This window comes from Pan paniscus, chromosome 2, assembly GCF_029289425.2.
Source record: "Pan paniscus chromosome 2, NHGRI_mPanPan1-v2.0_pri, whole genome shotgun sequence".
In the NCBI taxonomy this organism is placed as follows: domain Eukaryota; kingdom Metazoa; phylum Chordata; class Mammalia; order Primates; family Hominidae; genus Pan; species Pan paniscus.
Window position 1 is genome coordinate 183,825,226 of NC_085926.1, and position 72,089 is coordinate 183,897,314.

At 41.2% G+C, this 72,089-nt stretch overlaps 1 protein-coding gene across 1 annotated transcript; it reads left to right on the plus strand.

The window, feature by feature from the left end:
* Positions 1-563: 563 nt before the first annotated feature.
* On the plus strand, positions 564-22,270 carry LOC100989510 (nmrA-like family domain-containing protein 1). The gene is made up of 5 exons (XM_003806616.5): positions 564-1,470; positions 9,887-10,125; positions 13,022-13,271; positions 16,564-16,754; positions 21,058-22,270. Exons 1-5 carry the CDS (start codon positions 1,431-1,433, stop codon positions 21,235-21,237), a joined length of 900 nt encoding a protein of 299 aa, XP_003806664.4. The 5' UTR covers positions 564-1,430; the 3' UTR covers positions 21,238-22,270.
* Positions 22,271-72,089: the final 49,819 nt, after the last annotated feature.

The following is a 72,089-nucleotide window of genomic DNA, read 5'->3' on the forward strand; positions in this document are numbered from 1 at the left end:
CTTCCAGCATTGTCTTATTTCAACCCAGCCACTACTCTGCTGCCAGAAGATCTCATAATATTGCTGTGGCTGTTGGGATAAGCCAAGCTCCTCACCATGCCTAGCATGCCCTTTGTGTTCTGGGCCTTTGCTCTCCTTCCGTCTTATTTCCTGCTGCTCACGTAGCATTGCTGCAGCCATCATGACCCTGTGGGATCATTGCCCTGCCTTTGGGCTTGGCTGTGTGAAGTTTTTCCTGCCTGCGATGGTTTCTCTCCCTACACGCCCTGAATAAATGACTCATGTTGGGTCTTCAGGCCAACTGCAGCATTATCTCCTCTGAGAAAACCTTCCCTAATTCTGGGTTTTGTGCTTCTCCTCCATGACTTAGGTCCCTTGAGTTTCCTTTGCCATTGCCCTGTACTACAGTTTTATTTATTTATGAGCTTAGCCCCCTTACAAGAGCCACATCACCAGGACATCTAGTTCAATGCCTTGTATACCAAAGGCACTCAATACATATTTGCTGAACAAATAAATATGTGAGTGAATCAGTCTTCATTTAGAAAATTGCAGTGTCAGGCCAGGTGCAGTGGTTCATGCCTGTAATCCCAGCACTTTGGGAGGCCGAGGTGGGTGGATCACCTGAGGTTGGGAGTTCGAGACCAGCCTGAACAACATGGCGAAACCCCACTTCTACTAAAAATACAAAATTAGCTGGGTGTGATAGTGCATGCCTGTAATCCCAGCTACTTGGGAGGCTGAGGCAGGAGAATTGCTTGAACCCGGGAGGCAGAGGTTGCGGTGAGCTGAGATTGCGCCACTGCACTCCAGTTTGGGCAACAAGAGTGAAACTCCATTAAAAAGAAAGAAAGAAAGAAGGAAAGAAAACAGCAGTGTTGGCTGAGTGCAGTGGCTCATGCCTGTAATCCCAGCATTTTGGGAGGCCAAAGTGGGCGGACCACCTGAGGTCAGGAGTTCGAGACCAGCCTGGCCAACATGGTGAAATCCCCTCGTCTCTACTAAAAATACAAAAAAAAAAAAAAAAAAAAATTAGCCAGGCATAGTGGCACATGCCTGTAATCCCAGCTACTTGGAAGGCTGAGGCAGGAGAATCCTTTGAACCCAGGGGGTGGAGATTGCAGTGAGCTGTGACTGTGACATTGCACTCAAGCCTGGGCAACAAGAACAAAACTCCATCTCAAAAAAAAAAAAAAAAAAAAAAGAAGAAGAAGAAAAGAAAAGAAAAAGAAAAAAAGAAAATTGAAAATTGCAGTGTCACAGTGAGTAAGCGGACTAGTGGTAACAGGAACAAGGAGGGGCACAATAAAAGGCGTGGTAATTGGAATGGGTTTATAATTCTCACCAGAGAAGAAACACAGCATTTCGGCTGGTGTCGCTGCTCCAGGGAAAGTTCTGCTACTCCACTGACTCTCTCTTTTCCTGATAACATGGCCAGTAAGAAAGTAATTACAGTGTTTGGAGCAACAGGTAAAAAGTCTTTAATTTTTAGGGCATGCTGACTTTGCTCACTCTCCTGTCTTCCTGTTTGTAACTTCAGAGCCTGCAAGTGTGGGCTGAACAAAGAGCTCTTTGGAAGAAATTTTTTAAAGTATCCTATTGCTTTAGTTCTTGATGTGGTAAAGGGGTGGCATGATTTGATTTGTAACTTGATCTCAGCAGGACAAGGACACTGACGTAATCTCCCTTTCCCAGTCATGGGGCTAACTGGTTGGTATAAGTCTCATTTCAACATAAGCTATACTCTGAAGTCTTCTCTCCACTCACTTCCTAATAAGCAAAAGGTACAAGTGTGAGGGGCCTGGGGGTTTGTAGTGAATATCCAATGCCTGACCAATCTTCCAGGGAGTCTGCAAGGATGGAGTGTGTGGGAAGTTTGCATTCCTGGCTCCCTTACCGTTTGTTCCTCAACTGTCAGAGCCATCTTTGCACAATATAAATCAAATCAGGTTTTTTTCCTTCAATCTATTCTCATTTCAGCCTCCCAAGGATCCATTTGAAACTGTCAGATCATGTCAGGCCTCTGCTCAAAACCCTCTAAAAGATCCCAGCCCCATGGCACTCCCAGTAAAGTGCAAAGTCCTGCTAATGCCCTGCAACAGGGCCTTGGAAATGTCGTGTCAGAACTCTCTTCCTGCCACCCTCCTCTCACTCCGCTTCATTACCCTGGCTTTCTTGCTGTTCCTCCAAAACAATCCCACAAATACAAAGGCTCTGGCCTTTGTATTGGCTGCTTCTTCAACCTAGAATGATCTCCCTCTGTTACTGATATAGTTTGGCTGTGTCCCCACTCAAATCTCATCTTGAATTGTAGTTCCCACAATCCCCACATGTCATACGAGTGACCAGGTGGAGATAAATGAATGCTGGGGGTGGTTCCCCCAGCCTGTTCTCATGATAGTGAAAAGGGAGAGTTCCCTGGTCCTGGTCCCCCACCACAGGGTGTGCCACAGGGGTGTGGCTCTCTGTTCTGCCACTGCAAGCTCAAACTCTTTAAGAGAGGGGGAGCATGCATACGGGTAGGTGCAGGAACTGAGGCAAGTGCTTTTGGGCTCCGGCCCTATGGCAGCATCTAGGGGTGGGTGTCTGTAACTTTCAAAGCCCAAGTGTGCATGTGTTACAGTGCACTCTTTTAGCCTTGCCATCCACAGATGGCTTAAGGGTTAACCAGCTCAGTGAACCCTCTGCCTTTTTGCAAAAGGAGGGGGCTAGTGTGACAACTTTCTGTATCCCAAGCCCTCATCCAGCATCCCAGAAGAATCAGGTCACACATGGACTTGAAGGATGAATGCAGGGGTTTTATTGAGTGGTGGAAGTGGCTCTCAGTGGGATGGATGGGGAGCTAGACAGGGGATGGAGTAGAAATATGATCTTGCCCTGGAGTTTGGCTGTCCAGTGGCTGATTCTCCGAACATCCTCAGCCAAACTCCTCCTGACGTTCCTTCTCTTCTCTCCTCTGCTGCACCATTCTGCCATCTGTTTGTCTCCTTGTCTCCTAGTCTGCTTCTGGAGCCTGGGGTTTGGGGCTTATATGGGTACAGGATAGGGGTGGTGGCAGGCCAGAAGGCAACTTTTGGGGTGCAAAAACAGGAATGCCTATTATTTAGGGCAGCAGGTATCCAGGCTTAAGGGTGGGGCCTTTGCCAGGAACCACCCTCTTCTACCCAGTATTTCCCTGTCTCCTGTTCGTATCAATAGTGAGTTCGTTCACATGAGATCTGGTGGTTTTACAAGCGGCTTCCCCTTCACTGGGCACTCATTTTCTCTGCTGCCACCCTGTGAAGTGGTGTCTCCCGCCATGATTGTAAGTTTCCTGAGACCTCCCTAGCCATGTGAAACTGTGAGTCAATTAAACCTCTTTTCTTTATAAATTACCCAGTGTTGGGTATTTCTTCACAGCAGTGTGAGAAAGGACTAACACAGTTACCCACTGCTTTCCCCCTCATGCCATTCAGGTCTCTGCTTAGATGTTACCTTTTCCATGGGGACTTTCCAGACCTGTATATTTGAAATTGCAACTCTGCTTCCACCCTGCCCATGTCTGGCTCCCTTCCTTACTTCAATTCTTCTATTTCTGCCAGTCTTTCCACACTAGAATATAAGCTCTATGAGAACAGCAATTTGTCTGGAGGAAGTCAAGGGCTAAAGCAGGAAGCAGAGTGAAATAAATTCTCAAAAATCAACAGTCAAGTATGATATTAAAAGGAGAAGAAGAGGCAATGGAGTAGGGGATGACTCTACTAAACGTTAGGGTGATGGTAAAGATGTTGGCTTTTCCTGAAAGAGAAAAGTGATCGAAGGGTTTGGTTTTTTCAGTGTGTTTGTGTTTAGCTACAGGGTCTCACTGTGTTGCCTGGGCTGGAGGGTAGTGACTCTCCATCCCAGGAGCCATCATAGTACACAGCCTCAAACTCCTGGGCTCAAGTGATCTTCCCGCCTCAGCCTCCCAAGTAGCTGGGACTGCAGGATTGCAACAGCGTACCAGACACTGAAGGATTTTGAGCAGAGGAATGACATGACTTTGGTGTTAAAAGGATCATTTTAGCTTATGCTTTGTGAAGGGACTATAGGGGATAAGGGCTGAAGCAGGGAGACCTGTTAGGGGGCGGATGTCATAAAATAGGCGAGATGATAGTAGCTTAGACCAGGGTGGTAGCAATGAGATTGCGGAGAGTGGTCAGATTCTGCAGAGGTTTTAAAAGTAGAGTTGGCAGGATTTGTTGGTGGACCAGATATCAGGGGTAAGAGGGGAAGAGTTGAAAATGACTCTGAAGTTTTATGGCTTGAGTAACTGGAAGAATAAAGTTGAGATTCACTGAAATATGGGAGACAGTGGGGAGGAGGAGGTCAGGAACTCCTTAAACTTGAATTGGTCTCATTAAACTTGAATTGCCAACTAGGCATCCAGAGACTGGGTAGGCAGTTGGATAAGATTTTTGGGAGTGGCCAGTCACTCTATTAATTCTGTCTTCTAAATCTCTCTCAGATTTTTTCCATTCTCCCTCTTAGAAGCTTTTTCCACACTCCATTTGCCTTCTCTCCATGTTCTACCTTTAAACAGAACCATCTTTCAAATCTGATTAATTTTTCAAACCTTGTAGACAGCTAATACCACCTTGTATCACATTCCCATTCTCCTTCATTACTGCCCAAGATGTAAGCCCCTCTGGTTATTAGTCTCAACCCTATATTTCGCCACGCATCCTTTCCTTGACCCCACATCTCAGACTCACTTGCCTACAAAACCTTCTCACGGTACCCTTCTTTTCCAACATCAACATCTTGCTAAATGCCCCCTCAACCTCTTTGAATAAATGGTCACACTTGACTTTTCTCTCTCAATCTTCCCTGTTCATCATCACCACATCCAGTTAATCACCAAAATCCTGTTGATATCATCTTGTCAAGGAAAACTGTGAAGGCCGGGCGCAGTGGCTCACGCCTGTAATCCCAGCACTTTGGGAGGCCAAGGCGGGCGGATCATGAGGTCAGGAGATCGAGACCACGGTGAAACCCGGTCTCTACTAAAAATACAAAAAAAAAAAAATTAGCCGGGCGTAGCGGCTGGCGCCTGTAGTGCCAGCTACTTGGGAGGCTGAGGCAGGAGAATGGCGTGAACCCGGGAGGTGGAGCTTGCAGTGAGCCGAGATCGCGCCACTGTACTCCAGCCTGGGTGACAGAGCGAGACTCCGTCTCAAAAAAAAAAAAAAAAAAAAAAGGAAAACTGTGAAAGACTTTGAAATGGGAAAAAAAGGTTGCTGGGTGTCCTTGCCCAGGGCACCGTTCTCACTTTTGTGAGCCTTTCCTTGTTTTTAAGATATCTATAACTCTATAAGTTGTAGCAAATAGATAATAACGCAACCGATTCTTGTCCATAGAAATGCAAATGAAGGCCGGGTGTGGTGGCTCATGCCTGTAATCCCAGCACTTTGGGAGGCCGAGGTGGGCTGATCATGAGGTCAGGAGTTTGAGACCAGCCTGACCAATATGGTAAAACCCCGTCTCTACTGAAAATACAAAAACTAGCCAGTCATGGTGGTGGGCACCTGTAGTCCCAGTTACTCAGGAGGCTGAGGCAGGAGAATCACTTGAACCCAGGAGGCGGCAGTTGCAGTGAGCTGAGATCACGCCACTGCACTCTAGTCTGGGCAACAGAGCAAGACTCTGTCTCAAAAAAAAAAAAAAAAAAAGAAATACAAATGAATTGTGTCTGGTGGACCACAATTGATTATCGCCTGGTGGATATTGACTGGTTTTGTCCCTAATTGTACATTCATTTTAGCATTTTGGCATTCTTGATTGCCTACATATATGTGTGTTCTTTGAATTTTTCTTATAACATTGTACTGGTTCCCTCATTAATTAATGAGTTAAATAAAATTTTGACACATTCATTTTATGTGTGTACAAATTATCATTTTACTCTTTAAAAATGTATCCTTTAATATTCTGAGTATCTCTTAAATTTGCATTATTCCCTTCACCTGAATAACCCCTTCTAGCACAGGTCATTATCAACCTTTACCTAGATTATTTTAAAGTCCACTAATTTTACCCTTGTCTGTGGTCTCTCTATCCTATTCCACACTCTCCATTAACCAGAGCACTTTCCCAGCATGTAAGTCTGAACATACTGCTCAATTTCATAAAATCTCCTGCTCCCAGAACAAAGTGCAGCCCTCTAGGCCTATTTTGCTTCTCCAGCCTCATGTGTGACATTGACCTGCAGTTCTCAGTCAGATTCATTTCAGTTCTCTGAATTCACTCCCTTCTCTGTCACCTCTAGAATAAAGCACTTGCAATTGCTTTGCATGCAACACACTCCACATGCCTCTCTTCTCCCAATTCTTGCCTGTTCTTTAGGGCTCATCTCTGTTACCACTTCCTTCAGGAAGCCTCTCTCTAGTCTGGGTTAGATGCTCCACTTATGTCCTCCTGTGTGCCCTCAGCCCTTTACCTCCTCCCCTAATAGCACATATCACACTGTATTATAATTGCTTTTTAATGATCTCCTCTGCTAGTCTTTAAGCTCTGTGCCGGCAGGTGCCATGTTCAGGTTTGAATCCTGAAATCCTTACTTAAGCAGCTGTATAATCTGGGGTAAATCCTTGAACTCATTAGGCCATAATCCAATATATAATGTCTTTCATAAATTTTATCTTATATCCAACTTGTTCAAACCTGCTATTGTTTACCACTACATCCCCAGGGCATAGCACGGCATGTAAAAGTCATTCAAAAACATGGTCCCAGGACAATAACAGAAACTTCCCTATAAAAATCCTTTTCAAGGACCATGACCCACCCTACCTACTCCAGCACCCCCCAACCCCCTGCAAAAAGCACGAATTATACTCAAATAGAAAGTACTTCAATTTGTTTAGATTTTTATTTTATAAAGTCAGAGTAAAATATTCAACCCACCTGCTTTTTAATTGTGAATGGTTCCATATAATGGCCATCCTAGGAGGGATGAAAAAGGGTTTTGTTTTACTTTCTCTAATTTATAAAGAAAAAAAGGTTTATTTGATTAATGATTCTCGTGGCTGGGAAGTTCAAGATTGTGCATCTGCATCTGATGAGGGCCTCAGGCTGCTTCCACTCATGGTGGAAGGTAAAGGGGAGCTGGCATGTGCAGAGATCACATGGAGAGAGAGGAAGCAAGAGGGAGGGTGGAGGTGCCAGGCTCATTTTAACAACCAGCTCTCACAGGAACTAATAGATGAGAACTCACCTCTGAGGGAGGGCATTAATCTATTCATGAGGGATCTGCTCCCATGACCCAAACACCTCCAATTAGGCTTTAATATTGGGAATCACATTTCAGCATGAGGTTTGGAGGGGACAAATATCCACACCAGCAGCCAGTGTTCTGCAATTTCACAGTGATGCGCATAAAGTGGGAGTTCATTTATCATTGTATGGGGCACTCAGTGACCTCTCAATCTGGAAGCTCAGTTAATATCCTTGGACTCCAAGAAATTACTATTTTCTTAGATAATTTCAATACCTCCATCTATTTCTCATTCTATAATTCCCCTGGCTTGATCTTCTAACTATTTTTCTCTCTCTTATTTTACTTGCTTTTTTTTTCCCCTTCTAATTCTGGGAGAGTTCTCCAACTTTTTCTACTGACATTTTATTTCTGCTATAATAAATTTTTGAGAGCAGCTGCTTATCTTTTGAATGCTTGCTCTCTTTCTCCTGTCTTTTCTTCTCCTCTTTTTGGGCTGATATAGTGTTTGGAATGCAAAACCTTTTCTAATCTCAGAGGATATTAATTTGGAGTCTTACTCTGTCACCCAGGCTGGAGCGCAGTGGCGAGATCTTGGCTCACTGCAACCTCTGCTTCCTGGGTTCAAATGCTTCTCCTGCCTCAGCCTCCCAAGTAGCTGGGATTATAGGCACCTGCCACCACACCTGGCTAATTTTTGTATTTTTAGTCGAGAAGGGGTTTTACCATGTTGGTAAGACTGATCTTGAACTCTGACCTCAAGTGATCTGCCCGCCTCCACCTCCCAAAGTGCTGGGATTACAGGATTGAGCCACCGTGCCTGGCCCTAGAGGATATTAATTCTTTTTAATTTTTTTCTTCAGTTCTCTGGACTGTTTCTGTTTCCATCAGTTTGTTTATTTTGGTTTTGCCTTTCATGTTGGAGGCTTACCTCAAACATCTGGTGAACTTTAGCTGTGTGTTCATATTTACTAGTAGACAATTTACTATGAAACTCTGTGTGCAAAGACAGAGCTCACTGAATAACCCCTGACCTTCCTATAGGGTTATCAGTGGTGTATTAGCTGGAGTCCCACAAGAAACAGGTGCCACACTCCTTCAGAGAAGCTGAGAAAAATTTAATAACGGTGGACAAGGAAGAGACCAATAAGGAACAAGTAAGCAACAAGAGGAAGGAGAAGAGGGCAAGAGAGATGACCAGAGCTTGGGGACAGTAGCGATGTTAAGGGGGTCATCTCTCTTGCCCTTGGGTCTCTGGCTGATGTCTCTCATTGCCCAGAACCAACCTGAGGGCACGAGAGCCCATTGATGGAATCCATAAGTATCAGCTGTTGAGTGCACTAAGTAGAGAAGAGAAAGTGAATATGGAGCTGGAAGCACAAAAAAGTATCCAGGACAGGTATCCAGCCAATTTGACGGAGCAACACAAATGTTAGCAACCCAGCATAGCACCTGGCCTATATCACAGGATATTCCATAAATATTTGCAGGGTGAATACATTAGGCCAGTAATGATCATATCGTAATTGGCCTTGAATGTGGTAAAAAATTTTTACAATTTTTTTTTTTTTGCCGGGCGCGGTGGCTCACGCCTATAATCCCAGCACTCTGGGAGGCCGAGGCGGGTGGATCCTGAGATCAGGAGATCGAGACCATCCTGGCTAACACGGTGAAGCCCCGTCTCTACTAAAAATACAAAAAATTAGCCGGGCATGGTGGCGGGCGCCTGTAGTCCTAGCTACTCAGGAGGCTGAGGCAGGAGAATGGTGTAACTCGGGAGGTGGAGCTTGCAGTGAGCCGAGATCGCGCCACTGCACTCCAGCCTGGGCGACAGAGCGAGACTCCGTCTCAAAAAAAAAACAAAAAACTTTTTACAAGTTTTTAAATTTCTAAAAAAATATAGACAAGGGCCAGGTGCAGTGGCTCATGCCTGTAATCCCAGCACTTTGGGATGCCGAGGCAGGTGGATCACTTGAGGTCAGGAGTTCGAGACCAGCCTGACCAACATGGCGAAACTCTGTATCTACTAAAAATACAAAATCAGCTGGGTGCATGCCTGTAATCCCAGCTACTCACAGACTGAGGTGGAGAATTGCTTGAACCCAGGAGGCAGAGGTTGTAGTGAGCTGAGGTTGCACCATTGCACTCCAGCCTAGGCCGCAAGAGCAAAACTCCATCTCAAACACACATACACACACACACACACACACACACACACATATAAATATATAAAAATAAATATAAATATGTATGTATATATGTACATAGAGAGACAGAGAGCGCAGGAACCTCTTTTGAAGAATTGTCTTAATAACCCCAATATAAGATCTATAACCAGGTAAAAGAAGAATAATCGCCCTTATGGAATCTGGAGAACCTGTGGGCATCCCTCATTTTGACACCCTGCTCACTTGCCCTTCTTGTTGCCTCGAGCCTCTCCCACTCTTCTCTTCCCATGTCCTCTGCAAAAATGCCTCTGAAGAGACCACAAAGAACTTAGTTTGAAAGCCATGGGGATATGTGAAGGGCCATGTAGCACCCCCTGCAGTAGGTACTGCAGCAGCTCTACTCTGAATTATGAGATTTCTGACCTTCTTTCAGTGAACATTCTTCCTGATCCTTCCTGTGTTTCTTCTTCTCTTGACCCTGCAGGAGCTCAAGGTGGCTCTGTGGCCAGGGCAATTTTGGAGAGCAAAAAATTTGCAGTGAGAGCAGTGACCAGGGATGTGACTCGACCAAATGCCCTGGAGCTCCAGCGCCTTGGAGCCGAGGTGGTCAAAGGTGACTTGAATGATAAAGCATTGGTGGACAGTGCCTTAAAAGGTGTCTATGGGGCCTTCTTGGTGACCAACTTCTGGGACCCTCTCAACCAAGATAAGGAAGTGTGTCAGGTAGAAACCAAATTGTTTCTTTTTTCCTCTTGAGCCCTTTCCTCTTACCCTCCCTAGCAGCTTCTTTCCTTCCTATAAGGGGACAGGCCTTCAGTCTGGGCAAATGTATATCTTACATCCCTTTTGGCATTTATAAAAAATATGTACTTTAAGTACTTGTTAAAGGTATCTTTGTGAAATTAATGTTATGTAGCATCTGTCTAGGTCTCGAGACCTTGAGTATTCACAGTGAGCGTTTAATGAAGCTAGTCATTGGAGTCTCCACTTCTCACCATTTGTTTGTACATGGCATGGGGGGGTGGTGGCAAGGGTACCCCCAAATTTGAGGCTAGTTTGAGAGTGAAATGGAGAGAATAAAGATGTAATTTACACTTCATTTATACTTCAGATAGGTAATTTGGGGATGGGTACATAGAAAAAGAAATAAAAGAGCAAATAAACCCACAATGAATTAAATTCAGGGAAAATGAAAGTTTGTAGAAAAAGTAAATGTAGGCTGGGTGCAGTGGGTCATGCCTGTAATCCCAGCACTTTTGGAGGCCGAGGCAGGTGGATCACCTGAGGTCGGGAGTTCGAGACCAGCCTGACCAACATGGTGAAACCCTGGCTCTACTAAAAATACAAAATTGGCTGGGTGTGGTGGTACATGTCTGTAATCCCAGCTACTTGGGAGGCTGAGGCAGGAGAATCGGTTGAACCTGGGAGGTGGAGGTTGCAGTGAGCCACGATCGTACCATTGCACTGCAGCCTGGGCAACAAGAGTGAAACTCCATCTCAAAAAAATAAAATAAAATAAAAAAGAAAAAGAAAAAGTAAATGTAACCATTGAATATCACATGACTCAGCTTCAGCTGTGTGTAAGCACTGAATATTGATCTAGCCAAAAACAATGATTGGGAGAATGAAACAAGGGAATTGTGTATATGTGTGGTGGTGGTGGTGGTGGACAACGTGAGTGAGTAAGAGAGGAGAGAGAGCGAGTGAGTGAGAGACAATCATTAAATCCTCATCTTTCATAGTAGGAATTTAGTAGATGATATTTCAAATTGAAAAAATCAAGAATTAGTGGTATAAACGTTTACAAAAATAAACAGCTAAATGAAATTAAAGTGTTACTTCTGGAGAACAGTAATCAGCATGGGGCACAGGGAACTTATTTTATTTTATTTGTTTTCTTTTATGTTTTAGAGACAGGGTCTCACTGTGTTGCCCATGCTGGTCCTGATCCCCTAGGCTCAAGTAATCCTCCCACCTCAGCCTTTTGGGAATCTCTTTTTCTTTTTTTGAGACGGAGTCTCGCTCTGTCGCCCAGGCTGGAGTGCAGTGGCGCAATCTCCGCTCGCTGCAAGCTCCGCCTCCTGGGTTCACGCCATTCTCCTGCCTCAGCCTCTGGAGTAGCTGGGACTACAGGCGCCCGCCACCACGCCCGGAGAAATTTTTGTATTTTTAGTGGAGACGGGGTTTCACTGTGTTAGCCAGGATGGTCTCCATCTCCTGACCTCGTGATCCGCCCGCCTCGGCCTCCCGAAGTGCTGGGATTACAGGCGTGAGCCACCGCGCCCGGCCGGGAATTTCTTTTTCATTATAAGATCCATTCCCTCCCAACCCATGACAGTACTATTTGAAAATTTAAACTATGTATATGTATACATTTGAGAAAAAATGAAGATTAGATTTAAAAAAATATAATGGATGGTATTAGCCACTTGAAGAAATGGCACAATTCAAAAAATCGAGAGCAGGATCAAACTGTTCCAGGAATGTCTCTTGAATTAATTATACCATTCACAGCCTCTGTTTTAGTGATAAACTCTGGAAGGGCTTATTTTAGGAGACTTGAATTCTACTTCTGATATTTACTTACTAGGAAATGTAGGGATACAAGTCACCTCTCTGCTTCACTTCCTGCCTCTGCTAACCCAGGTTAATTATGTCTTCTCTGCTTGCCGCATGAGGTTTTTAAAGGAAAAGTAAGAAGGTAACAGCAAAAAGAAAGGAAAAAAGAAGAGAGAGATGAAAGTGCTTTGGAAAATTTGGATCTAAAAACACACAAAAAAGAGAATATATATACCTGTGTGTTTGTGTGTGTGCGTATATATGCCTCCATTATGCCCTCAATATCCAAATGGTGTGTAGATATATTCCATTACTAGACACAATTATAGAAAATAAATAAATGCGATTGCAGTTGATCACAAAGACACTGAGAGCCCAGAGAAAAGGCCATCTCTTCCTGGTCAGTTCCCACCAGGTTGCTTCTTGGCTTCAAACAGGTACCTGGGGTTCCTTTCTCCTCTGCCACCTCTCTAATTTCTTATTCTACTACTCCCCCACCTCCGGTGTTCTGCTGACAGCCCCTTTGGGAGCAGGCTGAGGAGTTGGGGGTTTTGGAGTGGAGCCTCTGCTCACCAATGCTGCTGTGGTGGCCTCTCATAAGGTAAATTGAATATATTTTGAGGCTGGTAGAGCTTCCTCTCCATAGGGATGAGGGTAATAAGAAAAGGAGAGAGTGGGCCCGGCGCCGTGGCTCAAGCCTGTAATCCCAACAATTTTGGAGTCCGAAGTAGGCAGATGACTTGAGATCAGGAGTTTCAGAACAGCCTGGCCGTATGGTGAAACCCCATCTCTACTAAAAAATACAAAAAACTAGCTGGGCGTGGTGGTGCGCACTTGTAACCCCGGCTACTCGGGAGGCTGAGCCAGGAGAATCACTTGAATCTGGGAGGCGGAAGCTGCAGTGAGCGGAAATCACCAGACTCTGTCTAAAAAAAAAAAAAGCAGTGGGGAGAGGGGGTAGAGGGGAGGTGGGGAGATGGAAGAGATCCTGCTGTTAACATCTGTCCAAATGCAAATACAAATACAGCGGCCTATATGAGGATTTACTTTTGATCCTCAGGGGAAGCTGGTAGCAGACTCCGCCAAGCACCTGGGTCTGAAGCACGTGGTGTACAGCGGCCTGGAGAACGTCAAGCGACTGACGGATGGCAAGCTGGAGGTGCCGCACTTTGACAGCAAGGGCGAGGTGGAGGAGTACTTCTGGTCCATTGGCGTCCCCATGACCAGTGTCCGCGTGGCGGCCTACTTTGAAAACTTTCTCGCGGCGTGGCGGCCCGTGAAAGCCTCTGATGGAGATTACTACACCTTGGGTAAAACGAAGTGAAAACTCACTAGGCACCTGGTTGCCCTCCTCTCCACTCACCTGCCTCCCTCTCTCCCTTCTTGCCCCTCTGCAGTGGACACCTGTCATCTGAGTGCCTTCTATGTGTTTAGCCCTATGTGAAGTGCTGAGAGGGATGCCAAATTGTCCTCGGCTTCTCTAGGGCACTACACTAAGTTGCTCTTCCAGGACAGAGAACTAGATCTGGGATCAGAAGCACAAAGGGTTACATTTCCAATCTTAACATACTGACCCTCCTTAATGTAAGTACTGGAGTTAGCTATGTGACCTCCAGCCTCAGTTTCCTCAGGTTATTTTTATTTTATTTTTTGAGATGGAGTCTTGCTCTGTCGCCCAGGCTGTAGCGCAGCAGCGTAATCTTGGCCCACTGCAACCTCCACAGCCTGGGTTCAAGCGATTCTTGTGCCTCACCCTCCCGCGTGGCTGGGATTACACGCACCCGCCACCACGCCCGGCTAATTTTTGCATTTTTAAATAGATACGGGGTTTCACCATGTTGGCCAGGCTAGTCTCAAACTCCTGAACTCAAGGGATCCAGCCAACTAAACCTCCCAAAATGCTGGGATTACAGGTGTGAGCCACCACGCCTGGCAGATTCAAGGTTTAACGGGAAAATTGGACAAGATGACTTTTTTTTTTTTTTTTGAGTCTGAGTCTCTGTTGCCCAGGCTGGAATGCAGTGGGTCTTTTGCCCATACTGGGTTTCATTGCTCACTGTGCAGCCTCGAACTTTTGGGCTCAAGCATCCTCCTACCTCAGCCTCTTGAGTAGCTAGGACTATAGGTGTATACCATCACATCTGGCCAATTATTATTTTATTTTATTTTTGAAGAAATGGGGTCTCTCTTTGTTGCCCAGGCTGGTCTTGAACTCCTGGGCTCAAGTGATCCTCCCACCTCTGCCTCCCAAAGTGCTGTGATTACAGGTGTGAGCCATCATGCCCAGCCTCAGGATGACTTCTAAGACCCTTCTAGCTCATCCATCTGAACTTCCGTGGCAACAATGGAGGAAAAGTGTTCTTCTGATCTGGGTCCCATGGTCAGAATTAGAGCTGAGAGGGACCGTGTCCTGCCTGGGAGACAGGTTCCCAGGCCCTACCTGCAGAGAGTCCAATTCCGGGTTGAGTCCAGGTCTGGGTTGAGGCCTAGTTTTAACAAGGACTCCCGGTAATTCCAACGCTGCTGGTCCACTAGCCGGCATTCCCCTTCCCTTTGGGGACACTTTCTGTGGCCATGGTCAGAGTTGGCCTTTGTGCAGTGGGGGGAATGTGAGAATACCAATGACAATTCAGGCTTTCTTCCTAGATTCAGAATTAACACTCACCAGAAGCTGGGAGGGGTGGCCTATGGTCCCAGCTACTCAGGAGGCTTAGGTGACAGGATTGTTTGAAATAGAATGAGGGAGGGGAGGGTAGTAGGAGGTGAGGTCAGAACTAACAGAGGGTCTGGTTGTGTAAGCTTTGTAAACAACCGGCTTTTCCTCTGAGGGACACAGAGAACTATCAGAAGGTTCTGAGCAGACAGGGCCGGGTGCAATGGCTCATGCTTGTAATCCCAGCACTTTGGGAGGCCGTGGCAGGCGGATCTCTTGAGGCCAGGAGTTTGAGACCGGCCTGGCCAAGATGATGAAACCCCGTCTCTACTAAAAGTACAAAAATTAGCTGGGCGTGGTGGTGGGTGCCTGTAATCCCAGCTGCTCGGGAGGCTGAGGCAGGAGAATTGCTTGAACCCAGGAGGCGGAGGTTGCAGTGAGCTGAGATCACGCCACAGCACACTCTAGCCTGGGTGACAAAGCAAGACTCCGTCTCAAAAAAAAATTTTTTTTTTGTATTTTTAGTAGAGACGGGGTTTCACCGTGTTAGCCAGGATGGTCTCAATCGCCTGATCTCATGATCCGCCTGCCTCAGCCTCCCAAAGTGCTGGAATTACAGGCGTGAGCCACCGTGCCTCCGCTGCTATAGCATTTCTGACGGGCTGCCTGGCCAACGTGGTGAAACACTGTCTCTACTAAAAATACAAAAATCAGCCTAGTGTGGTAGTGGGTGCCTGTAATTCCAGCACTTTAGGAGGCCAAGGCAGGCAGATCACGAGGTCAGGAGATTGAGACCATCTTGGCTAACACGGTGAATCCCCGTCTCTACTAAAAATACAAAAAATTAGCTGGGCATGGTGGCGGGCGCCTGTAGTCCCAGCTACTCGGGGGGCTGAGGCAGGAGAATGGTGTGAACCTAGGAGGCGGAGTTTGCAGTGAGCAGAAATGGCACCACTGCACTCCAGCCTGGGTGAAAGTGCAAGATTCCATCTGAAAAAAAAAAAAAAAAAAAGGGCAAGAGTGGAAACAAGGAGACAAATTTTGCAATAACTCAAGTCACAGATGATGGTGGCTTGGACCAGGGTGGTAGCACTGAAGATGATGAGAAGTGGCCAGATTTTGTACATATCATGCATATGATTTCCAAAAACAAAAGAAAAGGATATGGGATGTGAGAGAAGTGTCAAGGCTTACTGCAAGATTTGTGACCTGAGAAATCAGAATGATAGGGTTGCCATTAGCTGAGGTGGGAGGCTGTAGGGAAGCAGGTTGGGGGGTGTAGGAGTTCAGTTTGGGGCCTGTTGAGTTTAAGATGTCTGTTGAACAGTCAGGTAAGGATTTGAGTACGTAGTGGGACACATGAGTCTGGAATTCAGCAGAAGTTTTGGCTGGAGATACATTTAATCATACTTTACATAGAGTAGATATTTAGTAAATGGTTGCTCTTTTAAATCAATATCCAGGCACTGTAGTATTCTCTCTCTCTTTTTTTTTTTTTGAGATGAAGTCTTGTTCTGTTACCCAGGCTGGAGTGCAGTGGCACCATCTCGGCTCACTGCAACCTCTGCCTTCTGGGTTCAAGTGATTCTCCTGCGTCAGCCTCCGGAGTAGCTGGGATTACAGGCACGTACCATCACATCTGGCTAATTTTTGTATTTTTAGTAGAGACAGAGTTTCACCATGTTGGCCAGGCTGGTCTCGAACTCCTGATCTCAGGTGATCCACCTGCCTCGGCCTCCCAAAGTGTTGGGATTACAGGCGTGAGCCACCGTGCTCAACCTGTAATTTCTCAAACAAAACCTTGTAACTGTGTATAGATTGTGGTCACTGGGTTTTACATTGCCTTCCCACACCTTTTCTTTAAATGATTGATTAGTTTGGGTTGGTGGGACCTACCAAGGATGTGATATAATTAACTATTTATCTTTTTCTATTTTTTTTTAAACTAGCTGTACCGATGGGAGATGTACCAATGGATGGTATCTCTGTTGCTGATATTGGAGCAGCCGTCTCTAGCATTTTTAATTCTCCAGAGGAATTTTTAGGCAAGGCCGTGGGGCTCAGTGCAGAAGCACTAACAATACAGCAATATGCTGATGTTTTGTCCAAGGTTTTGGGGAAAGAAGTCCGAGATACAAAGGTGAGTTCTTAGGGGACATCCATGTGATCACAAGAGGCCACCTTGGTTAACATTCCACTGACTTACAAATTTTGGTAGACTCTCTGTGGATTTAGGCAGGATTGAACTTAAACTTTCAGAAGAAATTGAGAAGGACTGTGGTTCCATAAATCTATCTTCATCGATTGGTGCAGTGGAATCTCTCCCATATGGCTTTATTTCTTTGGCTTAGGGTTAATTGACTTGTAAAAGTAAAATTACTTTTGAGTGGAAAGAACGTAGAATGTGAAGATTGAGATACAGCCTTTTCACACACATGATCCCAACTCCTCTCATAAGCCCTTGCTGCTGACCACTTCGGTCGTCCAGAGCTAGCTGATGTGGAAAAAGACACTTAGCTTCATTGAGCCTCAGCTTCCTCAGTTGCAAAGTGGGGAATGATAGTATCTACTTTGGGTGTTCTTGTGAAAGTTACAGAGAATATATTTAAAGGGCTTATCATAGTGTTTGGCACATGGCAGAGATGTATTGAGTCTTTATTATGAACCCAGTGCTACTTTAAGGAATTTGCAGCAAGGTTGGAGTAAAAATATTGATGCCCATCAAGTCGCCATGATCATTATAAGACATAACTCTATAGGTGCTTAATTGTGTTGTTCAGACTATCTGTGCTATAGATGGCCAGAAAACAGTGGAAGAAGATTTCATGGAAGACGTGGGCTTGAGTTGGTCCTTGAGGGAACATGACCGTGTATAGACAGAGGAGGCATCAAGAAGGCTGGCCTGGCTAATTCTGGAATAAACATGACAAACCAGAGGCAGTACGGGAAGGAGGCAAGTTCTGGCTCTGCCTCTATCCTTGGTAATTTACTTAACCCCTCTCCATCTCAGTGTCTTCATATGTTCCAAAAAAAGTTGTTATACCTCCTTCATGGGATCATTGTGAGGATGAAATGAGATCTGTACAGCAGGTGCTTGGCACTGGGTCTGGCACTTAGTAAGCCCTCAGCAACTAATCATGCTATAAATCATGCAGGAATGGCCTCCTTGTGTGCGTGGCTGCCTTCTTGGGCTTGGGGGTAAGTTATTTTCTCCAAGAAATTGTGCCTGGCCAGGACAGACTTTTTACAGAAGAGAGAGAATTGGTGATATTGAGCATCACCAGCCATTTCCCCAAGCAGGTATTGACAAGAGGAAGGGAAAAGAAAACAGGCTGTTTTCAGGGTACAATGATAGAGTTGAGTAGTTCCAACAGAGACCTTATGGCCCACAAAGCCTACAATATTTATATCTCGGCCTTTAAAAAAAAGTTTGTTTCCCAGCACTTTGGGAGGCCAAGGAGGGTGGATCACGAGGTCAGGAGTTTGAGACCAGCCTGGCCAACATGGTGAAACCCCGTCTCTACTAAAAATACAAAAATTAGCTGGGCATGGTGGTGGGCACCTGTAATCCCAGCTACTGGGGAGGCTGAGGCAGGAAAATCATTTGAACCCAGGAGGTGGAGGTTGTAGTGAGCCAAGATCGCGCCATTGCACTCCAGCCTGGGCGAGAGGGCAAGACTCCGTCTCAAAAAAAAAAAAAAAAAAAAAAAGTTTGTTGACATATGTTCTAGAATATTTCCTAGAATTAGGGATAGAAAGTTGGTTCTTGTTTGGATCAACAGCTCTTGGTCCAGTGATTCTAGAGGGGATATCTAGATTCCCAATTCAGCCTCGGGTACTGAAGTTGTGAGGAGGCAAAGAGATATATTTTTTTTTTCTGGAAAACCAGTGTGGGAGTCAATCCAGCCACAAAACCACATCTGGTTATCTCATTGAAGCCACACACACATTTCTCGGAGAGATTGTTACTCCTGAACCCAAGAAGGCAGCCACCCACTCAAAGATGGGCTCACAAGAAGATCTGCAAGTTTCCTTGCACCTGGGTACACATTTACTTCTCAGGGACCCTTCTCCCAGGCCATTTGCATTTGGGTCATATATTCATTTTGTCTTGTGGGTTTGAACTCTGTAAGGAAGGAGAGAAAGAGAGAGCGTGAGTGTAGGGGATGAGTGTGTGCATTGATTCTCAGAGGATGCAGTAGACATTGTTCTGAATTGCTCAGAACCTTCCAAGCATCTATTAGTCATATACTTGGTCCCTGACACTTCTTGGTATACAAATTGTTTTATAATGCAGCTGAAGCTCCTCTAGCACCACAGACTGTAGGGCATCAGAGGCTGGAACTTCTGTAGAATGGTCTGACAATTCCGGGGAAGGGTGCATCTGGCCACAAGGTGGCGCTCCAGCCCTCACGGTCTGACTTCCTCCTACCTCCTCAAGTGGGTGTGAAATGTCTGGTTGAAACTGTCTAACCCCCAAAGGAAGATGGTTTTCTCAGAAAGTGAGACACAACAGAACAGACCTCTTTCCTTCAAAAATCTGCAGTAAAAGAATCCCTTATTTTACTGAAGTACATTTGGTATCAAAGTTATGGATGAAAGAGTGACTCAAGGAGACAGACATGAAAGAATCTTCCATGCTTCTCACATAGACTTCTATTTCCAAACTCACTTCAAATTTTCAACGTTTTTCTGATTTCAAAAATAGCAACTGCTTATTGAAGAAAACTCGGAAAATTATGAAAAAGAAAATACAAATCACACGTAGTTCAATCTCTCAGAGATAGCTACTGTTAAGATTTGACAGATTGTCTTGTCTTTTTCCAGTATATATAAGTATCTATATATGTATATACTGTATATACTTATATATATTTATTGTATTAAATATATACATATGTATATGTATATATAAGTATGTGTATATATATATTTAATACAATTATTAAATTGTATTATTGTATTAAATATATACATATATACACACATATATATACATATGTATATATTTAACACAGTTAAAATAACACTAAATGTACCATTTTGTTTCTGGCCTTTTCAGTTAATGTTATGAGAATTTTTCTATTTTGTTAAACTTCTCCAAAAACATTAAACTGCATTATATTCTGAGAGTAGATGTGCCAGAATTAATTCTACCATTTCTGTATTGTTGGCCATGTAGGTTGTTCTTAATTTTCTCATTATTATGAATGCATGTGACAATCATTGTTTTGCCTAAGTTGTTTGTGTCTGTCACGTTTTTTAAAGGCCAAGTAAAATTGCAAAGTCAGAGTTTATCTCTGAGGGCTAAAGACAGATTATACTGGATCCAACAGAAATGATTTTAGCTAATTCAGTAGGGGGAATTATGGATCTAGTTAGTGTTAGAAAGGATTCAAGGAGTGGATTTTATGGAAGGTGACAGAAGGCAGCTCAGTTGGCGTGGGATGGGCTCCATTTCTGCTTGGGCCTGGCCTTGGCAAAGGCTGGGGCAATTGGAGGTAAAATACAGACCTCTAACCAAGAAAGGGAGCGAGGATGGATGGGCCATCAGCCAGGTGAGAAGGAGAGCCTGGTGCCAGAGAGGGGGGATCTTGATGCCGCATGGAGGCCCAGATGGGTGGACGGTTTCAGAGGGCTGGTGGGGGAATACGAAGACGAAGTATAGGCAAGAGCACTGTGAGGTGCTATTCACATGAAGGCTGGTACAGATCTACAGTACCTTACCCAAAAGGCTTGGGGCCAGAAACAATTCAGCTTTAGGAATCTTTCGGCTTTTAGATAGGTTATTGTCTACATATATAACATCACCAGCACGGGCTGGAGCAGGAACCTGTAATCAAACACATCTGTATCTCTGCAGGCAAATATTTGAATGTTTCCACTAAATGGTATAATTAAAGACCATAAATAGCTTCACATAGTTAGATCAGGTTTGCCACTAATTTAGTTCAAAAAGGTCAGTTTGCTGCCAAATGGCTTATGGGGGAAAAAAAACTTTAGAGTCTCTTGGATTTTAGAGTTAGGCTAAAGAATTGTGGACCTGGCTGGGTGCGGTGGCTCACACCTGTAACCCCAGCACTTTGGGAGGCAGAGGCGGGCAGATCACCTGAGGTCAGGAGTTTGAGACCAGGCTGGCCAACATGGCGAAACCCCATCTCTACCAAAAATACACAAAATTAGTCGGGCGCGGTGGCGGGTGCCTGTAATCCCAGCTACTCAGGAGGCTGAGGCAGGAGAATTACTTGAACTCGGAGGGCAGAGGTTGCAGTGAGCCGAGATCGCACCACTGCACTCCAGTCTGAGTGACAGAGTGAGACACCGTCTTAAAAAAAAAAAAAAAGAATTATGGACCTGTGTCATCATTAAGGTGAGTAATGTCATTTCAAACTATTTTAAGTATGGGCTATAACATTTTCTGTCTTCTTATTTGTTCCTAAAAGATTACCCCGGAAGCTTTCGAGAAGCTGGGATTCCCTGCAGCGAAGGAAATAGCCAATATGTGTCGTTTCTATGAAATGAAGCCAGACCGAGATGTCAAGCTCACCCACCAACTAAATCCCAAAGTCAAAAGCTTCAGCCAATTTATCTCAGAGAACCAGGGAGCCTTCAAGGGCATGTAGAAAATCAGCTGTTCAGATAGGCCTCTGCACCACACAGCCTCTTTCCTCTCTGATCCTTTTCCTCTTTACGGCACAACATTCATGTTGACAGAACATGCTGGAATGCAATTGTTTGCAACACCGAAGGATTTCCTGCGGTCGCCTCTTCAGTTGGAAGCACTGCATTGGTGATAGGACACGGTAATTTGATTCACATTTAACTTGCTAGTTAGTGATAAGGGTGGTACACCTGTTTGGTAAAATGAGAAGCCTCGGAACTTGGAGCTTCTCTCCTAACACTAATGGGAAGGGCAGATTATACTGGGATTTCTCCTGGGTGAGTAATTTCAAGCCCTAATGCTGAAATTCCCCTAGGCAGCTCCAGTTTTCTCAACTGCATTGCAAAATTCCCAGTGAACTTTTAAGTAATTTTGACTTAAAAAAATGAACATCTTTGTAGAGAATTTTCTGGGGAACATGGTGTTCAATGAACAAGCACAAGCATTGGAAATGCTAAAATTCAGTTTTGCCTCAAGATTGGAAGTTTATTTTCTGACTCATTCATGAAGTCATCTATTGAGCTACCATTCAATTATTCATCTATTAATTCCTTGATCCTTCATTTATCCATTCTGCAAACTTTTCTTGAGCACCAGCACGGGTGGCCATTTGTGGACTTCTCTTCATTCCTATGTGTTTTCTTATCAAAGGGATCCACTCTCGAAAGGCTCCTTTCCAGTTTGTGGTTGGGTTCAAGTCATGCCAGGGCCAGGGGGCCCATCTCCTCGTTTAGCTCTAGGCAAAATCCAGGGGATCTGCAGTGGGGAGAGGGGGCAGGAAGCTGGAGGGAAGGCCTGTGAAGGGTAGGGATGTGGAAAGACAAGGTGACAGAAAGACCCCATAGGACTTTTCTATATCTCTGGCTTAGCATTTTCTACATCATATTGTAATCGTCTTATTTGCTAGTTTTCTTCCTTACTGTGAGTGACTTACAGTCATCTTTATCCCAGTGTCTGGTACATAATAAGTGATCAATAAATGTTGATTGACTAAATGAGTAAATAGTTAATTCTATCATTACAAGAAAAGAGTGGCCAGGCACAGTGGCTCATACCTGTCCTCCCAGGACTTTGGGGGAGGCTGAGGTGGGTGGATCGCCTGAGCCCAGGAGTTTAAGACTAGCCTAGGCAACATGGTGAGACCCTCTCTCTGGAAAAAAAAAATTAGTCAGGCCATGGTGTTGTGCTCCTTTGGTCCCAGCTACTTGGAGGCTGAGGTTGCAGGATCACCTGAGCCTGGAGGTTGAGGCTGCAGTGAGCCGTGATCATGCCACTGCACTCCAGCCTGGGTGACAGAGTAAGAACCTGTCTCTAAATAAGTAAATAAATAAACAGGTGCATTGGTTGTGTGAATTGGGGGGTGTGGTTTTTATCCCCCCAAAAGAACTAGCAACTGATACTTTTTAAGGGCGAGCGATTGTCCACTTCCGGGAAGGGAGCTTCCCCCACTATCCAACATGTGATGATAGAAGTCCCTGAGCAAGGACAGAGATGGTGGTGCCTGTGTGAGAGCCCTTGGCCTGGAATCTCACTCAGGAGAGAGAGACTTGGTGGTGGCAAAAGCCAGCCTTTTTTCTTTTAGAGCTCCCAGGGATAAGTGTTGAATAAATGATGTTGAAGTTGTTGCAAGCAAATTTTTATCTCGGGGGGAAATCACAATTGAAGTGCATTTGAGGACCACTCTCCTTTTCAAAGTACCAAGTCCCCAGCAATAAATTCAGTGCAACTTAAGTGCTCAGCCCTGGGAAATGGGCCTGGATAAATTTCTAAAAAGGGAAAAGAAAAAGAAAAACAAAACCCTAAACTAAAAATAGATGACTTATTACTTATCTGGGTGGGCCAGACAGGAAGAACGACTGCTGTTCCCTAAATAACCTCAGGGTCCCCCATGTGGAGAGTGACTATAGGCCCAAGGGTCCCTGGACTTTTTGTGTGTTTGCTGGGATGGCAGGTTGGTTCTTTAAGACCGGGATGGCTCGGCATGGTGACTCACACCTGCAATCCCACCGCTTTGGGAGGCCAAGGTGGGAGGATTGCTTGAGGCCAGGAATTTGAGACCAGACTGGGCAACATAGCAAGACCCAGTTTCTAAAAAAAATAACAAAACTTAGCCAGGCATAGTAGTGTGTGCCTGTAGTCCCAGCTACTTGGGAAGTTGAGGCAGGAGGATCTCTTGAGCCCAGAAATTTGAGGCTTCAGTGACCTGTGATCATGCCACTGCATTCTAGACAGAGTGAGACCTTCCTTGTCGCTCTCTCTTTTTTTTTTTTTTTTTTGAGACAGGGTCTCACACTGTCACCCAGGCTGGAGTGCAGTAGTGCAATCATGGCTCACTGCAGCCTAAAACTTCTGAGCTCAAGCGATCCTCCTGCCTCCACCTCCTGAGTAGCTGGGACTACAGGCACGTAGTACCATGCCCGGCTAATTCTTTTTGTATTTTTGTAGAGACAGGGCTTAGCTGTCTGGTCTCAAACTTCTGGCCTCAAGTGATGTTCTCAAACTTCTGGCCTCAAGCTATCTGCCTGCCTCAGCCTCCCAAAGTGTTGGGATTACAGGCATGAGCCACGATGCCCGGACTTCCTCATCTCTTAAAAAAAAAAAAGGAAGAAAGAAAAGAAAAAAAAGAAGACTGAGACAGGCCAGGGCTGTCATGGATCAGTTCCAACAATTGTTCCTGGAAAGCATGAGAAGTCCTTCCAGGATTTAGAACCAAACTTTGCAGTGGCTGATCTGAAATGAGACTGTGCACTTTAGGGACCTCAATCTCACATAACAAAGAAGGGAAAATAACTTCCAACTAGTCTGAGACATTTTAATATTTGTTGACAGTGGACAAAAGATTCCACCCACTATCCTCTCCCACTCCTGCCCAACAGTCTCCAGGCCAAAGGAGGGAAAGGATTCCCTTTGCAGTTGTTCAGGTAGAGACTTGGGGACCCAAGAGAGGCACAGAAGGTGGAAATAGGGCCGTGCATCTCAGTGAACAAGAGCACCCTTTGTTGTCCAGGAGTAGATTAGGGTTGGGGGTGTGGGCGATGGAATAGAAAGGATGCAGAAGATCTCTCTCCGTGATTCCAGAAATGACCCTAGAAATGCAAGCTACAAAGTCAGATAATCCTGGATTTGATTGCCTCTGCCACTGACAAGTTGTGTAAACTTGGTCAAGTTACTTGATTTCTAGGCTTGGTCTCCCCATCCTCACTGGGGACTGCTGGGGGGACTGAAAGATTGAAAGCATGAGAGGCATTTTGTATAGTCTTTGCCAGGTAGTAAGTGCTCAAGAAACAGCTGTAATTATTCTCTCTTCTCTCTCTCTCTTTTTTTTTTTTTTTTGAGACAGAGGCTCTTGTTGTCCAGGCTGGAGTGCAATGGTGCAATCTTGGCTCACTGCAACCTCCGCCTCCCGGGTTCAAGCGATTCTCTCTTGTCTCAGCCTCCCGAATAGCTGGGATTGCAGGCGCGCGCTGCCACGCCCAGCTAATTTTGTATTTTTGGTGGAGACGGGGTTTCTCCATGTTGGTCAGGCTGGTCTCGAACTACCGACCTTAGGTGATCTGCCCGCCTCGGCCTCCCAAAGTGTTGGAATTACAGGCATGAGCCACGGCGCCCGGCAAAGAAACAGCTATAATTATTGTTGAGCATAATTCCTCCCCTTGCCTCCTTCATATGCCTCCCAAAATTCTGAAGTGCCCCCTGGGCGGTTCCCAGTGTCGCCTGACCTTGGCCTCCTGGACTGCAGGTTCATCTTGCTCTAACCGCCCGCTGCCCGGTGCCCCGTCCCTTCCCCGCTCCCTTCTCCCACCACTAGATGGCAGTATGAGTCCAGCATAAGAAAGGATCGCTCCAGCCTCATCCCAGGTGATTTTTCCCCTGGCTTTTTTGGGGAATAAAGCCAAAGGAGATAAGATACGGCGCATCTTAAAGCCTTGTCGGTTACCCTCCGTGGCCATTTCGACAGACATGCGCTGGTCACCTTCTCTGGGGTGAAGTGCTTTCTCCGTGCCGGATTTGAGATTAAGGGAAGGAAAGGGAGGACCAAGGGATTATCCAAAGGCTCCAGCACTGGCTCGCCCCATGCAGAGGAAGGCCCTCAGGCTAAGGGTGAGCCTTCTGCATAGAGGGGTCTCAGACCCTGCTCCAGGAGTGCAGAGCACAGGGCCTGCCCTTTCTCCGCCTGGCAGCCGGGGCCGAGCCTTGCTGGATGCTGATGCTCCTGCTGCTGGCTTCTCCGCTGGCCACACTGCTTGTCATCCTCTCCCCGACCCAAGGGACCTTTGCAACTCTGAAATCCCATCAAGACTACACAAGGGGCAGAGACAATTCACTAAAAGGAAACTGGGGCACTGTTAGGAAGTGCGTATTGAACGGCCCTCAGGCACTGTCCATTCTCCCAAGTAACAGAGCAGAACACTCTGGCAATGTAGTCCTGACTTGGACTCCTCATGGGAGTGAGCAGGAAGGCAATAACATGAATTTTAAACCATCTCGAGTAGAAGTTGCTATAGCATTTCTTTCTCCTTCCTTCCTTCCTTCCTTCCTTCCTTCCTTCCTTCCTTCCTTCCTTCCTTCCTCCCTCTCTCTCTCTTTCTTCTCTCTCTCTCTCTTTCTTCTCTTTCTCTCTCTCTTTCTTTTCTTTTTTTTTGAGATGGAGTCTTGCTCTGTCACCCAGGCTGGAGTGCAGTGGCGCGATCTCGGCTCACTGCAACCTCCGCCTCCCGGTTCAAGTGATTCTCCTGCCTCAGCTTCCTGAGTAGCTGGGATTACAGGCGCCCCGCCACCACGTCTGGCTAATTTTTGTATTTTTAGTAGAGACGGGATTTCACCATGGTGGCCAGGCTGGTCTTGAACTCCTGACTTCATGATCCGCCTGCCTCGTCCTCCCAAAGTGCTGGGACTACAGACGCGAGCCACTGCACCTTGGCGGCTATAGCATTTCTGACGGGCTGCCCCGCTGAGTGTTGCAAGAGGATTAAAAATGTACACACCCTTTACTTGGCAAAACTCCTAAGAAACCATCTTAAGTAAATAAACACAAATATAGATAAAAATATAATTTTGAGGATTTTATATGAAAGTATTTTTTCATGAGAGCAAAAATATAGAAGTAAGCAAAATGTTCAGCATTTAAGAAATGGATAATTAAATTACTGAAGTTTAAAAATTCCTTTAAACTGTAAATTCTTTAGAACTAGCATTTGTGACGAATTTTTACTGAGAAAAATTATGTTTTAAGTGAAAAATATTGGATTATATCCAGCATTATATCTAGCCTAATCCCAATTGTGTAAACTACATATACATAGTAAAACATTGGAAGGAAAAATATGCCAAAATGTTAATAAATGTTTTCATTGAAGTAAAATTTTGGTTGATTTCTATTTTCCTTATTTTAAGTTTCTTCTTTCCCCTAGTTTTCCATAATAAAAATTGTTAGTTTTGGCCGGGTGCAGTGGCTCATGCCTGTAATCACAGCACTTTGGGAGGCTGAGGCGGGCGGATCACTTGAGGTCAGGAGCTCGAGACCAGCCTTGCCAACATGGTGAAACCCCATCTCTACTAAAAATACAAAAATTAGCCGGGTGTGGCAATGCGTGCCTGTAGTCCCAGCTACTAGGGAGGCTGAGGCACGAGAATCGCTTGAGCCTGGATGGCATAGGTTGCAGTGAGCCGAGATTGCGCCACTGCACTCCAGCCTGGGCGATAGAACAAGATTCAGTCTCAAAAAAAAAAAAATTGTTACTTTTATGTTGAACTTTTACATAAGCAAGAGTTATTTTAAAAATTTAACAAATATTATTTATCGATTGTCCTGTCTTCCTTATAACAAATATAATAATTATTTATGAGTGTTTACTATGTCCTAGCCACTCTAAGAGATGAAGGTATACACTTTCATTGAATCTTATATCGACACTCTAAGAAAGATTATCTTCTCATTTTATAGATAAAGAAACATACTTCACAGAGTTTAGGTAACGTGCTCAAAGTCACACAGTTATTAGGAGTCAGGATTTAAATCTAAGTCTGTATGTTTCCAAAGTCCATGAGCTTTTCACCACACACTAGAACTTTGATCCTCCCTCCCAACCAAGGGACGCTTGCAGCTCTGAAGTCCCATCAAGACCACACAAGGGCAGAGTTCTCAAGTTATAAAAGGATTCGGTCATCAGATTCATTCAGAATTCAGTTGTTTGGAATTTGGACATATTCTCCTTAGAAACAATGTATAAATGCTAATGTGCAACACTGTATAAAGATCAACTCTAAAAGTTGGTGAAACCCATCTACCCATATGCTGTGAAACCACAACTTTCCATAGGATATTGCTTGTTAATCCTGTCTCCCAGATGCACACACAAGAGAATAACGAAACTAACACTGGGGTGAGGACAAGGCAGTGCTTGGCGGAGGGCGGGCTCAACATTCGCGCATGTGCAGAAAAAGAATGCGGAGCCACGGTGTGCTCAGGCTACCGGCAAAGCCGTGGATCTGCGTGGCTAACGGGGGGCAAGACAGGGGTCACGGGGTTGAGTGTGGAAGCCCTGCGTGGAAATCGAGAGAGCCCTCAGGAGGTCTTGGGGGATCAAACCCAAAGGTTTCCAAGAGCCGGGCTGGTAGATGAAGGAAACAAGCCAGATGTAGCACAGAAGGGAGTGGTGGCGACTGTACCGACAGGAGACCGTGCGACCCACCTAAAGGCAATACAAATACATTTAAATAGAAACACATTGACAGTCAAATGTAACTTGTGGCTGGGCGCAGTGGCTCACGCCTGTAATCTCTGCACTTTGGGAGTCCGAGGGGGGCGGATCACTTGAGATCAGGAGTTCCAAACCAGCCTGGCCATCATGGTGAAACCCCGTCTCTGTTAAAAATACAAAAATTAGCCAGGCGTGGTGGCGGATGCCTGTAATTCCAGCTACTTGGAAGGCTGAGGCAGGAGAATCGCTTGAACCTGGGAGGCAGAGGTTGCAGTGAGCAGAGATCGCATTACTGTACTCCAGCCTGGGCGACAGAGCGAGACTGTGTCACAAAAATACAAACCAAAAAAACAACAAAAAAACCCCAGATGTAACTTGTGTCAGTTATTACTAAATGGTGGTTTTCTGACTTTAGGATTAATTCCTGAACCCTCTGATTTTGTGGAAGGGCTGGGACTTGGTGAAGCTGTAGGTATCGTGAGTGACTGGCCTGATCACGAGGGGAAGGAGCACCCACAGAATGCCAGGGTCCTCCTCTTTGGCAGTGGGGAACTATTGGGTGTTATTATAGCAGCTATCATCACCTTAATCAGTATAGTATTTTTATGCCCCTTTTATAGAGAAGTAGTGGGTGATGGCTGTGGGGTGAAGGGGTTGAGGAGCTTGTCAGCAGGCCTCACTCCTATCTGTGTTATTACAAATAAAGCATTCCCTCATTGCTTCTGGCAAATGTTTGGCCATGGGGAAAAGAAAGAAGCAAGTAACCAACATTTGTTGAAAACTGTACTGTTTCATAGTCATCATTTTATTTTTATTTATTTGTTTACTTATTTTGGAGACAGGATCTTCTTTTGTCATCCACACTGGAGTGCAGTGGCATGATCACAGCTCACTGCAGTCTTGACCTCCCAGACTCAAGTGATCCTCTTGCCTCAGCCTCCCGAGTAGCTGGGACTACAGGCATGTACCACCATGCCCGGCTAATTTTTTTTATTATTTTTTAGCAGTGGCAGGGTTTTACCATGTTTCCCAGGCTGGTCTCGAACTCCTGGGCTCAAGGGATCCTCTCATGTCAGCCTCCCAAAGTGCTGGGATTACAGGCATGAGCCACTGCGCCTGGCCTCATAGTCACTCTTTTATTTAAGCTTAGTATCTCCCTGAAAAGTTGGTGTATGTGGCAAAGACTAGCTAGATGTTTACCAATCTTGGTTTCCTTGTCTTCTTTGGTACACAGCTGGACCTCATTTCTCAGCGTTTTTTGCAATTACAAAAACACTGTAATTAAAAAATTAATTACAGCTGTAGGACTGTTCTAGACACTAGCATGTGAGTGGAAGTGGTGTGTGACACTTCTAGGCCTGGCATAAATCTCTTCCACTTGCCACAGTCCTCCATCATCTTCCCCTTACCTTTGGACTGATGTCCATGCTGATGACTTTGGTGGAGCCCAGCCACCTAAATTCCCTCTTAGAGGAGAGCGGCTCACAGATTAGGAGCACCTGTTTTCAATTTTATGTGAACACAAAATAAACTTCCATAACATTAGAGGCAATTGACATTTTTGAGGGTGTGTGTTTATTATAGCAGCTATCATCACCTTAATCAGTACAGTATTTTTATGCCCATTTTATGGAGAAGTAAACTGAGGCCCAGAGAGTCGAGTGACTTGCCCAAGGTCACACAGCTGAAAAGTAATGAATTCGAACCCAGATTTATCTAGCTGTTAAACCCAGGATCTTTCTACAATGACACACTGCCTCTAAATTCAACAACACATTCTGTAGTGCCTAGTTTGTGCTTTCTTATCCTATTGGAAACCCCACCACACCCACATCTGATGGAGCCTCCAAAATACAAGCAGACAGGAGAGAAGAGTTGGGGTAATGGGGGGCTGAATCATCAAGATTTCAATTTAATATCAAGTTGCTTAGGGGGAAATCCATATGCAGCTCCCAAGTCCTTCTGAAAGCCAGGTGGGGGCAGCTGGCACAGAAAAATGGGGTCTGTAGTTCCCCTGCCTGCCATCAGGGACCTGAAAATCCTAGGGGAGTTTTTAATTCCCAGTGGCACTCTTGCTGGTCCTCTTGTTCATTAACATCTGTGTCCCTCCAATTTGGGCTCTGGCTTGAACTCTATGAACTGCTCAAAGAGGCTCTTGCTACCTCTTTGTTCAAACAGACAATGGCTGCAATAACAAAGAGGAAAATCAGATGCAGGTGAAAGTTTATTTTTAACATTTCCGAGGCCAAATGAGGATTTAACATGAAAATCAGAGCCCTCACTTCCGCCTGCTCTCTCCAAAAGTGGCTGGGGTGCTTTTGGCTGGCCCAGACTCCAACACTCTTGGATCCCTTCCAAATGAGTACACCACTGATGAGGTAGACAGTTTAGTCTTTCTGAGCCTTCTTTTGGCAAGAAATAGACATTTTGTTTGGAGATGAGGTTAAACTTGAACCCGTACATTGTGATTAGCTTAGGAAGCCAGGCTGGCCTGGCCACCCCAAATATGTGAGGTTGTCTTTACATGTTATTTTATTTTATTTTTTTGGGACAGAGTCTCGCTCTGTTGCTCAGGCAACAGAGCGCAGTGGCACAATCTCAGCTCACTGCAACCTCGCCTCCCAGGTTCAAGCAATTCTCCTCCCTCAGCCTCCTGAGTAGCTGGGATTACAGGCATGCACCACTACACCTGGTTAATTTTTGTAATTTCAGTAGAGACAGGGTTTTGCCATGTTGGCCAGGCTGGTCTTGAACTCCTGGACTCAAGTAATCTGCCCACCTTGGCCTCCCAAAGTGTTGGGATTACAGGCATGAGCCACTGTGCCCGGCCCTGTCTTTACATTTTAGTCAAATCAGACTGAAGCCTGAATAAATGTGTAATAAAGTGAAAATTCTTTGAAACCATGAGTCTGAAAGCTCCCTTGGGGATGAGCTCCTAGCTTGCCTCTCTTGTGTGGCTCGTCTGAAGCTTGCAGATGGCAGAGGCCTGTGAGGTTCCTGTGAGAAACAGCAAGAATTACCAGGAGCTGGTGTGCCTGGAGCATCTGCACTGTGCAAGGTACTTAACCCCTTTATCCAGTCATCATAACCATCTCCTGAGGTCAGAATCATTATCAGCAGTGTTTGAGGGAACCAGCCCAGAAAGGTGTGGAGTCAGCCCATTCCTTGCAGAGCATACCTAAGATTATTCGACTCCAAGGCCAATTTTCTTTCCATTGTACCATAGTGTGAATGAGCATTAGTTTTCTGTTCCCTGATTTCCCACCTACCAGCAGGAAGCAGAAAAGTGCAGAAATGGTCTTGTGCTTTCGTCCTCCTGAGAACCCAGCAGTGGTAGCTTTCCTGTAGAAACTCAGAAAGGAGAAGTTATGGGTTCATGATAGCCATGATTATAATAAAATGGTTCCAGAAAACCAAACAAACCAACAACAACAGCAACAAAACCCGAAATGGCTTGCTCTTCTTCTTATGCTTCACTTTAAGCTAAATCGGCTTTCTGATATAAAATGGCCTTCCTTTCTTTTTCAATTCTTCCATTGGCAAGTCTTGGGCAAAGGGTGGATTGACAAAGAAAGGAAAAGGGGAGCAAGCGGTCCTGAGAGCTAAGAGCTGCCCTTCTTCTTTTAAGACACCTGGTGAATATTCCCTCCTCTTGCTTGTGTTTTATTTCAGCCTGTCTTCCCTAGGGCTCCTCCAAGGTTCTGACTGGTCAGCCCACTACTACCTTGGTACTTACCCTTTTTCCAGAAAAAGAGGTATTCCTTGAGGTTACCAAATCAGTTCTCCTCAACTCTCCATCTCCAGCCAACACCTCTCACCCAACGCTGCCCTGTGTTACCCCATTTACCCCCACTACTTTTTTTTTTTTTTTTTTTTTTTGAGACAGAGTCTCACTCTGTTGCCTAGGCTGGAGTGCAATGGCGTGATCTCAGCTCACTGCAACCTCTGCCTCCGGGGTTCAAGTGATTCTCCTGTCTCAACCTCCCAAGTAGCTGGGATTGTAGGTGCCCACCACCACAGATGGCTAATTTTTGTATTTTCAGTAAAGACAGGATTTCACCATGTTGGTCAGGCTGATCTTGAACTCCTGACCTCAAGTGATCCACCCACATCGGCCTCCCAAAGTGCTGGGATTACAGACGTGAGCTACCACCAGTAACTTCTATAAAGCTCAACAAGGGTAAAGTCAAGGGCAAATCTTCTCCCTCAAACCAACTTCTTTCTTTCTTCTCATCTTTAACAGGGCCACTGCCAGCATTCAGGAGCCCAGGCTTGCAGTCAATGACTCTTCCTTTCCCATTAACTCCCATAGTCTGTCATTCACAAATTCCTATTTGTCCTTTCTTCCAAATGCCTCTTGCATTTCTTACTTTTCTCTCACTCCCTGTATCTTCATCCTAGCCCAGAGCCTGCCCCTGGGCTGGTATCCCCATAGACTCTTCCTTTTCTAAACTATCATTCTACTCCATTCATCTATTCCTTCATTCATCAGAAGAGCATCTGTGGAGCACTTAGTGCCAGACACTGCGCTAGACACTAGATGCACCCGTAACACAGCCATGGTCCAGCTGGGGAGGCAGGTAATTGACAGGCAACTACAGTGTCTTGGGGTGAGTGTGATGATGGAGGAAGCCCTTAGCTGGGACCGTAATCCAGATGGAGAGGCGTGTTGGGGAGCCTACACACTCCTACTGGTTTCATTGTCCTAAACACTTTTATCTTGTTTCAACTAAAATTGACCTTCTCTTACTTTTGTTCCTTTGGGTTCAAACTTTGTAACCTGAGATTCTAAGGCCTTTCTTGTCAACCAAGCCCCATTCCCAGGACCCTCTAGTGGAAGAGGTAGTAGTAACAATGATAGTAATAATAGCACATCTTCATTAAGCTTATTTATCTTAAATAACAGGCCCTCTTCTAAGTACTTTTCTTATGTTAACTCTTCACAATATTCTCTATGAAGGAGGTATAGGTACTATGATTAGCACCACTGACAGAAGGGGAAACCGAGGCATGAGTGCTAAAAGGCAGAATCTGGGTTCAAATCCAGGTGGTATGGCTTCCAGACTGGCATGTGACGATGACACCATTGCGTGTCAGTGTAACCTGGCTGTGTGGACCTCAGACTCTCTACCATACACCCTAAGTTCTTCCCAAAGACCTTTTTACTCCTGATCCCCTCTCCCCTGAGAATGCCCTTCTCTTTCTTATCAAACGCTATAGAAGGCTTTATTTACATATAAAAACAGAGCCTTCTTCCACGGAAAAGGCACTGGGTCTGGACTCAGTTCGATGTTCAAATCTTGTTTCTGGCTGCCAAATCCTTTCTTCTCCCTGACTCTCAATTCTTCCATCTCTGCAATGGGAATATTACTATTCTCCTCACACAGCCATTCTGAGTATGATGTGAAAATAATGCATGTGAGTGTGCTTGGAAAACTGCAGTCCCATACAAATTTACAGGAATCAACATCATTTTTTTCCTCTGGCTTCTCAAAATAAGAATGTTGTTATACAGTCTGAACTTCACTACAGCAAAGTTTGCTTACACATTCCACTGGGCATGGGACTATCTTTCTATACCTCAACTTCATCATCTGGGCAATGGGCATAATACCAGCTGCTTTATAGAAACATTTTGGGAATTTAATGAATTTTTTTGTTTTTTGAGACAGAGTCTCACTCTGTTGCCCAGACTGGAGTGCAATGGTGCGATCTTGGCTCACTGCAGCCTCTGCCTCCTGGGTTCAAGTGATTCCCTTGCCTCAGCCTCCTGAGTAGCTGGGATTACAGATAGGAGCCACCATGCCTGACTAATTTTTGTATTTTTAGTAGACACGAGGCTTCACCATGTTAGCCAGGCTGGTCTCAAACTCCTGGCCTCAAGAGATCCGCCCGCCTCAGCTTCCCAAGTACTGGGATTACAGGCGTAAGCCACCGCGCCCCGCCAACAATAGTGTTTTAAAAGAATTAGATGCATAATAGACATTGAAGAATGTGTGTTGCCTGTCTCCCCCAAACCTTGGTTTTTCTCTAGCTGCTGGGGATGAATCAGTTTTGGTTCTCATTAGAAGGAGCCAGTCCAGAATCATGCCTTCTCTCTTCTTCTATTCTGTTAATAGATGAATGACACCTGTATTCTTGGAGCTTCTGATTTAATTCAGCATCAACACTGAAATATTTGTTTACCAAAGAAAAATACTTTCCATGCTCCTCTGACTGTGTCATCCACATGCGCCACCACCAGCAGCCCAAAGCCAGTTCCGAAGTAGCAGAACATTTTTCGAGCAAAACAGCACTCTGTGACCCTCGGAGTGCTTGTTCAGCTGAAATTACTTGTGTCTGGCACAGACCTTCTCTTTTGATTTTGGCAGGATTTCAGGGAGTGAAAAAGCTAGGTTAGTGTTAGGGCTGGGATTAGAATTTGGTACTCAACAGATCATACTGTTAACACTTCTCCTCTTTGCTAACTTTATGAAGTTCAAGAAAAGCTTTCTGGGGAATGGCACCAATTTATTTGCCAAAAGCTGAGATGGGCCAAGGAAGATGTAGTCAGCATTTGGAATCTCCTTGCCTTAGGGTTTAACAGCCAAGGAGGGAAGAAGGATGTGCTGGGGAGCGGGGGAATAGGGGCCATGTGGGTAGTGCTGGAAGGATTCGGGATGCCGAACAGGCTTGGCTCCTTGCGGTTCCACCCCCACAACATCTCTCAAGCCATGCGCCGTCCTCTCCTCTAGCACAGCACTCTGTCCTAATCCTTATCATTCTCACCAACTATAGCAATACTCTCTGATACGCCTCCTTGCCCCTCTTGTCTGTCCTGAGCACTGCTGCCAGTTTTTATTCCTATGCTTAGAAGCATTCAAGCCTCTCCAGTGCTTGTCAAATAAGAGCCTCATCTTTAACACAATGCTCAAGGCTCCCCACAAGCAGGTCCCAAGCTCCACTTCTGCCCCCGTTTCTTCCTTCACCGTCCACGAAGACTCTGGCACCTACGAGCTAGACATGTGCCATCCCCCAGACGTGCCATGTCCATGCCAGCCTGTGAGCCTTTGCACGGACTGGTCCCTCAGCCTAGATTGTCCTCCCCTACTTCCCATCTTTGCCTAGTAGATTCCTCCTCATCCTCGAGGACCCAGGTCAAATATCGCTTCTTCTGTGAGGCCTCTCTTAACTCTTCCAAGCAAAGCTGATGCCTCAAGCTCATCCATGGGACTTGTGTACTGCACTCTTTTGTGTCTGCCACAGGGGACCTTGGGGACAGAACAATGCCTTATTTATAATTATGTGTCTTCTACACCACATCGAGTGCCTTGTTCAGTGTCTGTTACTTTATTTGAATTTTTGAAAGCAGATGGGACAATCTCCCTTGATACCAGGGAGAAACCACAGCAGTAAACTCAGTCTTTGGCTGTGTTAGGCTGACTGGTTCTGCTTTCTTTATTTTTATTTTTTATTTATTTTTTGAGACAGGGTCTCTCTCTGTTGCCCAGGCTGGAGTACATTGGTGCAATCTCAGCTTACTGCAACCTCCACCTCCCAGGCTCAAGTGATCCTCCCACCTCAGCCTCTGGAGTAGCTGGGACCGCAGGCGCGCACCACCACACTTGGCTGGCTAATTTTATTTACTTTTAGTAAAGAAGGGGTTTCACCATGTTGCCCAGGCTCGCTTTCTTTTCTTTTCTTTCTTTTCTTTTTCTTTTCTTTTTTTTTTTTTTGAGAGAAAGTATGGCTCTGTCGCCTAGGCTGGGGTGCAGTGGCGCAATCTCGGCTCACTGTAACCTCCGCCTCCCGGGTTCAAGCAATTCTTCTGCCTCAGCCTCCTGAGTAGCTGGGATTACAGGCGCGCACCACCATACCTGGCTAATTTTTGTATTTTTAGTAGAGACAGGGTTTCACCATATTGGTCAGGCTGGTCTCGAACTCCTGACCTCAGGTGATCCACCCGCCTCGGCCTCCCAAAATGCTGGGATTACAAGCATGAGCCACCATGCCCGGCCTCAGGCTTGCTTTCTTTAATCTCCAGAATAATGCAGTGCACTGGGTAATGGGTGCTGGGTAAACATCTCCTTCTTGGCCACAGGTAACTGCTCCCTGCAAATGTCATCTCTGAGAAGATGTCCCAACTGGCAAGGATTTTTGGCTCAATTAAGCTCCCAAGAGTTATCCCCATTATGTTAGGTTCTGGAGACATATGCATAATTGTGACTCTGTCCCTGCCATGGAGGTCCTTACAGCTTAGTGAGGAAGATACACACACACACACACACACACACACACACACACACACACACACACACACACAAGGCATGAAGCTTGATGGGGTTCTCAGCTAAGCCTGGGAGCAACAGGGTAGGTTTCTTGGAGGAGGTGAAAACTGAACTGAATATTAAAGTTGTACAGGAGTTACGATGGACAAAGGCAGTGAGTATAACCAATATAGCCTCAAGCTACCATTAGCATTCAGAACTGAAAGATTATGGTGGTATAGGGAAGGGGATCAGTTGAAGAAAGATAGAGATATTGATAGAGAAGATGATATATGAGATGGGCTTTGAAAGATGAGAGGGTTTTGGATAAATAGAGATAGGAATAGGATACAGGTTGAAAGACAATCTGGGCAAAGGAACAGTGTAAACAAAGGCATAGAGGAGGGATGTAGTTTGCTTTAAATGATCAGCTCCAAAAAGGTTATCACTGGAATATTATTTGAGAGATGAATCATGATGAGAGATGGGGCTGGAGAGAGGAAGGGTCTAGGTTATGAAGGGTCTAAATGTCTCCAGAGTAACTTAGGGTGATGTGATGAGCATACTTTTTAGCTAGATTCTGATGATCTCCTATTAACAGCGGCATCTGCAGAACTGGGAGACAGAGGGCCTGAGGAATTGGTCAGCTCTAATATTAACCAGCAAGACTGCTGTAGGTTAATCACCTCTTCTTTCATCATCTCTGTTCTTACGTTGATATCATTAAGCTGACTCACCTGTTGGTAGCAGAGTCAAAATTAAAGCAACCCAGGGCTCTGCAATGCTGCAATGCTGTCCAAGGACAAAGCATGAACCTCTCTCTCAAAAAACAATCAGTTAAACATCTCTCCCCTGAAAGAACAGCCCCAGCACTCCCTTCCACGCTAGTTTGTTCTTAGAAAGTAAAGTTCCCTATGTCAAGCATTTCTGATGGGTCAGAGACATGTTGGGAATCGAGAGGGCCCCTAGCCTCCTAAAATTGGGCTACAGGAGTCTTAGGCCAGAGCCCAAAGGAGAGGGATGTGATATTGTCCATTGGTCTTGGAGGGAACTCAAGTTGTTCCAGGAATTCTCTCTCTGCTCTAAGCCCCAGGCTCTGCCAGAAATGAAGATCTATTGGAATGTGGGAATCCTGACAGAGTCTGGCAAACAAGGTGCATGGCAGTCGTGGGGTCCTTGACTTCGGGTTTAATATTGAGCTCCTATGCAAAACATATAAGAAAGGCCTTCTGCTCAGCTGCAAAATAAATAGCTCTTGTGAGAACTGCTGCATTTCAAGGCCTATTTTCGGTGAGTGTGGGAATTTAGATGGGTGAACCTGGTCTCTATAGGTCCAACTGGAATCTTCAAGTGTAACACTCATTGATAACCCACACTGAACTTCCTTCATTACGAAAAACTATATGCATCTCTGATGATGACACAGAGGAAGGGTCCTGGCCTTGCATCGGTAACTGCCCAGGGAAGGGACAAAGGTTCTCCTAGCTACCCCAGCTCTGGGGCCTGATGAGCCTGCCTCAAGCTCATCCAAGAAATTCTGCTTCAGTACCTACTATGTGCTGAACGCCAATACGATTGTGGAGAAATGCAACTGCAGACAAGATCTAGTCTCTGCTTTCAAAAAGCATGCTATCTAATTGCCACAAGAGAGATGGGGAAAAGGACTTCTCAGTTGTAACTCCTGTCTTTGTACATGCTGAAAATTCTGCCTCCATATGACTTAAGCAAAGAAAGAGACATCAATAGGCACAACAGGGGCTAGGGGCTCAGGACCTAGGTCTTCTCTTTCTGGGTTGCTGCCGTTCTCAGACAGGATTTACCCTTGTGGTTGCAAGGTGATTCCTAGCAGCTACTGCGCTACCTCTCTGGCTCATATCTAATGGGAAATAGAGAATTTTTGACTGGCTCTGATTGGTCTGGCAGAATAGCTTTCCCAGTTTCTTTCCTGGGATTATTGGCAAAAGCTTAATAATGCATCACTAGCTGTAACCAGGCCATATGCTCATTTCTCAACCAAACATTGCAGTGGTTGGGGAGAGAAGATGATGTGCTGATGAGCTTAGGTCTAGGTTACATGCTCCATCTTTGAACCAAGGATAGGACCCCAGCTGAAGCCATGGGCTGAAGATTGGGAAGGAGAATAGGGTTGTGGTTAACTAAAGGGTGAATGGAAACTGGTGGCAAAAAATGAGATACTCCAAGGTATACTATGATATTGGGACTCTGATGACAATGAACAGCAACCCAAAGCAAGTGGAGAGACAGAGAGAATAAAAGGAAAGATACTAGAGGAGTCATAGGATCAAGTGAAGAGGTGAACGACAGATTTTCCAGGACAGTCTCTGGATTCTGTGGAGATCTTTGTGAATGATTCTGTAACACAGCTTGGGGCTGTGTTGGTTATACTCACTGTCTTTGCCTGTCTAACTCTTACATGTCCATTAATGTTCTACCCCACTGATTAGACTAAACCAATCATAATGTCCAAATATAAGGGCAGAGTGATGGGAAAAAACCCAGGTCTTTGGTGACGTCCTTCAGTGGCTGTATTAGACAGCCCTGGAGCCCAGCTTATCTCAGGTTGTGTGAGGCATTTAATTTTCTTAGAATTTTATTTTCATTTTATTCATGGTTTGAGTTCAATATCTGCTACTTTCATCTCAAAGAATCCAAATTGGTACAGGCTCAAACAAACACCTTTGGGCTCTGTATTTTATCTGAGTTTCTTTCTACCTGCTGGCTTCATTCCACTACAGAAAGGCTCGTAAGTGGCCAGCTCCATGCATATATATATATATATATATTTTTTTTTTTTTTTGAGACAGAGTCTTGCACTGTCACCCAGGCTGGAGGGCAGTGGCCCGATCTTGGTTCACTGCAACCTCTGCTTCCTGGGTTCAAGTGATTCTTGTGTCTCAGACTTCCAAGTAGCTGGGATTACAGGGTAATTTTTGTATTTTTAGTAGAGATGGGGTTTCGCCATGTTGGCCAGGCTGGTCTCGAACTCCTGGCCTCAAGTGATCCACCTACCTTGGCCTCCCAAAGTGCTGGGATTATAGGCATGAGTCACTGTGCCCAGCCCCATGCGTACATCTTAATGGCTCTTAAAGATCATGGGAAAGGGCTCTGATTGGTCTGGGAGCTTTGGACCTTTGGACCAACTGTGTGCCCAGGGGCATGATATATTTGGAATGGTACATTTTAGGTTAATTATCTCTACTCTTGAACTAATTGACCATGGGCAAGGGTTAAAGGAGGAAGATAATAGACATTAGTCCTGGGGTGAGTATCCTACTGCATAGTATGCTCCCCAGACTCGCAATGCCTGCATCACTAGGGAAATTGTTAGAAATGCAAATTATTGGACTCTACCCTGGATCTCCTGAATCCGAGACTCTGGAGGTGAGGCCCAGCAAACACCTCCATGTGTTTCAATGCACACTAAAGTTTGAGAACCATTGCATCATCATCATACAACAACTAAAACCAAATACCACGGTGGTTCAAAGAAGCAATAATATCTGGTCAGAAGATGAGGAAAGTCTTAAAAAAAGAGGAAGTCTTTGAGACAGGTTTTCAAGATTGGGTAGATGACCTGAAACAAATATTATTTCACAAACAATATTGTAATTGCAATGAAGAATTTTCAAAAATCCTTCATGCAGACAAATCAACTGTTTCCTTTTACCTGTGGTCTTTTTCATTCTTGGTCAAATATATATATTTATTTGTAACTAACACAGATAACATTTTCTATCTTACTTCTTTTACTTAATATTTTTCTGCATAATACTCCATGGTTTCCATTACGTATGCATTTTAACTATTTATAATAAATTTGAGGAAACTAATTAAAGAAGATTTTGGAAGTTATCTGTGGACCCACCACCCTAGCCCAATAATTATTATCATTTCCTTCTTGTCTTTTTCTTATGGAGATTATTTGTATAATGAGGATAATAGCAGACATGTATTATACATATATACTTAACATTATAGTACAAGCAATCCTCTTCATTACTGAACAGTTTTCATGGCCATAAATTTCATTGTGTATAAGAAGTCAGCAAATAAACATCATGATTTATTTCAACAATCTCTTATTATTAATCATTTTGGTTGTTTCCAGTTTCGGCTGTGATAAACATCTTTGTGTATGAAGTGTTTTCTCCCACATTTTGAGTGATTTCTGTAGAATAGATTTCCAGAAGAGGAATTACAGGGTCACAAGATACACACTTTTTTATAATTCTTGATACATTCTGCCAGATTTCTTCCAAAAAGTTTGTACCTATTTACATCGCCACCAGCAATGTGTGAGAGTGCCAGGTTTCCCACACCCTTGGCAGTTTTGGGTCTTTTAACAAAAAAAAAATTTTTTTGGCCAATTTAACAGGAGAAGAATTTTCTTATAATTTGCATTTTTATTACTTTACCTAATATTACTTAATAAATTTTTTCCCCGCATTTCTTCAAAGTTCTTAATAAACCCTTTTATGATTGCCAAGCCTTTTTATGGTTGAGATTTGATGAGTGAACATTAAAGCAAGGGCAGTCCAGTAAGAGATCACCGGGCCGGGCAAGGTGGCTCATGCCACTTTGGGAGGCTGAGGCTGGCGGATCACGAGGTCAGGAGGAGCTCAAGACCATCCTGACTAACACGGTGAAACCCTGTCTCTACTAAAAATACAAAAAATTAGCCGAGCGTGGCCGGGTGAGTGGTTCACGCCTGTAATCCCAGCACTTTGGGAGGCCGAGGCGGGAGGATTACCTGATGTCAGGAGTTCGAGATCAGCCTGGGCAACACGGTGAAACCCCGTCTCTACTAAAAATACAAAATTAGCCGGGCGTGGTGACACATGCCTGTAATCCCAGCTACTCGGGAGGCTGAGGCAGGAGAATCGCTTGAACCTGCGGGGGGCGGAGGATGCGGTGAGCCAAGATCACGCCATTGCACTCCAGCCTGGGCAACAAGAGTAAATCTCCATCTCCCCCCATCCCCCCAGAAAAAAAGAAAAAGAAAAAGAAAAATTAGCCGAGCATGGTGGCACGTGCCTGTAGTCCCAGATACTCAGGAGGCTGAGGCAGGAGAATCGCTTGAACCCAGGAGAAGGAGGTTGCAGTGAGCCGAGATCGCGCCACTGCACTCCAGCCTGGGCGACAGAGCAAGACTCCGTCTAAAAAAAAAAAAAAAAGAGACCACCATGAGCAGCAGCACAGGGTCAGGAAAGTCCAAACACAGCCTATGAGGAGCTAAACTCATTGTTTCCAGCAGCCTCCTCCTCCTGGGCCTCCCATCCTAGGGAATAGCACCACTAGGCATCTAATAGTTCACCCCCAACCTGGATGTCACTGTGGACCCCTCCCTGCTCTTCATCACCTATAGCCAATCAATAACCAAGCCTCCTAAGCTGCTCTTGAAGCTGTATCTCCGTCTTTACTGCTACTACCTTAGTTCAGGCCATATCAGCTTTTCCCTAAACAATTGCACGTGCCTCCTGCTGGGTCTTGTTTTCCTCCAAATCATGCTCCACATTGCAGGCAGACCTATCTTTAAAAAACCCAAATATGACTCAAGTTTTTTTTTTTTTTAAACAACTTTCAACAGCTTTTAAGATGAAGTCCCCAAATTCCTTAATCCATTTTGCAAGCCCTCTATGATCTGAACCCTTCCCTACTCTTTTCTGAGTAGTGCAATCGGAAGGTTGTGTATTTCTGTTTTCCCATGAACCATACGGTGACCGTACCCCACACCTTTGGGGACTACAACCACATTTTCAAAATGGCCGTCTAGGGCTGGGGTTAAATGATGGGAAACATTACCTGGTTATATGAATGGCGGTACTAAACTTCCCTGTATCTAGACCAACCATCTGGGTGGTGCTTTGGTAGCTGGTTAGTCTGTGAAATGCTTGTTACTGGTACAAGATGGGGTGAATACAGGAATAGGAAGCAGGCATTTAGAAATGGTTATAGCAACTTGATAAAGTAATTTTGTGATTAATATCTAATAATAAAATGAATTTGTATTTTCTATCTTTTAAAATTTCATTTGTTGGCTGGGTGTGGTGGCTCATGCCTGTAATCCCAGCACTTTGGGAGGCCAAGGCAGGCAGATAACCTGAGGTCAGGAGTTCGAGACCAGCCTGGCCAACATGGTGAAACCTCATCTCTACTAAAAATACAAAAATTAGCCAGGTGTGGTGGTGGGTGCCTGTAATTCCAGCTACTCGGGAGGCTGAGGCAGGAGAATAGCTTGAACCTGGGTGGTGGAGGTTGCAGTGAGTTGAGATTGTGCCACTGCACTCCAGCCTGGCCGACAGAGTGAGACTCCATCTCAAAACAAAATTAATTAAAAAATAAAAATAAAAATAAAATTTTATTTGTCTAATAATTTAAAAAATTTTCTAATATTTAATTTTGTGGGTACATAGCAGGTATATATATTTATGGGGTATGTGAGATATTTTGATATAAGTGTACAATACATAATAATCACATCATGGAAAATGGGGTATTAATCTGCTCAAATATTTATCCTTGTATTACAAACAATCCAATTATGCTCTTCTAGTTATTTAAAAATGTACAATTAAATGAGTATTGATTATAGTCACCCTGATGTGCTATGAAATACTAGGTCTTATTCATTCTTTCTATTATTTGGTGCCCATTAACCATCCACCCCAACCCCAACTACCATTCCCAGCCTCTGGCAACCTTTGTTCTATTCTCTATCTCCGTGAGTTCAATCGTTTTGATTTTTAGATCCCACACATTTGTGAGAACATGCCATGTTTGTCTTTCTGTACCTGTGTCTAATAATTTGATTCTAGTGCATTTTATCAAAGTATTGGTATACAATGCAATGAATTGGAAATTTTAACATAAAACTCTTTGACCACAGAAGTTTGACTTGAGTTCTCTTGAAAAAGTTCAGTCTGGAATATCTTCTCATAAGTTTATAAATGTACTTTCTGGAGTAAAAAGATGTTTGAATCCCCAGCTGAGAGTGTGTGCTTCAAAAATGGAAGAGAATCATAAAAAGAAATCACAACTTTAATTTATATCTTAACGGTTCATGATTTTCATGGAGTAACTGGTTAAAATAGAAATTTCTGGCTTCTGACCACCAAGTCCAGATGTAACAGTATGTACTTGATATACTGAACAGGACGATAACTTGGAACACTTAAGAGGGGGAATTGGTTTCAAGCACTTCCTCATTTTCTTGGTCTGTAAAATGAAGAGGTGAGACAAAAAAAAAAAAACTTTCAATGTTCCTTTCAGATCAGTATAAAACTGCGTACTTTTATAATTCTATAATTGACTATTAAGTTTAAACTTTTCTAATAAAGATATCTGCTGGTATATGACAAGGAATAACAACAGGTCTTCGAAAAAAGTAGATGGATAGTAACTATTATTAGTCATTGTTATTATTTTTTACTTTCTACAAATGCAACAAATTTTTAGTGGATGGAATTGCCAAATACTGAGTTATTTATCAGAGACTACGTTTCTTTACCGTTAACTAGCTGTGTGACTGAGGATAGATAGCTTCACTTGTTTGTGCCCTCTTCTTTGGACGAGGGGATTAAATTCTGTTGCCAGCATCCCTAAAATGTCAAGCGGTGCTGGGGAGAAGGATGGAGGGCCAAGCAGGTTGGGTACTTCTTGGGAGTTACCCCATCCTCAGCCAAAAGAGCTTCTTTTTTGTGTTTAGAGATGGGTGATATGGTGTGGCTCTGTGTCCCCACCCAAATCTCATCTCAAATTGTAATCTCCATGTGTTGAGGGAGGAACCTGTAATCCCCATGTGTTGAAGGAGGAAGGTGATTGGATCATGGGGGTGGTTTCCCCCATGCTGTTCTCATGATAGTGAGTGAGTTCTCACGAGATCTGATGGTTTAATAAATGTGCAAGTTCCTCCTTCATTCTCTCTCCTGCCGCCATGTGAAAAAGGTCTTTGCTTGCCCGTCACTTTCTGCCATGATTGTAAGTTTCCTGAGGTCTCCCCAGCTATGTGGAACTGTGAGTCAATTAAACCTCTTTCCTTTATAAATTACCCTGTCTCAGGTATTTCTTTACAGCAGTGTGAAAGTGGACTAATACAATGGACCTTCGAGTAACATTTTATTGGAAGAAATACTCGACTCCCATAAAAAGGCTGGGAAAACTGTTAAGCCATATGATTGCCAATGTCTCTGCTAGCCTTATGCCTGCCTATTGGCATTGTACCATTTAGTGGCAGATACCTGAATTGCAGGTATATTGTCTAGGTTTGGGGGTTGAAAACTCAAATATATAGAAGATAGGCAAACTATGTAAGTGAATGAAGAGGGCTGGATATAAGCCCGACAGGGAGCTGTGGGGATGTGGTGAATTAGGAAGCACATGCCCTGTCTAAAGGGAACCTCAAAATTCAGCTCCTGCCTATTGTTGCCATGAGGGGGCGTGAGCACTGCTTTAGGGGCCATGCATCCAGTATGTATTCTGGGAGCTAAATGTGACTCATCTGCCCCCAAACTGTGGTTGACCTGAAATTCTTAGATTTTTTTCTATTTTTTTTTATGCTAAGTAACTAACACACATGATAGCAGGCTGGTAGACCTAATCATCTTCCCAATTGCTTAGCATGGTATTTGGTGCATGGTAAACAGACTATGGATGTTAGCTGTCATTATTATCATCATCATCATTATTACCTAATAATGATGTAGCAGACTTGGATCTGCTAATAATTGCAATGGAATTGTAAGACAATTATACAATTTTGTGCTATTCAAATTTAATTCCCTTAAAAGCCATATCATAAAACTGGAACATTTTGGAGAATTACTGACAACAGGAGAAAAGAAATAAATGAAGCCTCAGTGTGAACTTGAGTCCTAGCCAAGGTAGGTCCTCTGCTACTCTGCCAAGTGTGACCCTTCAGACTCACTGCGGCTCACAATGAAAAATGTGTGGGTGTCCAGCACTATTGCACACTTGGGCTTGTTTGCTCTGTGTCTGACAGTCAGATCTACTCCAGCGATCATAAAACAACAGTCACACTGAATGTGAAGGTGTCTGAATGTTTGGCTTCTTTCTCACTCACATGATTATTGCAACTTTACAAGAAGTTAGAATATCTACAGAATAAGGTCTCTTTTCTTACTTTTTTCTAAAAATGTTTTTTCTTGTCTTAATGCCAGATAAACTTGCTTACTTACATGCAATGTAAATGCCCAGAGACTGATTTCAGATACCACTGTGAAATCCTGTCTGAGAATTGACTCTACCTTAAAAAAAGGCTGTAAAACAAAACATAAAAGGAAAATTTAAAAATGCTCTCTCAGTTCCACCAGCCTAACAAAAGCATGATCATTTCTCTGCATTCTCTCTCATACATGCTTTTACATTAAATAAACTAAATAAATCCTGACTTTATTGAACTTGTTAGAGGCTGGTTAAGGGGTGGGTGGTTACAAAAATGAGTTTTCTTATTTTCTCATAGTTTCATAGTTCTCACAGTTTCTACTCTCTGGGGGGTAGGGAGACACTGAGAGGTAAAGGAGAATCTTAAAATGGAATAAAGAGAGCACAGGATGACAAGTGGGGGTGTCTAGGAAGAAGGAAGCATGAAGGGGAAGGCCTGATTAATACCGACTGTGGAATTCTCCAGCCTCGAGGTTCCAAAACCCCTTTGAAACCTGTTCTCACTGTGGGTTTCTTTTTTAAGGCAGATTTTCTTTCCTTCTTTTCTTTTAACTTTTATTTTAGGTTCAAGGGTACATGTGCAGGCGTGTTATGTAGGTAAATTTATGTCACGGGGGTTTGTTGTACAGATTATTTCACCACCCAGGAACTAAGTTTAGCACCCAATAGTTATTTTTTTCTGTTCCTCTCCCTCCTCCCAACCTTCACCCTCGAGGAGGCCCTAGTGTCTGTTGTTCCCCTCTGTGTGTCCATGTGTTCTCTTTATTTAGCTCCCACTTATAAGTGATAACATACGGTATTTGGTTTTCTGTTCCTGCGTTAGTTTGCTAAGGATAATGGCCTCCAGTTCCATACATGTAAGGACGTGATCTCATGCTTTTTATGGCTGCATAGTATTCCATGGTGTATAGGTACCACATTTTCTTTGCCTAATCTGTCACTGATGGGCATTTAGGCTGATTCCATGTCTTTGCTATTGTGAATAGTGCTGCAAACATTCACGTGCGTGTGTCTTTATGGCCGAATAATTTACATTTCTTTGGGTATATACCCAATAATGAGATTGCTGGGTCGAATCGTAGTTCTGTTTTTAGCTCTTTGAAGAATTGTCACACTGCTTTCCACAATGGTTGAACTAATTTACACTCCTATCAACAGTATATAACTGTTCCCTTTTCTTCACAATCTTGCCAGCATCTGTTATTTTTTTGTAAATAATTTGCTAAGGGCTTCTTTTATTTTATTTTATTATTATTATACTTTAAGTTTTAGGGTACATGTGCACAATGTGCAGGTTAGTTACATATGTATACATGTGCCATGCTGGTGTGCTGCACCCATTAACTCGTCATTTAGCATTAGGTATCTCTCCTAAAGCTATCCCTCCCCCCTCCCCCCACCCCACAACAGTCCCCAGCGTGTGATGTTCCCCTTCCTGTGTCCATGTGTTCTCATTGTTCAATTCCCACCTATGAGTGAGAATATGTGGTGTTTGGTTTTTTGTTCTTGCGATAGTTTACTGAGAATGATGATTTCCAATTTCATCCATGTCCCTACAAAGGACGTGAACTCATCATTTTTTATGGCTGCATAGTATTCCATAGTGTATATGTGCCACATTTTCTTAATCCATTCTATCATTGTTGGACATTTGGGTTGGTTCCAAGTCTTTGCTATTGTGAATAGTGCCGCAATAAATATACGTGTGCATGTGTCTTTATAGCAGCATGATTTATAGTCCTTTGGGTATATACCCAGTAATGGGATGGCTGGGTCAAATGGTATTTCTAGTTCTAGATCCCTGAGGAATTGCCACACTGACTTCCACAATGGTTGAACTAGTTTACAGTCCCACCAACAGTGTAAAAGTGTTCCTATTTCTCCACATCCTCTCCAGCACCTGTTGTTTCCTGACTTTTTAGTGATTGCCATTCTAACTGGTGTGAGATGGTATCTCATTGTGGTTTTGGTTTGCATTTCTCTGATAGCCAGTGATGGTGAGCATTTTTTCATCTGTTTTTTGGCTGCATAAATGTCTTCTTTTGAGAAGTGTCTGTTCATGTCCTTCGCCCACTTTTTGATGGGGTTGTTTGTTTTTTTCTTGTAAATTTGTTTGAGCTCATTGTAGATTCTGGATATTAGCCCTTTGTCAGATGAGTAGGTTGTGAAAATTTTCTCCCATTTTGTAGGTTGCCTGTTCACTCTGATGGTAGTTTCTTTTGCTGTGCAGAAGCTCTTTAGTTCAATTAGATCCCATTTGTCAATTTTGGCTTTTGTTGCCATTGCTTTTGGTGTTTTAGACATGAAGTCCTTGCCCATGCCTATGTCCTGAATGGTAATGCCTAGGTTTTCTTCTATGGTTTTTATGGTTTCAGGTCTAACATTTAAGTCTTTAATCCGTCTTGAATTAATTTTTGTATCAGGTGTAAGGAAGGGATCCAGTTTCAGCTTTCTACATATGGCTAGCCAGTTTTCCCAGCACCATTTATTAAATAGGGAATGCTTTCCCCATTGCTCGTTTTTCTCAGGTTTGTCAAAGATCAGATAGTTGTAGATATGCGGTGTTATTTCTGAGGGCTCTGTTCTGTTCCATAGATCTATATCTCTGTTTTGGTACCAATACCATGCTGTTTTGGTTACTGTAGCCTTGTAGTATAGTTTGAAGTCAGGTAGCGTGATGCCTCCAGCTTTGTTCTTTTGGCTTAGGATTGACTTGGTGATGCGGGCTCTTTTTTGGTGCCATATGAACTTTAAAGTAGTTTTTTCCAATTCTGTGAAGAAAGTCATTGGTAGCTTGATGGGGATGGCATTGAATCTATAAATTACCTTGGGCAGTATGGCCATTTTCACGATATTGATTCTTCCTACCCGTGAGCATGGAATGTTCTTCCATTTGTTTGTATCCTCTTTTATTTCATTGAGCAGTGGTTTGTAGTTCTCCTTGCAGAGGTCCTTCACGTCCCTTGTAAGTTGGATTCCTAGGTATTTTATTCTCTTTGAAGCAATTGTGAATGGGAGTTCACTCATGATTTGGCTCTCTGTCTGTTATTGGTGTATAAGAATGCTTGTGATTTTTATACTTTGCTAAAGGCTTCTAATGCTGGAGACCCTGCTAGATCTGAGGGCTTGAGTTATATGCATATACATTTCTGTGTTCCTTTGATGAAATGTTATATTAAGAAGTAGGCCATTTATTGTGTTGCTACAGAGAGCCCTCATAATTATTTTTCATAATCTACTGAAATGTTTTCCTTGTATTAGGTATGTATGTTAGATCCAGTTTATCGCAAATATAAATAACACTGTGACCAATATCTTTATACATACAATTTGTTTTCTTCACTACAGTTATTTCTTTAGGATAAATTCTGTGAATTTGGGAATGTTGAGTTTAAAGAGATTATTATTGTGACTCATGTCATATTGACCAATTGTCTTCCTACAGGTTGTACAAATTTATATTGCTACCAGATTAAGTGGAGTTTCAGTTTTCCTGCAGACTTCTGAGAACTGGATTTTATAGATTTTTGTTTTCATTGTTTTAATTTTTGTTTTAACCTTGGAAGGTTAATAGGGCAGAAGATCTTTAAAAACTGCTTGTGGATTATTATTATTATTACTAGGTTTTTTTTTTTTTTGAGACAGAGTCTTGCTCTGTTGCCCAGGCTGTAGTTCAGTGGCGTGATCTCGGCTCACTGCAACCTCTGTCTCCTGGGTTCAAGTAATTCTCCTGCCTCAGCCTTCTGAGTAGCTGGGATTACAGGTGCCCACCACCATGCCTGGCTAATTTTTGTATTTTTAGTAGAGATAGGTTTCACCATGTTGTCCAGGCTGGTCTTGAACTCCTGACCTCAGGTGATCCGCCTGCCTCGGCCTCCCAAAGTGCTGGGATTATAGGCATGAGCCACCGTGCCCGGGCTGATTCTGATTATTTTTTAATAGAGACAGAGTCTCGCTTGCCCAGATTGCAGTGCACTTGTGCCATCATTGACTCACTTGCAGTCTCAACCTCCCAGGCTCAAGCAATCCTCCTGACTCAGCCTTCCGAGTGGCTGTGACCACAAGCGAATGCCACCACAAATAAAAGATAAATTTGATGTATATATAGAAATATATCAAACTAATTTTTTTATTATTATTTATTTTTGTAGAGACAGGATCTTGTCATTTTGACCAGCCTGGTCGGTCTCAAACTCCTAGGCTCAAGCAATCCTCCTGCCTTGGCCTCCCAAAATGTTGGAATTACAGACGTGAGCCATCGCACCCAGCTTAGTTTATTATTTTCATTTTTTCTTGTGTTAATTTCCTACTTACGTCTTTCACCATTTTGTCTCATGGGACTGAGGTGAGGCTCTCATATATATATTTACCTACTTTTATATGGTATAAGTAGTAACTTTTTGACAATTAAAAAAATAGTCATACTGGTCAGGTGTTTCTCCTTTTAAATCTTGGTTTAGTTAGGTTTGTGCTAATCTGAATCGGGCTGCCATGTACTTTGTTCAGATCTCACTATGCTACTCATAAGGTTGTGCTGTAATTACTGGTTTACTTGTCCTCTCCTATTGAGCTATGAGCTCCTTTCTTTATACCCAGCATCTTCCGTAGGGTCTGCTACATAATATTTGCTCAAAATTGCTTGTTGAGGTTTTAGAGAAAAAAAAAAACACATTTGAGCGAAAGAATGAAATGAAGGAGTGTGCTGCAGTGATACCACCATTTTCGATTTCAAGAACTAGAGGGAGACCTGAATTTTCTTCCTTCAACCAGGAAGCCATAGGAAAAACCTCTGGCTGACCCTGTAGGGAAGTTGGAGAGCAGGACTTCCTCTCTCCCCTGGGGCCTCACCCAGGACTCCGAGGCCCTACTTAGAGACCCCCTGGGGGTCTGGGTGGGTAGCTGCTTTCCTTTGGCGCCACTTTCTGGGCAAAAGATTCCAGTGTTTGGATTTTATTAGCCAATAAAATTAGGGGGAAAATGCTGGAAAAAAAATCACAGCACACTGTTGTTACTCTTGTGAATGAATAACATAACTGGCAACTACACTATTAATGTCTAAATGGATTTTCTGTGCTCCAAGCCAAAACACATTTCATAAAGTCACACAGAGATGGAGAGTATCCCAGTTAATAAAAACAGTTGTGGGCGAAGGATGCATGGTCCAACAGAAGGGGCACTGATTGATGCTAGGTTGCTGGAATTTTTGCATTTAGCTGTGATTTTATTTTATTTTATTTATTTATTTTTTGAGATGGAGTCTCACTCTGTCACCAGACTGGAATGCAAATGGCACGATCTTGGCTCACTACAACCTCTGCCTCCCGGGTTTAAGCGATTCTCCTGCCTCAGCCTCCCCAGTAGCTGGGACTACAGGTGCGAGCCACCATGCCCAGCTCATTTTTGTCTTTTTAGTAGAGACAGGGCTTCACCATGTTGGACAGGATGGTCTTGATCTCTCGACCTCATGATCCGCCTGCCTCAGCCTCCCAAAGTGCTGGGATTACAGGCGTGAGCCACCATGCCCAGCCGATTTTATTTTTAAAAAGTAAACATTCTATTAAATGGTTGAACTTAAACATTATTACCAAATCCTAACTTTGAAAGGTATATTTATTGAGCAAGTGTTTGGAGATACAAACATGTAGATGGAACTTTATGAGTTATCTTGGATAATTTTCAACATTGTATTATCAACCAGTTTAATCCAATCCTAGTTTGCCCCAAGTCGTAAACAGGGATGTTTCATTTTAAATCACATGTAATTTATTTGTAGGAGTAATGTCCCTCCCAGATTGATGTACAGTTTTAGAATTTTAACTCAATACTTAAAGCAAAACAACTCTACAGATTCTGATAGCTGAGGATACTACCTTAGCTAAAAGAATAGTTCTGTGATCACAATCTATTGTGCTAATACATTCCAGAGTTTGCCTTCTTTTTTTTTTTTTTGAAACGGAGTCTCGCTCTGTTGCCAGGCCGGAGTGCAGTGGTGCAATCTCGGCTCACTGCAACCTCTGCTTCCCGGGTTCGAGCGATTCTTCTCTTTCGGCCGCCCCAGTCGCTGGGATTACAGGTGCGTCCTACCAAGCTCAGCTAAGTTTTGTATTTTTAGTGGAGACGGTGGTTTCACCATGTTGGCCAGAATGGTCTCGATCTCTTGACCTTGTGATCCGCCTGCCTCGGCTTCCCAAAGTGCTGGGATTACAAGCGTGAACCACCGCGCGCGGCCAGAATTTGCCTTCTTTAGAGCTGCCATTATATTCATCCAAAGAAGAAAAGAAAGAATGCAAATCACTGTCCTGAAAGCCTGACAGACCCAGGACTTTCATCCAAAAAAGGTAACTTTTCATTTCATTCTTAGAAATCTTCCCAATCCCAATAGATCTGTTTAGTGGGGATCAGTGGCTGGTGGCTGGATATCACTTGAAATTGCAGCCACCTCTTCCAACAGGGCTATTTGTAACAATGGCTAGGAAATATGTGGTGCAGGACACAACCTGCTTGGACAACATAGGTAGCATCTTATATATATTTAATATACATAGGCCGGTCGCAGCGGCTCACACCTGTAATCCCAGCACTTTGGGAGGCCGAGGCAGGTGAATCTTGAGCTCAGGAGTTTGAGACCAGCCTGATCAACATAGTGAAACCTCGTCTCTACTAAAAATACAAAAAATTAGCTGGGTGTGGTGGTGCGTGCCTGTAATCCCAGATACTTGGGAGACTGAGGCAAGAGAATCGCTTGAAGCTGGGAGGCAGAGGTTGCAGAGAGTTGAGATCATGCCACTGCACTCCAGCCTGGGTGACAGAGCCAGACTTGGTCTCAAAAAAATATATATATATTTAATATATATTTATATATAAATAAATATATATTTAATATATATTTATATAATATAAATAAATATATATTTATATAATATAAATAAATATATATTTATATAATATAAATAAATATATATTTATATAATATAAATAAATATATATTTCATATATATTTATATAATATAAATAAATATATATTTCATGTATATTTATATCATATAAATAAATATATATTTCATGTATATTTACATAATATAAATAAATATATATTTCATGTATATTTACATAATATAAATAAATATATATTTCATGTATATTTACATAATATAAATAAATATATATTTCATGTATATTTACATAATATAAATAAATATATATTTCATGTATATTTACATAATATAAATAAATATATATTTCATGTATATTTACATAATATAAATAAATATATATTTCATGTATATTTACATAATATAAATAAATATATATTTCATGTATATTTACATAATATAAATAAATATATATTTCATGTATATTTACATAATATAAATAAATATATATTTCATGTATATTTACATAATATAAATAAATATATATTTCATGTATATTTACATAATATAAATAAATATATATTTCATGTATATTTACATAATATAAATAAATATATATTTCATGTATATTTACATAATATAAATAAATATATATTTCATGTATATTTATATAATATAAATAAATATATATTTCATGTATATTTATATAATATAAATAAATATATATTTCATGTATATTTATATAATATAAATAAATATATATTTCATGTATATTTATATAATATAAATAAATATATATTTCATGTATATTTATATAATATAAATAAATATATATTTCATGTATATTTATATAATATAAATAAATACATATTTCATGTATATTTATATAATATAAATAAATAAATATTTCATGTATATTTATATAATATAAATAAATACATATTTCATGTATATTTATATAATATAAATAAATATATATTTCATGTATATTTGTATAATATAAATAAATACATATTTCATGTATATTTATATAATATAAATAAATATATATTTCATGTATATTTATATAATATAAATAAATATATATTTCATGTATATTTATATAATATAAATAAATATATATTTCATGTATATTTATATAATATAAATAAATATATATTTCATGTATATTTGTATAATATAAATAAATATATATTTCATATATATGTATAATATAAATAAATATATATTTCATATATATGTATAATATAAATAAATATATATTTCATATATATTTGTATAATATAAATAAATATATATTTCATATATATTTGTATAATATAAATAAATATATATTTCATATATTTATATAATATCAATAAATATATATTTCATATATTTATATAATATCAATAAATATATATTTCATATATTTATATAATATCAATAAATATATATTTCATATATATTTATATAATATCAATAAATATATATTTCATATATATTTATATAATATCAATAAATATATATTTCATATATATTTATATAATATCAATAAATATATATTTCATATATATTTATATAATATCAATAAATATATATTTCATATATATTTATATAATATCAATAAATATATATTTCATATATATTTATATTTTATAAATAAATATATATTTCATATATATTTATATTTTATAAATAAATATATATTTCATATATATTTATATAATATAAATAAATATATATTTCATATATTTATATAATATAACTAAATATATATTTCATATATTTATATAATATAAATAAATATATATTTAATATATATTTATATAATATAAATAAATATATATTTAATATATATTTATATAATATAAATAAATATATATTTAATATCTTTTATATAATATAAATAAATATATATTTAATATCTTTTATATAATATAAATAAATATATATTTAATATAGTTATATAATATAAATAAATATATATTTAATATATTTATATAATATAAATAAAAATATATTTAATATATTTGTATAATATAAATAAATATATATTTAATATATTTATATAATATAAATAAATATATATTTAATATATTTATATAATATAAATAAATATATATTTAATATATTTATATAATATAAATAAATATATATTTAATATATTTATATAATATAAATAAATATATATTTAATATATTTATATAATATAAATAAATATATATTTAATATATTTATATAATATCAATAAATATATATTTAATATATTTATATAATATCAATAAATATATATTTAATATATTTATATAATATCAATAAATATATATTTAATATATTTATATAATATCAATAAATATATATTTAATATATATTTATATAATATAAATAAATACATATTTATTTAATATTTATATAATATAAATAAATACATATTTAATATTTATATAATATAAATAAATACATATTTAATATTTATATAATATAAATAAATACATATTTAATATTTATATAATATAAATAAATACATATTTAATATTTATATAATATAAATAAATACATATTTAATATTTATATAATATAAATAAATACATATTTAATATTTATATAATATAAATAAATACATTTTTATTTAATATTTATATAATATAAATAAATACATATTTATTTAATATTTATATAATATAAATAAATATATATTTAATATATTTATATTATATAAATGTATTTAATATATTTACATAATATAAATAAATATATATTTAATATGGTTAAGTATAAATAAATATATATATTTAATATATATTTATGTATAAATAAATGTATATATTTAATATATATTTATGTATAAATAAATGTATATATTTAATATATATTTATGTATAAATAAATGTATATATTTAATATATATTTATGTATAAATAAATGTATATATTTAATATATATTTATATTATATAAACATATATTTAATATATATTTATATAATATAAATATATATTTAATATTAATATATATTTATATAATATAAATATATATTTAATATTAATATATATTTATATATTATATATTTATATAATATAAATATATAATATATTATATTTATATATTATATATTTATATTATGTAAATATATAATATATTATATTTATATATTATATATTTACATAATATAAATATATAATATATTATTTTATATATGATAAATAATATATAAATAATATAGAAATATATAAATACATAATATATAAATATATAAATAAATATATATTTATATAATATAAATATGTATTAAATATATATTTATATTATATAAATATATATATAATACATATTTATATAATATAAATATATATTCAATACATATTTATTAATATAAATATATAATATATATTTATTAATATAAATAAATATATATTTAATATGTATTTATATGTAAATGTATATATTTAATATGTATTTATACGTAAATGTATATATTTAATATGTATTTATACGTAAATGTATATATTTAATATGTATTTATACATAAATGTATATATTTCATATATATTTATACATAAATGTATATATTTAATATATATTTATACATAAATGTATATATTTAATATATATTTATACATAAATGTATATATTTAATATATATTTATACATAAATGTATATATTTAATATATATTTATACATAAATGTATATATTTAATATATATTTATACATAAATGTATATATTTAATATATATTTATACATAAATGTATATATTTAATATATATTTATACATAAATGTATATATTTAATATATATTTATACATAAATGTATATATTTAATATATATTTATACATAAATGTATATATTTAATATATATTTATATATAAAATGCATGTATTTAATATATATTTATATATAAAATGCATGTATTTAATATATATTTATATATAAAATGCATATATTTAATATATATTTATATATAAAATGTATATATTTAATATATATTTATATATAAAATGTATATATTTAATATATATTTATATATAAAATGTATATATTTAATATATATTTATATATAAATGTATATATTTAATATATATTTATATATAAATAAATGTATATATTTAATATATATTTATATATAAATAAATGTATATATTTAACATATATTTATATATAAATAAATGTATATATTTAACATATATTTATATATAAATAAATGTATATATTTAACATATATTTATATATAAATAAATGTATATATTTAACATATATTTATATATAAATAAATGTATATATTTAACATGTATTTATATATAAATAAATAAATAAATATGTAAATAGTAGTCCCTTTTATCACATATTAGTACAGACTTGTGTGCTGGGTTTCAGATTTGCTTGGGACCCATGACCCCTTTGTTTCCTTCTTCTTTCTTTCTTTTGGAATGGAAGTGTCTATTCTATGCCTGCCCATCATTGTATTTTGGAAGCAGATAATTTGTTTTTGATTTCACAGGTCCACAGATAGAATTTTTCCCAGGATGTACCATACTCCAACTCTCACTCATAACTGATTTAGGTGATGAAATTTGGGACTTTTAAAGTTGATTTTTTTTTTTTTTTGAGGCTGAATCTCACTCTCTATTGCCCAGGCTGGAGTGCAGTGGCACGATCTTGTCTCACTGCAACCTCCGCCTCCCGAGTTCAAGCGATTCTCATGCCTCAGCCTCCTGAGTACCTGGGGTTACAGATGCCTGCAACCACGACCAGATAATTTTTGTATTTTTTAGTAGAGACAGGGTTTCACCATGTTGGCCAGGTTGGTATCGAACTCCTGACGTCAAGTGATCCTCTTGCCTTGGCTTCCCAAAGTGCTGGAATTACAGGTGTAAGCCACCTTGCCTGGCCTAAAAGTGGATATTTAGATGAGATTTTGAACTTGGAGTTGATAGTGGAATGGCTTAAAATTTTGGGATCAGGCAAATGTATTTTTGCATGAAATGAACACGAATTTTGTGGTGCCCTGGGGCCGACTATACCGGGTTAGTGAGTGTTCCCCCCGCCCCCCAGATTTGTGTCCTTTCTGGAACCTTAGAATGTGATTTACTTGGAAATAGGGTAGTTGTAGATACAGCTAAGATGTAAGTTAAGATGAGGTCATTTTGGAGTAGTGTGAGCCTTAATCCAATATGATCAGTGTCCTTATAAGTAGAGGAGAATGACTGGGTGCAGTGGCTCATCCCTGTAATCCCAGCACTTTGGGAGCCTGAGGTGGGTGGATCATCTGAGGTCAGGAGTTTGAGACCAGCCTGGCCAACATGGCAAAACCACATCTCTACTAAAAATACAAAAAAATTAGCCAGGCATGGTGACGCATGCCTGTAATTCCAGCTACTCAGGCGGCCGAGGCAGGAGAATTGCTTGAACCTGGGAGGTGGAGCTTGCAGCGAGCCGAGATCAAGCCACTGCACTCCAGCCTGGGCAACAGAGTGAGACTCCATCTCAAAAAAAAAAAAAAAAAAAAAAGAAGAGGAGAAGGCAAACAGAGAGGGATACCCAGGGAGAAGGCTATGTGACAACAAAGCAGACTGGAGTGATGTGTCTACAAGCCAAGGAACACCAAGAATTGCTGGCAACACCAGGAGCCAAGAGAAAAGCATGAAACAGATCCTCCCCTAGAGGCTTCAAAGAGAGCATGGCCCTGCTGACACCTTGACTTTGGACTTCAAACTGTGAGACAGTAAATTTCTGCTGTTTCAAGCCATGCAGTTTGTGGTGCTTTGTTTTGCAGACTTAAGAGATGAATACAACCTGTATTTATGCTTTTATATTTATACGTATATTATAAAGCATACACCAAAATTGATATTGAAAAATGCATAAAGATCAATAAACCAATATTTGAAAATTTTTTACCTTGTTTATCCATAGTATATGAAAGAGTTTTGAGTGCAATCATCTTGAATATGTGCTATTTTAAAATAAACTTTTAATTTTGGAATAATTTTCTATTTCTAGAAAAGCTGTAAAGACAGTGCAGAGAGTTCTCCTGTGCCTTTCCTTGTGGCGTGTGCATGGTGGGGGTGCGGGAAGCAGATGGTGCCTCCCAGATCGATAGCATCTGTGATACCCAAGAGAAAGTATTGACCTACTCTCAACATCAAAGCCCAGCTTTGCTTCCACCATCTTCGTGCCTCAGTTTCCTCATCTGGAAACAGGGATGAAATTGTGACGATGAGTAGATCCTGCTCTGTCCTATGCTAACTAAATGACCCCGAAGAAGACATTTGACTGTTTAAGGTACAGTTTTCTCCTCTGTAAAGTGGAGAGAGTCATACCTTCCTCACAAGGGTGTAAGAAGAGGGGTAGTTGTTCAGCTCTAGGCCACTGGTCATCTGATCTTCCCTTTCTTTATCCCTCACCCATGTTTTCCAGGTTTCTCCTTAGCTCTGTTCTTGTTTGTGGCTGTAAAAATGCGAAAAGACAGATCAAATATCCACATGGTATGTTCAGATGCACCATGAAAACTTGCTCTAAATACACAGCTCACAACGTGTGCATTTGTGTGACCTTGTCTCTGTGTGTGTGTGTGTGAGAGAGAGAGAGAGAGAGAAATAGAGAGAGAGAGAGATTGGTGACCCCTTACGGACCTTCCAGTCTTGAGATTCTTTGTATCAAGATAGGCAGAATCTAGGCTGGAGGCTTTTTATGCTGGAAGTTGTCTTCAGCTCCGTAGTCCTCTGGAAAATTCCAGGAGGAGGCTTCTTCAGTACATATGTCTGAGAAGCGCTGATTTGTTCTAAAACGAGCAAGTGTGTGGGTTGCTACGCACTGCTCCTCAGCACACTCCCCTCGCCCCCACTTCTGCCAGCACCAGCCTTGCCTTCAGCTCAGGAACCTCTGCTACCACAGCTCCTTTCTCTCCAGACTCCCTGGGGGGGAGGGGACATGCCCCAGGGTCTGGTCCTCAGCCCTTTTCTCCTCTGGTTGCATGATGACAAAGATCACAGAACACCCGTTTTAGAGTCAGCTGTTCTTAGATCATTTTGTTAATGTGTCTCAGTCCTGGCTACATTCTGGAATCTCTTGGGGGAGCTTTTAACACATACAGATTTCTGGGTTCCACCCTCGGAGATTTTCACGTAATTGGCCTGGGAAGAGGCCCAGGCATTGGTATGTTTTTAAAGCTCGCCTGAAGAGATCCTGAAGTTCCGCCACGATTGAGAACCACTGGCTCGGTCTAGGATTTTGCAGACCGCCTCTTACAGGAAGCAGGGATGTCTCTCTTGTTCACCACTGTTCCCCCTAGCAATGCAAATATTTGTTGAATGAATGATCAGACTCACTCCTCAAAGCCTTGGGGAGTCCCTGCCTCTCGTGCAGGGCTCGGGAGAAGAGGGCCAATTTTCTGGTCTCTAGGCCCCCATTCCTACTTTTACAGGAGCACCTCAGTTTTATCTGTTAATTTTCAAGAATGCTTCCAGGTAAGATAGAGGAACCCCTCACTACTGATGGAGTGTGGTGGTTCTACACAGGAGAACAGGGGCCATGTCTCCTGATGGAGCAGAATGGCCTGAAGAACAAGCATTCCTGTGATAAAATTTCAACACACGATCATTCACAAGTGAAGTTATGTAGTTTAAGAATAATTTCATTATACAATTATAGAGTTCAATATGTTACAGCCTTTTTTCATAATAGCCTTTATTTTTCAGAATGGTTTTAGATTCACAGAATAGTTGAGATGACAGTACAGAGTTTCCGTATACCCTGCACCCAGTTTTTCCCTACTACTAACGCCTTATATTAGTAAGGTACATTTGTTACAGTTAACAAACCAAGATGGATCCATTACCATTAACTAAAGTTCATACTCTGTTCAGATTTCCTTACTTTTTGCCTAATGTTCTTTTTCTGTTTCAGGCTCTCATCCAAAATATCACATTATGTTTGTAGTTGCCATGTATCCTTAAGCTGTTCTTGGTTATGGCAATCTCTCAGACCTTCATTTTTTTTTATGATGACCAGTTTTGAGGAGTACTGATCAAGTTTTGAAGAATGCCCCTGTATTGGAATTTGTTTTTCTCATTGTTTAACTGGGGTTATGGGTTTTTGGGAGGAAGTCTGCGAGGTAAAGTGCCATTTTCTTAACATCATGTCAATCTCTTAATATAGTTTGTCACCGTTAATGTTGACCTTGATCTGCTGGTTGGGGTAACGTTTGTCAGGTTTCTCCACTGTAAAGCTACTTTTCCCATCTCCCTTTGACCTAACTGTGCTCTTTGGAATGAAGTTACTGTGCACAGCCCACACTTAAGGAGTGGGGGTTACATAACCCTCCTCGAGTGGGCAGCATCTATGTACATTATTTGAAATTCTTCTCCATGGAAGATCCTTCTTTCCTTCCTTCCTTCCTTCCTTTTCCTTCCTTCGTTTTCCTTCCTTCCTTCCTCCCTCCTTCCTTCCTTCCATCATTTATGTCAATGTGAACTCTGGATATTTATTTTATATTTTGGTTTACAATCCAATACAGGAATATCTCAAAGATATTGTGAGTTCAGTTCCAGACCACTGCAATAAAATAAATATCACAATAAAGCAAGTCAGATAATTTTTTTTTGTTTCCTGGAGTGTATAAAGTTATGTTTACACTATACATGTTTATAGTCTATTAGGTGTGCAATACCATTAGGCCTAAAAAATGTGCATACTTTAATTAAAATGACTTTGTTGCTAAAAATGTCAATGATCACCCAAGTCTTCAGTAAGTCATAATATTTGTGCTGGTGAGAGTCTTACCTTGATATTGATGGCTGTGATTAGTCAAGGTGGTGGTTGCTGCAGGTTGAGGAAGGTGTGGCGATCTTGGGTCACTGCAGCTTCAACGTTCTGGGCTCAGGTGATCCTCCCACCTCAGCCTCCCGAGTAGCTGAGACTACAGGCATGTGCCACCATGCCTGGCTAATTTTTTGTATTTTTAATAGAGATAGGGTTTCATCATGTTGCCCAGGCTGGTCTTGAACTCCTGGAATTAAGCAATCCACCCACTTCAGCCTCTCAAAGTGCTTGGATTACAGGCATGAACCACCGCTCCTGGCTGACAATTTCTTAAAATAAAACAACCGTGAAGTTTGCTGCATTGATGGACCCTTCCTTCCATGGAAGATTTCTCTACAGCACCCAATGCTGTTTGATAACATTTTACCCAGAGTAAAATGTTAAATGCCTTCAAAACTGGAGACCTCAAACCCTGCTGTTGCTTCACCAACTGCGTTTATGTAATATTCTAAGGCCTTTGTTGTCATTTCAACAATGTTCATAACATCTTCATCGGGAGTAGTTTCCGTCTCAAGAAACCACTTTCTTTGCTCATCCACAAGAAGCAACTCCTCATCTGTTCAAGTTTGGTCATGTGATTGCAGCAATTCAGTCACTTCTTCAGGCTCCTCTTCTAATTCTAGTTCTCTTGCTATTTCTACCAGTAACCGTAGATTACGTTCTCCACTGAAGTCTTGAACTCCTCAAAGTCATCCATGAGGGTTGGAATCAACTTCTTCCAAATACCTGTTAATGTAGATATTTTGAAATCCTTCCATGAATCATGAATGTTATTAATGGCATCTAAAATGGTGAATCCTTTCCAGAAGGTTTTCAATTTACTTTGCACAGATCCATCAGAGGAATCATTAGCTATGGCAGCTATAGCATTCACAAGATTTATTTTTTTAAATAATAAGACTTAAAAGTTGAAATTACTCTTTGATCCATGGATGCAGAATGGATATTGTGTTAGCAGTCATGGATACAGCATTAATCTCCTTGTACATCTCCATCAGAGCTCTTGGGTTACCAGGTGCATTGTCAATGAGCAGTAATATTTTGAAAAGAAATCTTTTTTTATGAGCAGTAGGTCTCAACAGTGGGCTGAAAATATTCCATAAACATGCTGTAAACAGATGTGCTGTCATCCAGCCTTTGTTATTCCATTTCTAGAGCACAGGCAGGGTAGATTTAGCATCATTCTAAAGGGTTCTAGGATTTTTGGAATTGTAAATGAGTATTGGCTTCAATTTAAAGTCACCAGCTGCATTAGGCCCTAACAAGAGAGTCTGTCTTTCCTTTGAAGCTTTGAAGCCAGGCATTGACTTCTCTCAGTTGTTAAAGTTCTAGGCCAGGCTTGGTGGCTCATGCCTGTAATCCCAGGACTTGGGGAGTCTGAGGCAGGAGAACTGCTTGAGCCCAGAAGTCAGAGACCAGCCCAAGCAACATAGTGAGACTTCATCTCTAAAAAAAAAATTAGCCAGGTGGTGGCTTGTGCCAGGAGTCCCTGCTGCTAGGGAGGCTCCTAGGTGACAGGATCGCTTGTGCCAGTAGACCCAGCTACTAGAGAGCTACTAGGTGAGAGGATGACTTGAGCCTTGGAGGTGGAAGTTGCTGAGAGCCAAAATTGCACCACTGCACTACAGCCTAGGTGACAGAGCAAGACTGTTAAAAAAAAAAAAGAAAAGAAAAAAAAAGAAAAGATGGCATCTTCTTCCAACAGGAGGCTTGGGAGGCTGAGGCAGGTGAATCACCTGAGGTCAGGAGTTTGAGACCAGCCTAGCCAACATGGTGAAACCCCTGTCTGTACTAAAAATACAAAAATTAACCGAGCACGGTGGCAGGCACTTGTAATCCCAGCTACTTGGGAGGCTAACGCAGGAGAATCTCTTGAGCCCGGCATGGGGAGGTTGTAGTGAGCAGAGATCATGCCATTGCACTCCAGCCTGGGCAATAGAGCGAGACTCCATTTCGAAAAAAAAAGAAATTCTGTTGTTTAGTGTAGCCACCTTCACCAACAATCTTAGCTAGATCTTCTGGATAACTTGCTGCTGCTTCTCCATCAGCACTTACTGCTTTGCCTTGCACTGTATGTTATAGAGATGGCTTCTTTCCTTAAACCTCATGAACCAACCTCTGCCGGCATCCAAATTTTCTTTTGCAGCTTCCTCACCTCTCTTAGGCTTCATAGAACTGAAGAGAGTTAATCCAGTTGCTCTGGATTAGACTTTGGCTTAAGGGAATGTTGTGACTGGTTTTGATCTTCTAACCAGACCATTCAAACTTTGTCCATATCAGCAAACAGGCTGTTTTGCTTTCTCACCATTCATGTGTTCTCTGGAGGAGCACTTTTAATTTCCTTCAAGAACTTTTCCTTTGCATTTATGACTTGGCTAACTGTTTGGTGCAAGAGCTTTTGGCCTATCTTGCCTTTCAATATGCCTTCCTCACTAAATTTACTTATTTCTAGCTTTCGATTTAAAGTGAGAGATGTGCGACTCTTCCTTTCACTTCAACACTCAGAGGCCATCGTAGGGTTTTTAATCGGCTTAATTTCAATATTGTTGTGTCTTAGGGAATAAGGAGGAGAGAGAGAGAGAGACAGGGAACAACAAGCTGGTGGAGCAGTAAGAATGCACACAACATTTATTGATTAAGTTTGCCCTATGATGCCCCAAAACAATTACAATAGTAGCATCAAAAATCACTGATCACATGGCCGGGCACGGTGGCTCACGCCTGTAATCCCGGCACTTTGGGAGGCTGAGGCGGGTGGATCACCTGAGGTCAGGAGCTCGAGACCAGCCTGATCAACATGGTGAAACCCCGTCTCTACTAAAAATACAAAAATAGCCAGGCGTAGTGGTGGGCACCTGTAGTCTCAGCTACTGGGGAGGCTGAGGCAGGAGAATCGCTTGAACCTAGGAGGCAAATGTTGCAGTGAGCAGAGATTGCACCATTGCACTCCAGCCTGGGCAACAGAGTGAGACTCCATCTAAAAAAAAATCACTGACACAGAAGACTGTAATAGATATAAAAATAATGAAAAAGAATTGAGTATTAAAATACTGTGAGAATCACTGAAGTGCAACACAGAGACACAAAGTAAGCAAATGTTATTAGAAAAATGGCACCAATAGACTTGTTTGATGCAGGTTTGTCACAACCCTTCAATTTGTAAAAAACAAAACAAAACAAAAAACAACACACACACACACACATACACAATGTCTGTGAAGCGCCATAAAGTGAAGCGCATGGGATAACTAGCTACCCATATGCATAAGATTGAAACTGGATCCATTCCTTACACCATATACAAAAATCAATTCAAGACGATTTAAAGACTTAAATGTAAAACCCAAAACTATAAAACCCTAGAAGAAAACCTAGGCAACACCATACCATTTAGGAGCTAGGCACAGGCGAAGATTTCATGAGAAAGGTGCCAAAAGCAACTGCAACAAAAGCAAAAATTGACAAATGGGATCTAATTAAACTAAAGAGCTTCTGCGCAGTGTAAGAAACTAGCAACAGAGTAACCAGACAACCTACAGAATGGAAGAAAATTTTTGCAAACTATGCATCTGACAAAGGTCTAAAATCCACCATCTATAAAGAAGTTAAACAAATTTGTAAGAAAAAAACAACCCCATTAAAAAGTGGGCAGAGAACATGAACAGACACTTCTCAGAAGAAGACATACGTGTGCCCAACAAACATCTGAGAAAAAACTCAACATCACTGATCATTAGAGAAATGCAAATTAAAACCACAATGAGATACTGTCTCACACCAGCCAGAATGGCTATTATTAAAAAGTAAAAAAAAAAAAGATGGGGGTGAGGTTGTGGAGAAAAAGAAACACTTTTACACTGTTGGTAGGAGTGTAAATTAAACCACTGTGGAAGACAGTGTGGCAATTCCTCAAAGACTAGAGACAGAAGTACATTCCACCCAGCAATTTCATTACTGGGTAAATACCCAAAGGAATATAAATCATTCTACCATAAAGACACATGCACACATATTTTCATTGCAGCACTATTCACAATAGCAAAGACACAGAATCAATCAAAATGCCCATCAACGATAGACTGGATAAAGAAAATGTGGTACATATACACCATGGAATGCTATGCATCCATAAAAAGAATGAGATCTTGTCCTTTGTAGGCACATGGATGGAGCTGGAGGCCATTATCCTTAGCAAACTAACGTGGAACAGAAAAGCAAATACTGCATGTTCTCATTTATAGGTGGGAGCTAAATGATAAAACACAGGGACACATAGAGGGAGGGGAACAACACACACTGGGCCCACTGGAGTGCGAAAGGTGGGAGGAGAGAGAGGATCAGGAAAAATAACTAATGGGTACTAGGCTTATTACCTGGATGATGAAGTAATAGGTACTACAAACCCCCGTGACACACATTTACCTATGTAACAAACCTGCACATCCTGCACATGTACCCCTGAACTTAAAAGTTAAAAAAAATAAAGTGAGGCACAATACGATGAGATATTCCTGTACTTGTTAATTTTGTTGCTTAAGTTGTTCCAGCTTTGGCCATTGGGAGTTCTTTCACCTAGTTCTTATTCCTTTGAAATATGACCACCAATTTTTAAAAATTTATTTATTTTTTAGCATTTCCTTACTTTCTGGCACTACAAGATGCTACAGTCTCGTGTTTATTTCCTGCCCCAGATTGTAGCCATTTATTTGTGTTGTTCTTTTGTACTCCTTAATTTCAGATTAATGTTGTATTTTTTCCCTCAGAATAGCTGAAAAATTAAAAAAATATTAGAATGGTGTGTCAGATAGGGTCTTGTGATATGGGCCAGCTTTAAAGATTTGTAAGTTGTTTTGATTTCTTGGTTGAAGTAAATTTTTTTTTTTTGAGATGGAGTCTCTCTCTGTTGCCAGGATGGAGTGCAGTGGCATGATCTCAGCTCACTGCAACCTCCGCCTCCTGGTTCAAGCGATTCTTCTGCCTCAGCCTCCTGAGTAGCTAGGATTACAGGCACGTGCCACCATGCCCAGCTAATTTCTGTATTTTTAGTAGATATTGGATTTCACCATGCTGGCCAGGCTGGTCTCGAACTCCTGACCTTGTGATCTGCCTGCCTCAGCCTCCCAAAGTGTTGGGATTACAGGCGTGAGCCACTGCACCCGGCCGAAATAAACATTTTAATACCAAATTTGGTATTCATGATTTTATATATATTTTCATTTGTTTATTTTTGAGATAGAGTCTCGCTCTTGTTGCCCAGGCTGGAGTGCAGTGGCGCAATCTCTGCTTATCACAACCTCCGTCTCCCGGGTTCAGGTGATTCTCCTGCCTCAGCCTCTCGAGTAGCTGGGATTACAGTTGCCCGCCACCACGCCTGGCTAATTTTTTGTATTTTTAGTAGAGATGGGGTTTCACCATGTTGGCCAGGCTGGTCTCGAACTCTTGACCTCAGGTGATCTGCTTGCCTTGGCCTCTCAAAGTGCTGGGATTACAGGCATGAGACACCGCACCCGGCCATATATATGTTCCTTTAAAAGAGACCTTTCTGGCCAGGCTCGGTGGCTCATGCCTGTAATCCCAGCATTTTGGGAGGTCAAGGCAGGTGGCTCACCTGAGGTCAGGAGTTCGAGACCAGCCTGGCCAATATGGTGAAACCCCATCTCTACTAAAAATACAAAAAATTAGTTGGACATTGTGGCAAGCACCTGTAATCCCAGCTACTCAGGAGGCTGAGGCAGGAGAATCGCTTGAACTTGGGAGGCGGAGGTTGCGGTGAGCCGAGATCGCACCACTGCACTGCCTGGGCAATAGAGTGACTCCATCACATACACACACAAAAATAATAAATAAATAAATAAATAAATAAATAAATAAATAAAAGAGACCTTTCCTTTGTACTTATGACTTGGATGTTTGTTGCAAGAGGCCTAAAACTTTTATACAGTTATAACTGTATAACTGTATAAACTGTATAACTTTTATAACTGTATAAAAGTTTTAGGCCGTAGATATTTCCCTGCTGAGCCTCTGCTGCCCCTTGGCTGCCTAAAAGTGAACCAAGGCACCAAGGAATGAAGTCTAGGCCTTCAACAGTCATGGTCAAGAGAGAGAGTGACAAAATTGGGACATGGAAAAAAAGCTGACCCAGCCCATAGGCCAGGACAGCTGAGCCATCCCTTAAGCTGGCTGCTGACCACGGGTCTTTGTTAACAGCCCTTCTTTGCCAATAATGTAACTTCAGTTGTTGTATTTATTATTTTACTAACCATGTGGTACTGGTGATTCACTCAATAAGTGTTCAGCGGGAACATCTGCTATGTGTTAGGCATCTCGCTGGGCACGGCTGGAGATAATAAGCAAGACAGGAAACTAGGAAGCTAGGAACCAACTCCTAGAAACTTAAAGTTCAGGGGAAGAGATAAGATAGGAAAGTATGTGGATAATTACAAATGGAATGTAACAGGTACTCTGGGGCCGTATAATTCTCTAGGAGAGTCTTATTCTCTTTTGGGGTATCAGGGAAAGCGCCATAGAGCAGGAGATATTTGCATTGGGTCTTGACAAATGAGTAGAAGTTTGCCAGGCAGAGAAAGGGTCACTTCAAGTTGGGAAATGAAGTCAGGCTCTATGAATACAGCTTAGGGTTGTGAAAAGTCCCGCCAGGCACATCAGGAACCCTAGAGAGGTCAGCGAACCCAAAATGTAACAATGATTTGGTATTCTTTCCTAGATTAACAGTTCCTGTACCAGACTCATCTTCGTAACTCTAGCACCCAGACAGCTCATGGAGAATAGTAGGTGCTCCACAGCGTTTGTTGAGTGAATAAAAGAAAACATGCAACATGCATTCTAAATTGACTTCTTCAATGTATGCGAATATTTGACTATAAAGACGTGCAGCATAACATTATACACAATAAAAACCTCAAAAGAACTTACATTTTCAGGTTGGTTAGAAAAAGCATGGTATGTTCACGAATACAACAGAATTTGATGTAGCCAATAACAATAAATATTATATTTATGAATATGGAAGAGTATTTAAATATATTGTTGAGTGGGAGTAAAAGGTTACAAAACCAAAAGGTACAATATGAACAAGTTTTGTAAATTATATATTGTGTATGTAGATATATACACACACACAGAAGTATATATATATACACACACGTATATGTATATGTATATGAACTATCTGAAAGGATTTTTTGCAAATTTATGGATTATTTTGATTTTCTATTTTTGGTTTACTACTTTTTCTAATTTTTCTATAATGCATATACATTAAATGTGTAATAAGAAAAATGCTTTTAGAAAACTAAAAGTTTTGAGAAAAAGTGTTTACTGAAAGTGTTTGGTTCCTAAATGATGGTTTCCTGACCATTGTCTCGTTTAATTCTCACTACTGCCCTGGGTTAGAGGCAAATCTGGCATTACTATGAGTGAGAAGTGTTAGTATTGGGAACTGAGGCTCAGAGCCTAAATTCGGCCTTGCCTAAATTCTCACATCTGGTAACTGGCTGAGCTGGAAGTCATCCACAGACCTCTCAACTCCAAGGGAGATTATCCTGGGGGAGGCAGAAAACAGCCACAGCGATATTCCAGGGCTTTTTCCAGACATTGCAGCTTTTGAAGATGATACTGTGGAAGAATATTTGAAAATACGCAAAGAGGTCCACAAACAACTTTTAAGTAAAAAAAAAAAGCAAGTTACAGAAGTATCATCCCATTTCAGTAAAAACTAATGTTTGCATAAACATGGAAAATAAAAAGCAATAGGATATATTGTCAAGTCAAAAAGCTGAATGCAATGTATGTGATATGCTACCTTTTGTAGTAAGACAGGGGTAAAATAAGAATTTATGTTTGTACTTGTATTTGCATTAGACAATATTAGAAGGATGTAACAACAATCAGAGTTTACCTGAGAAGGTGGAAGTGGGTGGGAAACATGATGGAGGGGGAAGGGGAGGGGCAATACTTCTCAAGGAATATCTTTTTAATGCCACTTTGATTTTGAACCATGCCAAAACCAAAAATTAAAACAATTTTAAATGTGGTAGACATAGCAAAATGCTTATTTTTGGGTAGTAGAGAAACAGAGAATATGTATTCCCTTCTCTTGGTGCATCTATATTTTCTCAGTGTTTTACATGTGTAAGAAAGGAGTTATTTTGAAACATTTTTTTTGAAACTTATTAAAGTCTTTGTACCCCATGGTTGAAAAGAGGAGTTGAAGGAGATTTCAAGAAAAAAAGGCATCCCGTAGGATACTGTAAAAAGGAATCCTTTTTTTTTCACCTGAATCTGTTTATCCCTCTAGCCTGCCAGGCTGCAAAGATGCATTCTGGACCTGGTTTCCATTTTAGGAATAGTCCCTAGAGTTCCCTCTGGAATTGCATTCAGGATACTCCTTGGCTAAAAGGTGATTTCTCACTACAAGGCTAGTCCTCCCCAACCCCAATGTTGATTCAGATAATGCTCAAAAAAGAATCCCACACCACCTACTTTCAGGGAAATGGAAGACGTCCAGTCCAAATATATTCTCTGGGCCTTTAGCATTTTTGATTGATTGTGAATTTAAAGTATTTTTAACTCAATTCAAGTGCTTCTCTCTCCAGAGACTGCTCCTCCTCTGCTCCTCGGCTGTGTTGCCTGAGTTGTATTCGGTGAATTTTGGCTGGGTGTTTGTTGACACATTTTCTGGGCAAGGCTATTTGAGAAACATTGACATTTCCCCTAACTTCCTCTCCAGGCATCAACCCAGTTTGTCTCCTCATCCCTGTTGGTGCTCCAAGTCTCTTTCTTGGAAGCGAAGAATCTGCTTTCGTCTTCACAATCACTTTCAGATTTTTTCTTCTCTCTTTCTTTATTTCCTTCTCCAGACTTGTCTCTATTCCCTCAGCTTGGGCCTCTGCCCAGTCAGCTTCCGAAACATGCTGTCTCCCTAAGCACACAGTCCTCTGCTCTCAAATTTGGAAAGGTCCTCGGAAATCTTTTTACTTTTGCAAAATAATCAGGAATCTCCTCTACCACATCTTGGCCAGATGGTCATCCAATGTCTTCTTGAACGCCCCTAATGACAGAGAGCTCACTCTCTTTCAAACCGTTGTTAGTGTTTCCTAAGGAAGCCGAGAGCAAGCTGGAGGTCCCCTTGCTTGCTCTTTAGTTAGTTTTCATCCGAGTGAAAAGAATGGCCCGAGGGAAGGAGGATGGAAAAGAGAAGAGATCATTGCCCAGTCTGGACTAAAGGGAGCAGGTCTGAGACTGGCATTTCCCCCAAAGGCAATGAGGTAGCCTAGAAAGAGCTCTGCATTTGGCCTCAGAAGACAGGACCTCATCCCGGCTCCATCTTTCACTTACTGACCCAGTAATCTGGGTCATTCGTACTGAGTCTAGCTTCTCTTATTTATAAAATTGGAGGTGTAATTACTTCATAGGACTAATGGGAGTGTTGAATGAAATAATGCAGGTGGAAATGCTTTGTAACTAGAAAGAGTCTTGCAAACAAGAGCATAGTTATCATCTAAGATGCTAGATGCTTAGCTTGGTAAATCTGTGAACTAGCTTAGCCCAAGGAGGTTACAAAGTGGAGAGTTTGTGGATTTACTCTGCCTGTACCTATGTGTCATTGGCAGAGTCAGCTTGTGGCCACCGTGGCCTCCTCTGAGGGGAAAACTGCAATGTGATGACAGAATCTGGGCAAGTCGGAGGCTGAGGATGTGAGTTCTCATCTGGAATGAAATGCTCATTTTCAAGATGAATAAGATGGGTTGGCGACTTGCCCAGTCCCGTGGCTCACTACGGTGGGCTGGACTGTGACCCTAGAAGCCTGATTTCTAGGCACAGCTGCTGTGAGGTTTCTGACACAGGTGCAGTTGTTATGTCGGATTGTATAATCTTCATTGTGCAGGACTTCCCGGATCACTGTTGCAAGTTTTACATCTCTGGTCCTCATCCACTAAATGGCAGTTGCAGCCCCTTGTCTTAAGGCTATTAAAAAGGCCCCCACACATCTGCCATTTCTTTTGGGGGCAGTACTTCCCCTGGTTGACAACCACTGGGAACTTCAGTGATACATCCTGTAAAGTGGAAAGAATATTGGATCATGAGTTAGAAAATAATGTCTGCCCTTAACTAGCTCTGTGATCTAAAGAAAATGATTTCGTGTCTCTAAGCATTAGCTTCCTCATCTATGGAAAGAGGGAGCACATCCAGAGGCTCTCTGAGGTCTCTTCCACGCCTCTGTGTCCCAGGCCTCCCTCTCTGGCCTGCCTGCACCCAAAATGCCTCTATCAGTGAGCTTTCATGTTAGGTCTTGATATGATAGGTGATTTGGGTTCTTTTATATACACCTTTCTATATTTTCTAAATGTTATACATTGAACATATATTGTTTTTCATAGTCACAAATTGATATGGCTTGATAGTGTCCCCACCCAAATTTAATCTTGAACTGTAGCTCCCATAATTCCCATGTGTTGTGGGAGGGACCTGGTGGGAGGTAATTGAATCATGGGGGCAGGTTTTTATTGTGCTGTTCTCGTCATGGTGAATCAGTCTCACGAGATCTGATGGTTTTATAAAGGGCAATTCCCCTGCACATGCTCTCTTTGCCTGCTGCCATGTAAGACACGCCTTTGCTCCTCCTTCGCCTCTTGCCATGATTGTGAGGCCTCCCCAGCCATGTGGAACTGTGAGTCCATTAAACCTCTTTCCTTTATGAATTACCCAGTCTCTGGTATGTCTTATTAGCAGTGTGAAAAGGGACTGATACACAAATACTTCCTCATCTATCTATTCTCTCACTCTAGTTCTCATTCTCACTCTTGAGGACTAGCCTCCCCCCAGCCCCCTGTCATTCCTCACCCTCTCCCCTCTACCAGTGGGGATTGTTCCATTGGTATTCAAGCTTCTTTCACTAAAGAAACAAAACCAAAAACCTTTGACCAATATATCTCTCTTTTCCTCATTACAATTGCAGATGTTTTAAAAA

What these genes read in the sequence shown, in the direction of transcription:
- LOC100989510 (XM_003806616.5), top strand. Translation starts at nt 1,431, where the DNA reads ATGGCCAGTAAGAAAGTAATTACAGTGTTTGGAGCAACAG. An exon ending in TACAGTGTTTGGAGCAACAG is followed by an intron (nt 1,471 to 9,886) that starts GTAAAAAGTCTT and finishes TTGACCCTGCAG; the next exon opens with GAGCTCAAGGTGGCTCTGTG. An exon ending in AAGATAAGGAAGTGTGTCAG is followed by an intron (nt 10,126 to 13,021) that starts GTAGAAACCAAA and finishes TTTGATCCTCAG; the next exon opens with GGGAAGCTGGTAGCAGACTC.